Source organism: Vairimorpha necatrix, chromosome 10 (genome assembly GCF_036630325.1).
Source record: "Vairimorpha necatrix chromosome 10, complete sequence".
Lineage (NCBI taxonomy): Eukaryota > Fungi > Microsporidia > Nosematidae > Vairimorpha > Vairimorpha necatrix.
In genome coordinates, this window is record NC_088825.1 from 279,914 (window position 1) to 352,002 (window position 72,089).

General features: G+C 31.7%; 5 protein-coding genes across 6 annotated transcripts; 4 read left to right on the forward strand and 1 right to left on the reverse strand.

The window, feature by feature from the left end:
- Nucleotides 1-16,011: 16,011 nt before the first annotated feature.
- VNE69_10044 (LTR retrotransposon) lies at nt 16,012-17,439 on the forward strand (the record flags this gene model as incomplete). 2 transcript variants are annotated; one of them, XM_065474766.1, is made up of 3 exons in its annotated part: nt 16,012-16,134; nt 16,166-16,838; nt 17,102-17,439. In XM_065474766.1, 3 exons carry the CDS (start codon nt 16,012-16,014, stop codon nt 17,437-17,439), a joined length of 1,134 nt encoding a protein of 377 aa, XP_065330837.1. The 2 variants fall into 2 exon arrangements, with proteins under 2 accessions (XP_065330837.1, XP_065330838.1); XM_065474765.1 differs by lacking the exons at nt 16,012-16,134; nt 17,102-17,439 and having other exon boundaries at nt 16,208-16,891.
- Nucleotides 17,440-24,511: 7,072 nt separating this feature from the next.
- Nucleotides 24,512-25,312, forward strand: VNE69_10045 (integrase catalytic domain-containing protein; the record flags this gene model as incomplete). The annotated part of the gene is made up of 1 exon (XM_065474767.1): nt 24,512-25,312. The coding sequence occupies one exon, from the start codon at nt 24,512-24,514 to the stop codon at nt 25,310-25,312; it is 801 nt and encodes a 266-aa protein (XP_065330839.1).
- A 3,252-nt stretch (nt 25,313-28,564) lies between these two features.
- Nucleotides 28,565-29,404, forward strand: VNE69_10046 (reverse transcriptase; the record flags this gene model as incomplete). The annotated part of the gene is made up of 3 exons (XM_065474768.1): nt 28,565-28,588; nt 28,618-29,165; nt 29,260-29,404. The coding sequence occupies 3 exons, from the start codon at nt 28,565-28,567 to the stop codon at nt 29,402-29,404; spliced, it is 717 nt and encodes a 238-aa protein (XP_065330840.1).
- Nucleotides 29,405-38,865: 9,461 nt separating this feature from the next.
- Nucleotides 38,866-40,701, forward strand: VNE69_10047 (reverse transcriptase; the record flags this gene model as incomplete). Its single annotated transcript, XM_065474769.1, has 3 exons — nt 38,866-38,872; nt 39,695-39,858; nt 39,904-40,701. 3 exons carry the CDS (start codon nt 38,866-38,868, stop codon nt 40,699-40,701), a joined length of 969 nt encoding a protein of 322 aa, XP_065330841.1.
- A 17,403-nt stretch (nt 40,702-58,104) lies between these two features.
- On the reverse strand, nt 58,105-58,619 carry VNE69_10048 (uncharacterized protein; the record flags this gene model as incomplete). The annotated part of the gene is made up of 2 exons (XM_065474770.1): nt 58,105-58,482; nt 58,521-58,619. The coding sequence occupies 2 exons, from the start codon at nt 58,617-58,619 to the stop codon at nt 58,105-58,107; spliced, it is 477 nt and encodes a 158-aa protein (XP_065330842.1).
- Between the last annotated feature and the right edge of the window lie 13,470 nt (nt 58,620-72,089).

Genomic DNA, 72,089 nt, shown 5'->3' on the forward strand with positions numbered 1-72,089 from the left:
CAGTTCTCAATATTTTATTGACTAATTAGCATAAATATTATATATAAGTTTACTCAGAAAGCATTTTACTTGCTTCACGTCCAAGATGTAGAATTTTATAAATGATTTAAGTTTTGTTATGCATTAAATAATTTGTAACGTTAAATATACACCAAAAAACTGTGTATAATTTACTAAATAAATGAACCATTGCCTATAGTATATATTATCGTACAAAAAACCCGTACTCGACGAATGGCTTATGCGTGCTTTATAAATCAAAAAAAATATTTTTATATCTGATTTTGAATTGAACCTGCTAAAATTTTTATACAATAAGGCTATAAAAGATCAATGTATTGATTGTTTTTTTCTTGCAAAGAATTATGTTTTTGTGTACATCTTTATTTTATTTTATCTTTCTACCCCCAAATATAACAACTATCATTAAAAGATGTTTATGTAGCTTCAATACTCAAATATTATTTGAAGAGAAGCCAAAACAGACTTGATTGTTACATTCAAAGACTATCACTTAGATTTAAACATTTAGTTTTGGATCAATTAAAAAATAAAAATCAACAGTGGGATTGTAAAACAAAAATAAGATGTTTCGCAGAAGTTTATTTGAACAGTCCAAATGTAAACAATGGCGCTGATATTGAGCATATCGACTCTTTGTTTATTCTTCCAAAAGATTCATCAGATTACATCTCTTGCAAATTATTTTCAGATTTACTCCTTTAATTATAGAAATATCGTGGACCGGAAAATTATTTCGAGAATAGATACTATCCTATAATATTTTTACTTTATATTGCAATTCAATGTTAAAATAATTTTTTTTCATAATTTTCAAAGTTTCTTGTCTCTTTTTTTTTCTTATGTAATTGATTTTGGAAATAATTGATAGTTTTTTTAAAAATGAGTAGATTGGAAATGTTAAAGGAAATAGTCGACAACATATACATGTCTTTTAACAAAAATAATAATAATTTTAAAAAAATATTATTGTGGTGTTTCCATCGGGGAGATGGCCTAATAGTAAATAGCATTCAATAATGCTTCTCCCTGCATTTAATTTAGTTTTATTAAAATAGTATTATTGGTATTCCCGTGTGGGTAGTTAGTACTCCTCTTGTGGGGGGGGGGGTAGGCTTCTTGGTGTCCTCCCATGGTAATTGATATTCTCTTGATCGTACATCCCTTTTTGTGTGGGGTAAAATAAAAGGAAAATATTTATAGTAAATTATTTTGAAGAAAATTCACTTGGAGGGAAAATAAGAATAAAAATAATAATGTGGCAATTAATACCACATACTACCTCCTCCAGCAGACTTTACATTCTTTATGTGTGTCCACACATTGTCTCCGTCCAGGTTTATCCAAAATCCCTTAGTTCCTACTTTCATTATTTTCCTTGGGGTTAATTCATACTTAGGGTCAAACTTGTTTGAGTTAAAATTGCGTTTATATACCTCTTCTCCTATAGTGTACTTCCTACTAAACGTCTTGTGATGTAAACTGGTTTTAACTTCTTTTGTTTGGTTGAATGGATCATAGAAGTTCTTCTTGGAGACTACTGATATTGGAGATGTTCCTATCGTCCTGTTATAGTTTATATTTATTACATCCTCTGCTCTTTTAACTACATTTAATATATGTTTAAACTTGTTTAAAGCCATTATAAAAGCTATTGTGCTATTTAGCCTTTCAGAGACTCCATTACTACTGGGCGTATACACGGGAACTTGTATTTGTTTTATGTTATTCTCTTTACAGTAGTTATTTGCTGCGGTGTTATCAAACTGTTTCCCTTGTCGGAAATAACGTATTTAGGTGTAGTATATTCTTCTTTCCATTTATTTAAGCATTGGATTACATCTGATGCTTTGATCCTCTCAAATGTTGTACCTCCTGCGGAAGTACAACTCCAATAAAGATAAGTTTTGAGTAAAATGTTTATTTCTCTTATCTTCCATACCCCTAAGTATGGAATTTTCTTTTATAGTTTTTTTTGTTTGTTTACGGGGTAAACAAATCAAGAAATGTCCAAATGATATGTTTGACATGTGGGATACCACATCCTACCCTCTTCTTTTAATGTCCTTTATGTGGATCCAGTTGCCTCCTTCTTCTACTTTGACCCAGTTTCCTTTCTTCCCAACCTCTTTGATCGTACAGGGTCCTTTATATTGTTCATCCATTTTCCCAGCTTTGAAATCTTTTACAAAAACTTTCTCATTTATTTTTAATTTTTTATCGTTATTCTGGTTCAGTGTGGCTGGAACTGATTTGTATTTTGGTTCCTTTAGGTTGCTTTGTCGTCTGAATGGGTCAAAAAAGCTGTATTGTTTCTCTAGTTCGAATGGATAACATCCAATAGTTCTTTTGTAATTTACGTTAAGTTTAATGTTAATTTTATTTGTTATGTCGTTGATGTTATTTAGCTTGTTTACCCTTAGACATTCAGCTATTATACTGTTTTGCCTTTCTGCCATTCCGTTGCTTTGTGGATGGTATATTGGAGTGTTAACGAGTTTAATTCCTCTACTTTCCTCATATTTTTCTCTGAGTTTTTCTCCGGTGAATTGTGTGCCATTGTTCATGAAAATTTTTTCTGGCTGTTGAAATTCTTGTATCCATTTATCTATACATTTTATTATTGTATCTTCCGTGATGTTATATAGAAGGTATACCCTTGAGATTCTTGAGTAAACATCTGTTATGCAAAGGTAATAAGCCTTATAATGGATTGTATCATGTTCAAAATTTTCAAGTTTAAATGGTCCAAATATGTCCATGGCTATTGTTCCGTAAATTTTATCAGATTCGATCTGTAATTTCTGAGTTTTGACTTTCTCTTTCTTATTTAAGTTACACATTCTGCAATTTTTTGTTATTGCTATTATTTTGTTCTTTAATCCAATTATGTTGTAGAAAGGAGAGAGATTCTTGTTTAATACTACGATTCCTGGGTGGCCGGCTAGTTCATGTATTTTCGTTAGAAAATTTTCTGCTTCGGCGTTTTTGATCATTATTTTGTCATCTTTATTTCTTTCCCAGTTTTCCTTTCCGGATTTATCGTCTGATATTTTTTCTACATACTGTTCTATTATATTCGTAAGGTTATTTTCATGTCTGACATTTTCTATTTTAAAACATCTTGATAGATAGTCAGCTACTGAGTTATTCTCTCCTGCGATTTGTTTTATGCAGTAATTGTGCTCTATCATCATCGCATCCCATCTTTCTATTCTTCTGCTTATTTTGCTTTTAAATAGACAATTCCTGTTTTCTGTATAGATTTCGACGTAATTTCCGAGTACTATGTTTCTGCAATTATCTATCGCGTATACTATTGCAAAGTATTCTTTTTCCACTATTGTATAAATTCTTTCTGTTTTATTAAATTTCATGCTTATATTTAAAATTATTCCGCGTTCTTGTGATAGTACTGCACCCATTCCTAGTTCAGAGGCGTCGCAATGTAGTGTAAATTTTTTACTGTAGTCTGGCAGTACTAGATGGCTATTGTTCTTTAGTGTACTTATTAATTTGTTTATTATTAGATTGTCTTCTTTTGTTAGCTTGACTTTTTTTTCGTTTCCTTTTAGCTTTTCGGTTAAGCTTAGAATTTCTAGACTTAAGTTTGGAATGTATTTTCTGTACCAATTAAATATGCCAATTATTTTTTGCAGGTCTTTTTTAGTGTGGCATTTCATGTTTTCTGTTAGTTTACAGTCTTTCGTGAGAGGGTACATTTTTCCGTTAAAAATTCTTGTTCCTAGGATTTCGGTGTCCTTTGTGCAAAACTCTGATTTTGCGAAATTTACATTTACATTGTAATGTTTCAATCTTGTGAACAGTTCTTTAAGCGTATTGAGGTGTGATTCGTAGTCCTTTGTGGCAATTATTATGTCGTCTATATATACTGAAATGTTATTTATCCCGAAAAGTATTTGTTCATGATTTTCTGACAAGCTTTTGGTCCATTTTTTAATCCAAAAGGAAGTCTTTTGTACCTGAATGTTTTACCAAATATCGAAAATGCTGTCCATTTTCTACTATCTTTTTTTTTTTTTTTTTCTTTGCAAGTAAGAGGTAGGGAGAAACCTTACATAGGGACCAGAGGGATTTGGGTTTGATCCTTTTCCAACTGGTACTGTGGGATTCTTACTCACTAAAACTCCCTCCGTATAACTTGCCGGTGCAGCAAGCTCCGCCGTATCCATTGGACTTTGGCTCCAGGAGAACACTTTCCATTTATACCTCAAATCGCGTCCAGAGTGACCTCACAGCGGATATACTTAACGGGCATGGTTATCTATAACCCGAGGAGAGACATCATCGTACTGACTCAAAGGTCCCTACAATCATCTGTATCGCACACACGGCTCCTTACACGACCACATCCCCAGCCCGGCATTTTTATTGGACTGCGTTGACCACCAGTCTCCCACTAGTTTCGGCCACCGTGTTACAGAATCATGTAGGATAGGGTCCACGAGACCTTCTATTGCCCTACTTCGTCTAGTCTCTTAGTTAGCTCTAGGATCCCACTCTAGAGTGCACCAGCCATGGGCTCCAACTAGGCCGTACCCATTAGATACTTTTATGTATCATTAAGTCACCAAAGGGCGATACTGCTTTTTGGCCTTGAGGTGCGTTTCTACACTAGATGCTAATCCCCTTGTGGCTGGACACACACAAGTTTCATTGAATCAACTTAATGATTACCGTGGACATTTTCATCATCTGAGTTGTTCCAACTGCATCATAGAAAGTAGAAACAATTTGGTGCCCCTGGGACTCGAACCCCATTTTCTACTATCTTTTGCTAAGAGTAATTGATTAAACCCGTTTGTCAAGTCTAATTTGCCTATTACTTCGCTTTTACCAAGTTGATAAATAATATCGTCCATTTTGGGTATTATTTCCACTTCATCTTCAACAAAGTTATTTATTTCTCTATAGTCTACTATTAATCTCATTTTCCCATTTTTCTTTTTCTTAAAAAATGCGGGACTTGTGTATCTTTCATTACATTCTTCTATTATGTCAGCGGTTATAAGTCGTTGTGTTTCGGCTATTGCATCTTCTTTAAAGTTTGATGGTACGGCATAGTTAATTTTCTTACATTTTATGTCGTTGTTTGAAACTTGTAATTTAACGTGATCTGTGTTTATAGGACAATTTTCTTTGATTTCTTTTTTATAATTATCTATAATTTCCCTAAGTCTTCCTTCTTCCTTAGTGATAAGTATTTTTCCTGGGGGGTTTTCGAATTCTGTTTCTTCTGCATTTGTTTTCATATTTACGGTTGCGTTGTTCCAGATTATTTTATTTCTGGAAAAATCTAATATAATATCGTTTTTCGATATGAAATCTCTACCAAGTATAATATTGACTGGTAGGTTTTTTAATAAGTAAAATTCGATCTTGCATGTCTCGTTTTGCTCCTTTAATTTTAAGTCGAGTTCTATTGTAGTGTTAGTTTTTTCACTAGATTTATTACCGAACGTTACCTGGATCTCTTTGTTTTCTCTGGTGGTGATGTTCCATTGTTCTACGAGATCTGCTTTGATAAAGTTTAATCCTGCTCCGCAGTCTATAGTTCCTGTTGACTCATGTTTTGTGTTGATTATGAGTGGGATATCGAGTTATTCGCCAATGGTACGATTTTCTAAAATAACATAGTTTAAAGAGTTTTTATTTTCCCTGGGCTCTGAAGTCTTTCTCGTTGTATTCTTTAAGTTTTGATTGGTATCGGGAACTAATGTCTTTTTGTAGTTGTTGAATTTTTCGTGTTTTACTTTGCTCATATTCGATCGATTTGTTTCATTGCTTTGCCCGCAGTCTCTTGTTGTATGTCCCAAAGTTTTGTGGACTTTACACCATTTTTTCATGAATCTTATACCTGAGGTGTTATTTAGCTTTCTCGGTATGTTAAATCTTGTTATTATGTTTTCTTTTATTCTTTTTAGGGCTGGTATGATTTCGGGTAGTGTTTCGAGATATCTTACTGTTTCTAAGCCTAGTCCTCTGTATAGAGATTCCTTTGATCTTCGTTCGTATTCTTTCATGCTAAAGTTGGATACTTTACTGTAGATAGTTAATCGATTCATGATTTCGTTTACATAGTCGTCGAAGAAGATGTGGTCAGTCTGTTTGAGATTATCCAGTTCTGCTATTAAGTTCTCGACCCTTTTCTGTGAAAATACTTTGGACATGATGTATTTTTTGTTCTCTTCAAAATCATCTTTCAATTTGGTTTTATCTATAATCTGATCTTCTATAAGATCGTATAAAAAGAGCCTTTTAGTTTCTTCATTCCATTGGTTCCTTTGGAAAATTTCTTCGATCTTTTTGAACCATCCTAGTAGATCGATTTCGAAAATGTCGTTGATCAGTTCTACATTCTTAGTGATTCCTAGATCAACTTCACCTGTCTTAATTCTTATGGTGACTACTTTTGTTTCTTGAATTTTGGAGTTGTGCCCTGCGATTTCTCTTCCTCGCGTGGGTGGGAGTACATTATATTTGTACACTCTTATTAAATTCAATATGTCGTACCTCCCGCGGAAGTACAACTCCAATAAAGATAAGTTTTGAGTAAAATGTTTATTTCTCTTATCTTCCATACACCTAAGTATGGAATTTTCTTTTATAGTTTTTTTTTGTTTGTTTACAGGGTAAACAAATCAAGAAATGTCAAAAATGATATGTTTGACATGTGGGATGCCACATCAAAGAAGAATAATTTAGCAAACCTTGAATATATATCAGTTATAGATAATATATGCCCTATCTCTTTCACACAGTCGTTTTTATAATCAGAAACGTTAAATAGACCAAAAATGACCATTGAAATTCTCTCAAATTTCTGTTCTGAAACGATTTTATTTTCTATATTGTGCTTATATCTGTCCTTCTTTAGTCTGTAACACATTCCACAACTTTTAGTTACATTTTTTTTCAATTTAACCATGTTTCTTATATTAACATAATTTTTTAAATTGTTATACATGGTGGCAATTCCTCTATGCCCGGATAATTTATGTATCTGTTCTAATAAAGACCGCATCTTATTTTACTTTATAATTACTCTGTTACATTTATCAAACCTTCATCTTTCCGGTGTGTGTTTTTACCGAACATTTATTAATTAAATTATCATACTCATTTTTAATGTTTGAGTCTTCGATGTATAAGCACCGAGATAAGCTATCGGCTATAACGTTTTTATCTCCGTCTATATGGAGTATTTTATGATTAAATTTATTCATTAATAATTTCCATCTTTCAAACCTTGATGTTTTCTTTTGATTATTATGTATACAATTTCTACTATCGGTGTGTATCTCCGTATAACAACCTTGAATAATGTTTTTAAAATGTATTGACGCTAGGACTATTGATAAGTATTCCTTTTCAAACATGGTGTAATTTAGTTCAAACCAATTGAGCTTCTTTGAATGATATCCTATCACTCTATCACTTTGTTTCAAAACTGCACCAATCCCCAAATCTGAGGCATCACATTCCAGTATAAATTTTTTAGTATAGTCCGAGAAAGACAATCTAGCCCCATTTGTTATATCTTTTATGACGTCATTAATTATTATTTTTGACTTATCGTTTAAGCAAATCTTTTTGTTATCTAATTTCAACAAATTGCTAATTTCATGAATTCTTGTTGATAAGTTTAGTACGAACTTCCTGTACCAATTTATAACTCCCATTATCTTCTGTACATCTTTTCTGGTAGATATCTCTTTTGTAAATATTTTATTTTCTAGACTTTTAAGATTTGGATAAATTCCATTTTTATCTATTCTATACCTAAAACATTAATTTCTTCTTGGAAAAACTTGCACTTATCAAAATTTATCTTCACACTTTTAACGTGTAGCTTGTCTAGTACACTTCCTAAAATCTTAAAGTGTTCTTCTTTTGATTTAGTATAAATAACTATATCATCTATGTACACAAAACAATTTGGTGTATCACTTAATATCTCCGAAATATATCGCTGAAATATTTAAGGACCTGGTTTTATTCCAAACGGAATTCTTTTATATTGATACTGCCGTCCCTATAACATAAATGACGTATATTTTTTACTTTCATTACTTATCTGAATTTGGTTAAAACCGTTCTGAAGATCGAGTTGACTAAAATAATTGTTTTCACCCATTATTCTTAAACAGTCGTCTATTTTAGGTAATATCCATGGATCATCTTCAATATGTTCATTAATTTTTTTATAGTCTACTACTAATCTAAGATCGTTATTTTTTTGATTTAGGAAAAAGGCTGGGCTAGAAAAGGGAGAGTTGCTTAATTCGATTATATCCTCTCTAAGTAATCTAAAAATCTCGGCCTTTCCTTGTTCGTAATATTTATTCGGTACACAATATCCTTGTGACTGAATTACGTTCATAGAATTTTTTATGGTAAATGTAGCAGGTACTGACTGCATACTTTTAAAGTTAGAATTGTTTAGCATATAATCCTTAATTTTTTTATTTAAGAGCTCTTTCGCAACCTGTGTCACGAAGCAAATTTTTTCACTTAAGCGTTCATCTAATATCTCATCAATTGTTTTATCACAACCTAATAACTTGATCACCTTATTTTTAATAGTTAACGTTCTTTTACCAAAATTGATTATACAGTTATTGCTTTCAAAAAATTTGAGACCTAGAATAAACTTTACTGGTAAATTTTTTAAAACATAAAATTCAACAATATACTCATCTTTGTCAATGGTTACGGTTTCTCTTACTAGTTTTGATGTTACTTCCATCTCTCCCTTCCCAAATGAAACCTGAATTGGTTTAGTCTCTTCCTGTTTCACGTTTAAGTTTAACACCTGCTTTTCTGTAATGAAATTCTCATCTGATCCATTATCTAGTGTAAACACTTCTAGACCACCAACAATGTCGGCTTCAAGCTCAAGTTTTCTTGATCCGGTGATTTTAGTTTCGTTAATAACAAAAGATTTTCTTTCGTTCTCTACATTTTTCTTTTTAATTTCTTTCGATCTTAAGAACAATCTCTTGTGTTATGGGATTTGATCTGGTGTATAGAGCACCATTTGTTATTCTTAATCAGATTATTTGGTACTTCTTGATTATTATTATTATTATTATTATTTCTTATGTTGTTATTATGCCTTACGCTCATGTTGGCTAGCGTTCCTTGCAAAATAATGTTTTCTTCCAGCCCTTGAAGATATCTAACTACTTCAACGGTTGGGAGGTTGTCTAATCGCTGTTTATATATTTCAATCGCTGTGAAATTTCCTAGTCCTCTATTAAAGGCTTCATTGAGTCTGTTTTCAGAGTCTTTTTTATTTAAGCCCTTCATAATACCATATAATTCAATAACACTCGACACTTCATTAAAATAGTCGACTATATGCTTATATTGAACTTGTTTATGGTTTCTAACTTTATCAACACTAACCTGGCTTCGCTTTTAGGATAAATTATTTCAATCAACTCTTCTCTCAGTTTCTTATAGCTATTTCTTGTAAAGCTATCTTCAAATCTATCATTGTCTATCAGAGAATGAAAAATTATACCCATCTGCTCATCTGTCCATTCATTGGCATTAGCCAATGCTTCAAATTTCTCCATATGTTTCAAATCACAGTCTTTTTGATGTCTTTGATTTTATATATTTTTTCTTGGATTCTAATTGAAGTTCCATTACTTTCTTCTCAAAGGTCACACTTTCCTTTGGAACAATCACTTCACTTAATAGTGCTTGGTTTTTTGTATTGTAAGTGATTCTCTAACACTTAATGAATTCATTGTGGTGTTTACACCAGGGAGATGGCCATTTAGTAAATAGCATTCAATAATGCTTCTCCCTGCATTTAAATTAGTTTTATTAAAATAGTATTTATTGGTATTCCCGTGTGGGTAGTTAGTACTTCTCTTGTGGGGGGGGGGTAGGCTTCTTGGTGTCCTCCCATTGTAATTGATATTCTCTTGATCGTACATCCCTTTTTGTGTGGGGTAAAACAAAAGGAAAATATTTATAGTAAATTATTTTGAAGAAAATTCACTTGGAGGGAAAATAAGAATAAAAATAATAATGTGGCAATTAATACCAGAAGTGATCGTTATAGAAGTTGGAATCACAAGTTTTAACAAACTCCATGCAGTAGAAACAGAAAAGAAACATTAATACGACTTGCTCGCAAATCATGTGGCTTCTCTCCACAAATACAAGCCGAAAATTATTCCTTATGTGATGACGTGGGATGGAATAGTAACTAATTTTCACCGTACGCATATCAAAGTGCTTAGATTAGAACCCAGAACGGAAGCATATATACAGTCAAGAGTCCTTAAAATGACTTTAGAAAGCCTAACTATGTCAGCCAGACATGGGCTTGATACAGATCAGGAAGGGGTCTTCGAGAGCCCAATGAGTAATCTTAGAAGGAAGTCCTGGAACTGCCAGATGAGACTGTAAGCGTATCTTGTGAAAAGTAATTAATAAGCCGAATATTATACCCAAATAAATAATATATCCTGGCAATTAATACCACAATTATTTAATTAAAAATTAAAAGGAATACTATTTTTTACATAAAAACTATGTTGTGTCTTTCAATTTAAATGTAGTCAAACAATGTTTTCCAATTGATCTTGAGATTTACGAAAGATAAATATATGGAATTATTGAATGTATCTTTCTGCTAATTTTCTTGTTTAAAAGAACAAAACTAAAAAATGATCAAATCTTCTTTGACTTATCAACAACCTTCAATACCAAATATTTACACATACTTTTATAGGTTATTGTAAAAAGGGAAATGACGATAGTATAAACTGTTTTTTTAGTCAAAACGTGTCTATGAATTTCTGTCTTTGCATGAGCTAGATCACAAAATATTTAACATTCATATCAGTATTTTTGTTGCATAAAATGTGTAAATTGTGTAATATTTGTTAGACAAATATCTGCGACAACAACCAAGAAGTACTAAAAGGCGAGATGGCCTTAGATACTGCCAAGTAAAGATAGATAAACTATTTATTTATGGCTATACGATACAACTAGGGAAAGTATATTTATAGTACAAGTACATCAAAAAAGGAATCTCTGTGTACAAAATATATACGAAAATTAAATTCACTAATAGCATAATACGTACTCTCTAACCAACAAATCGAAGAAATTTTATTTAAGAAAAATTAGGATATTTTTTTGTTTTAGAGAACATTGGCAATGAAGATACTTGTAAATCATTCTGGCAAATAACATAATTTTTATATTGTACAGTTAATTCAGAATGAGATATGTTGGTTATATTTTATAGAAAAAAATTTAATTAAGCACATAAATTTAAACCGCAGACAAAGCATAAAATATAACAAAATCCCGTAAATCTCAAAAATCATTCAATCAAGTTCCAGATTGTTTAGTAGCGGCTTATAATATTTCTTTTAATTTGAAAATAAATATATGAGAGCGATTGTATCTACAGATATGGACAGCCTATTCCTGTTATATTCTGTATTTATAATATTTTGTTCTATTTAATTTTAAGATCTTTTTTCATGATAAAATTAAGGGGTGAATAGATAAATTTTTAAATAATACAACATCCCACCGGTCAAGAAAAAAGCTCGTCTACATTACTTTAAGTTGTGATGATGCCCTTTGATTATTTTATTTTTTACTTTAATGTTATATGAATTCTCTCCAGCCTTGTTAAGAATTATTCCTCTGGCCTTGAATCTGGGTTGTCCCTTAGTCTCCCCTACTTCCTCCTTAACTATTACTATATCATCCTTTTTTAATATTTCTTCCCTCTCTTTGTTGTAGTTTTCTTTACTGAACTTAATTCTTTTCTTAATTGTATTTACATTAAATGTTGATGATTTTCTTCTTTAAAGGCCGCTTCGGGCGTCATATATATGCCAGCGTGATGTAATTCATTATATATTTTATTGCTCTTGCTAGCTTATTTGTAAAAAGTTTATCCTGTTTATTCTTATATATTAGGTCTTGTAGAGTTCTGTTGAATTTCTCAACCCGCCTATTTGATTGATGATGGAACGGAGAGGTGTAATGCAGCTCAAAATTTTCTTCTCTTGCAAAATCTTTATTTTTCTTACTTAAATTTTCCTTAGATTGATCGCAAACTAACATCTGAGTTTTTAATTCTTTATGGAGTTCCTTCACAAACTTGAGGACATTCCTATCTTGTCTTGACTTAATTATCTTTTCAAATTCCTTTCTCGAAAAATAATCAATCCCAGATATTATGTAACAATTAAGAGTATAAAGTATCCTTTTTTAAATCTCGACTTCCCCCTCTTAAAAACATTTGTCTATTATCAATTTCAGCTGAGAAGATTGCCGCTTAATAATTTTGTTTCCTGTCCTCACTAGATATGTGTTGTTTTCTAAAACTTTATAAATTAAATCTCTAACCTTAAATTTGGGTTCTCCTTTTTTGACACCTGTTTCTGTTTTTATATTAACGCTATCTCCCTCTGAAAATTGTGGTTTGGTTTCTCGGTTATTATTTCTTTCATTTAATTTTAGTATCTCCTCATATTGTTTTTCTTTCACCTTTTGGAAATTGGTCGGGTTTAAAGCTTCATTCGGAGACATACCTAATTTACTATGATATTTATTGTTATATACATCTAAAACCTTTGAAAGTCTAATCTTAAGATTTTCTTTTCCCTCTTGTTTGTATATTCCTTCTTGTATTGTCCTATTGAAATTTTCCACTCTTCCGTTGGACTGGTGGTGAAATGGTGAGGTATAATGTAATTTGACATTATTACTTGGGGCCCAACATCTTATTTCTTTACTTAGGGTTTCTTTCGATTGATCTAAAATTAGTTTATGTATCTTAATTTTTTGATTTATCATATCTAAAAATTTTACAATTTTCTTACTCTCCCCGAAACTTAGTACCTTTCCAAATCCAATCGACTAAAGTAATCAATCCCAGACACGATATATTGGTTGTAAACTGGACCAATAATATCTATTGCTACTTTCTTTCCAATCGCATATTAATTTACAAATAAAATTCTTTCCCCTCTTTTAGGATTATACATTTTACACCGAATACACCTCTTTAGCTCGTTTTTAGTCAATTTTTCCATATCTTTCCAATCGTATTTCTTTTTAAGTTCATTTTGAACTGCTTTATAACCTCTATGGACAAGTTCTAGGTGTTTCTTACGGATAATTTTTCTTTTGTCTCCCTAGTCATTTCTAATTCTAGATTTTTAATCTCTAATATTTCTTGTCTTGATGATCTGTATAAGCAATTCACATGTGGAATGTTTGTTCCTTTTCTATATACAACACAATAATTATATTCACTAAGTTTGTCTAACCATCGTTGGATCCGCAAAGATTTTATCTCTCCCGATTTAGTGCCTTTAGGGCCTTATGATCAGTGACTGCAGTAAATTCATTTCCATAGAGGAAAAATCTGAAATGTTTCATCCCTCATGACATCGCTAAACATTCCTTTTCGCTGATTCCATAGTTTATCTCAGCAGGTAACAATCTTCTTGGAGCGAAAGCAATTGGTACTGGACCACTTCCATGATCCTGTGAGAGGATAGCTCCTATTCCTGACTGGCATGCATCTGTTTCCAAAATATAAGGTTTTTTGTAATCGGGTTGGGATAGAACCACGCGTGATCTCAATATACTTTTTAATTTCTTAAAAGCTTTTTCTTCTTCCTCTTCCCACTTAAATACAACATCCTTTTTAAGTAAATCATACAATGGCCCGGCAATGATTGAACATTGTGGAATAAATTTACGATAGTAATTAATCAATCCTAAAAATTCCTCACAAGATTTTCTATTATCTGGTCTTTCTATATTTTCAATTCCTTGTTCAGCCGAAAATTTCGGCTTTATCTTGTTATATTCAATAACATGGCCTAAAAATTCTATGTTCTCTTTTTTATGTATAGTCTTTGACTCGTTAATTCGTAGCTCATATTTTTGTAGCTTGTTAATAACCTTTGTATAGCTTGTATCATGTTCTTCTTCATTTCTACCAAAAATAAGGATGTCATCAACATAGACAAAGAAATTTTTCCCTATTTCTTCTCCAAGGACGTTGTTCATAAATCTTTGGAAAACGGCTGGTGCATTTTTAAACCCCATGGGCATTGTGTTTCATTTGTACAATAAATGATTAAATCTGAAAGCAGTTTTGTGTTTGTCTTTTTCAGCCAATTTAATTTAAAAAAATCTATCTTTGAAATCAATTTTTGAAAATATCTTATGTCTTAAGACTGTATATAAGTCTTTCAATATTAAGAAAGAATAATTATCTAGATCTACCAATCTGTTGGGCGCTATTAAATTCGTAGTAACTCTTATGGATCCATCCGGGTTGATCACTGGCCTAAGGTTATTTAGCCATGTTGAATTAGATTTCCTTATATACCCGTTTTTTAATTACTCATTTATAGAGTTTTGTATTCCTTCCTCCAATTTCTTTGGTAAACTATAAACGTGTTCTATCACCTTCTCTCCTGGTTTTGTATTGATCTCACAAATTCTATTGTTCGGTTGTCGAAAGACTTTACAAATATCCTCTTTTCCTATTAATATTTTAAATTTGGTTAAGTTCTCGACTTACCCCACCCCCACCCCCCAAAAAAATAAAAAAATAAATTATTTGACCATAATGAGAATTAAAGAATTTAGAAAACTCATCTATAAAAAAAATGAGTTAATGCAATTTTTAATTGCAAAAATCATTTTGAGGGTCCCTATGTGCAATAAATGCAATATACCAATGACTCAAAATCGGACCAACACTGAAAACTATCGTTGTTATTTAAGACGTGATGGTACAAAATGTTCTTACAAAGGAACCATAATGAAACAAAGCGTTTTTAAGAACTTAAAATTGCCTATTGAGGATCTTTTAATATTGATTTGCGAATGGGTAAAGGTTTCAAGTAATTTGGCCGCCACGTTAGAACTTAATATTGGTAAATGTACGGTATCAAGATGGTTTGCGCGTTTTAATAACGCCGTGTGCGTCTCCTATTCAACATATATAAACAATCAAACGATTGGCGGCGTCGGTTGTATTGTTGAAATTGATGAAACTTTACTTGTAAAAAGTAAAAACCATGCGGGAAGGGTTCTTCAATATCAAGTATGGGCAGTTGGAGGCGTTGTGAGATTGGATGCGAATTCTTTTTTCTTTGAAATCGTAGAAAATAGAACAAGAGCTACTCTTGTTGAATTAATCACAAGAAAAATTGCTCCGGGGACCACAATTGTGACAGATTGTTGGCGCGGCTATAGTGATATTCAAACAATCTGTGTAGAATATGAGTATTTACATTTGACTGTGAATCACAGCCAAAATTTTGATAATATTACTGGTGCGCATACAAAGACTATAGAGGATATGTGGTCGGTTCTTAAAAGAGAACTAAGAAAAAGCGGAACTAGTCATGGTACTATTATGAATCTTGTAAGAAAGATTTACATTAATGGATTCAAATTAATATATCGTGAAGATCTATTTCATAAAATGATAGAATTTTTTGAAATAGGTAATTTTAGTATTTAGCATATGATATTATTTCTAAAATAGATTTTACAATTGTGGAATAATTTTTTTTGTTTTTTTTTAGGGGTGGGGGGGGGGGTAAGTCGAGAACTTAACCCATTCTGCTTTTAAATATTCTATCACCATATTTGTATTCCACAATAACATGATTTTCAACTAAAAATTCTTTTTCAAGACATGTGAAAAATTTCAAATCATTCATATTCTTATAGAGTTTCAATTTTAAATCATAGACAGCTTGAAGAGAGATAAAGTTGTAGGCCGCACTTAAATCAGAAACCACGGGCACTTTTTTAGTCCCAACATAAATAAAATTATTTTTATATGTAATAAAGCTTTGATCTACTTCTTGACTATCCTTTTCAATCTCATTAATATTCTTGTCGTATCCTTCTATAATTATTTTATATTTTCACCCCATGCAATTCGTAAATAATAAAGCATTTGACATGGCGACAGCGATAAAAACTGTTGGCTGCTTCAATGGAAAGAGGGAAGAGGATATAAATACATGGTTGCGTGACACAACGTTTACGGCGAGGGTGATGGACTGACAGAAGATCAGACCACCAGACTTATCTGCCTGGGTCTACGGGAGCCCGCTCATGGATAGCCATGTCATTTGAACGGGCATCCGAACTTGATCTGGCAGAGGTTACTAAGAGTCTAAAATCGAGATTTTACAGTTCACAGAAAACTCTGGCCACTCTAGACGAGTTTGATAAACCGCAACAATTTGGCAACCTAGATGCTTTCATAGACTTCTGCAGGAAAGGAAACTCTCTTATAGAGCAACAAACAATGGAGTGCAAAGCAGTCAGCCCCATTGTACTCAAGAAGGCACCTTCAGCCCTCAAATCAATTCTTTATGATTTTGTTAGTCAATGCCAAGATTGGAGTGAATTCCTGAGGCGCACAGAGGAAGTTGCTTGGATAGCATTCCCTATAAAAAGTAACACGACTAATACGGAGGAGACACTAGATAACAGGGCCTTGAAGGCCGCACCAGCGAAGAAGGGAAATATACCCTACACCATAGAAAACTACAAGATCAACACTTGTTCCACTAACCCCTGCTACATAAACCTAGAATTCAATCGTAAACGATATCGAGCATTAATCGATACCGGGGCTGATGTCTCCCTGATACCCACAAGAGTCCTCGAAGGGACAAATATCAGATTGACCAGATCTTCAACGATCATACGAGCAGCCTCGGGGACACCACTTGAGATTACAGGAGGATGTATAAATATCAATTTTAAAGCGGGAGAAGCTTCAATTACTTTCAGCCCTTAAGTCAAGTAACGGGCGCCAGACTACATAATCTTAGAAGTTGACGCTATTCGGACGAACCCCATATTACTGGAACAACTGATCTTTAAATTCGCCGATACAATCAGGAAAGGCTCTCTGATTAACAAAGTCAATTACATCTCAATCGAAGCGAAATGCCACGACATGTTCAAAACTGAAATTTCAGAGCTTACACTTTGTAACATTGGGAAGCATCAAATCGAGACAACAGTAGCGAAGGCAATTTACCAAAAAACGGAAAGATCCTTCTGCACTTTGAAGAGGAAATCACACAACAGATCAAGAAGAACTTGGAGTTGGGTGTAATAAGAAATAGTATGAGCCCCTGGAACAGTAGAGATGTTCTAGTAACGAAACCTTTATGGTCGATCAGGCTCTGTATATATTACAGAGATCTCAACAAGAATACAGTCAAATATAAATACCTCCTTTCACGAATTGACGAAATTCTCGACGATCTAGCGGACGCTGCTATCTTTTCGACATTAGATGCTACGTCAGGTATTATCAAATATCCGTTGAAGAAGTAGACAAGGAGAAGACAGCATTCAGCTGTAGAGGAGGACTTTGTGAATTTAACAGGATGCCGTTTGGGCTATGTAATGCTCCAGCTACTTTTCAGAGAACTATGGATAAGATCTTTGTGAAATAAAACAAAAAATTTGTCATACCATACAGTGATGACATTTTTTTCTGTCTAAAAATCATCAGGAACACCGCGAACACTTAAAAATCGTATTGGGTAAGCTTAATGTAGCAGGAATCGCACTTAACGGGAAGAGGTGCCACTTTTTCATGGAATAAATTAAAATTCTAGGGAATATAGTAACGATTAAGACGACCAACCCGGACCCAGAGAAGGTCAAAGCCATAAAGGAGTATAAGGAGCCGTAAATATTGCTTAACTACGGTCGTTTCTTGGGCTCATAAATTACTGTAGAGAGTTCATCCCTAACTTATCTGCGTTAGCAGCCCCTCTCTACGAACTGTTTAAAGGAGAGTCAAAGCAAAGTGTTTGTTGAGTGAAATAATAATTATTTATAGCCCCTATTCTAGAATAAATGTTTATGGTGGAGAATATGAAAACAGAGATTAGTAGTGAAAATATCTTGCAGGAGCTACAAAGAGCTTCTTTACTTTCCAGTTTTAATAAATTATCAAATGAGGAAAAAATTGATTATTTTATTCATAAAGCCAACATTGAGATACTAGATTGGCATAGTAAGTTAATGAAGGAGAAACGGAAATGTTCCTTAACATTTGAAATGTGGAAAGAGTTGGCAGAAACGGAATTTGACTGCGGTACTGGATTGTACGAATTATATACTTTAAAACAAAAAGAAAACCAAAGTATTGTGGAATTTATCAAAGATGTAGAAAAGAAATGTCTAAAGGAAAATATCAGAAATACGGATAAAAGGAAGATAATAAGAAATGGAATCCTATCAAGATATAAGGCTATAAAAATGGTATTAACGGGGCAATATGAAATTAATAAAGAATTCCTTGAAATAATTGATGAAGTGGAAAAGGAAAATAACGATATAACAAAAATAAGACAACCTGCCTCCAATAACATCAACAAAAGATATTCATGTTATTTTTGCCACAAGGATGGGCATATCGCTAAAGACTGTTTTGCGAAGAAGAAAATAACTGATGGTAAACAACTACAGTATAAAAGGATAAATGAGATCCACCAAGAAGGCGGAATGTTGGATGCAAACTTTATTAACAATAAAGAAGATTTAATATATGTTTATAATGAAAAAATTAATGTAACTTTTGACTCGTGTTCTTACTATAATTTTATGAGTAAAAAGGCTGCTTCTGAACTAACTTTAAAAATTTATAGAAGTACAGAGGAAATATATTTTTTAACATGTTTAGAAGAAAGATTCGGGATTACAGAATATGTGATATTAGATTTCTCTTATGGTGGTAAAAGTTATCGTTCTAAATTTTTTATATTCCCTAAGGTGGAAAAATTTAAAATACTTGTAGGAAAAAAGACATTACAAGAAATATTGAAAAGGGTGTCTAGCAATAGAATTTGTGAAATAAATACGATAAAAGGAGAAAAAATTGTTGAAAAGGTCTATACACTACCAAAAAAGTTAGAAGAAGGAGTGGAAAAATCTATCAAAGAACTACTAAGGAAAAATTACATAAGAAAATCAAAATCAACGTGGTTGAATAATTTAAGACCAGTAATTAAACCAGATGGTTCTATAAGAGTTACTACAAATTTAGTTTCGTTAAACAAATTGGTAGAGCTAGATAATTACTCCTTACCACACATTGATAAGCTTTTATACGGGCTTCGTGGAAAAAAATATTTTAGTAAATTGGATTTAAAAGATGCATTTTTTTGTATAGAATTAGCGGAAAAGGATAGATATAAGACCGCTTTCAGATTTAAGCACCTATTATATGAATGGAACGTTATGCCAATGGGGTTTAAAAATGCTCCGGCAATTTTTCAAAGATTTATAGATGATGTTTTACAAGAAGAAATAGGGAAACGTTGCTTCGTGTATGTGGATGACATACTGGTTTTTGGAGAAAACGAGGAAGAACATGATTTTAATTATGAGAAGATCATAACAAAGCTTAAAAGCTATAACTTAATTATTAATGAGGATAAAACAATATATAAGGTTAAAGAACTTACCTTTTTGGGACATTTAATAGCATATAACGAAATTAAGCCAAAAATTACACGGGACCAAGCAATTAACGATATGAAAAGACCAATCAATAAAAAATCACTGCAAGAATTTCTGGGACTTATTAATTATTATAGAAAATTTATTCCTAATTGTTCAAAAATCGGAGGATGTTTATATGATCTTACAAAAAATGATATTCAATTTAATTGGGGGAAGGAACAGGATGCTGCTTTTAATACATTAAAGAAAATTGTATTGTCGAGCAGTGTGCTTAAACAGCCAGATTTTAGTAAACCTTACATATTAAAAACGGATGCATGTGACTCTGGTCTGGGAGCGATCTTGTCACAAGAAAATGAAGGGCATGTGTACCCAATCGCGTACGCTTCTAGAAGATTGGTTCCAGCGGAAAGAAATTACAGTATCAGCGAGAAAGAATGCTTGGGTGTCCTATGGGGAATGGAAAATTTTAGATATTTTTTATATGGAAATGAGTTTAAAGTAATAACTGATCACAAAGCTCTAGAGGTCCTAAATAAAGGCGAAATAAAATCGTTACGTATACAAAGGTGGCTTGATAAATTGAGTGAGTATAATTACACGATCGAGTACAAAAGGGGGACAGATATTCCTCACGTCGATTGTTTGTCAAGATCTTATCTTAATGAGTTAAATACGGATGAAATAAATATGATTGAATTTAGCGAAGAAGAAAAAAGGTCTATCATAAGGAATAAACATATAGAATTAGTTCACAGAGGATCAAAAGTTATTGAAAATGAATTAAGGAAAAAATATCATTGGAAAGATATGTCGCTATGATATCCTAAATATCATACGATATGTTTACTAACATTTCCCTCCAAATTTGACATCTTTCCCTCCAAGTCCACTACTTTTCCCTCCGATAAATATTTAAACATTTTATCCATCCAGGGGTACGAGATGAATAAAGAACAGGAAACAAGAAGAATAACCAATACGGTTAACAAACAAATAAATATTAATATTCTTGACATGTTCTTAAGTGGTGGATACCACAAGTTAAATTTAACCAAGCTGTATCCTAAACTAAACAAAAGGATAAAAACTGAATCTATCAAAGAAATGATCAGCTTTGAAGTCAAAATCAAAGGCCTAAAGGAGCCAATTATTAAACAATTAGAAAAAGTGAAATATATTGAAAAAACCAACATGTTAAAATGGTTTAAAAAATTTGAAGACATTAGCAATAAACTAGAATGGAACGATGAAGAGAATCTAATAGTACTGCAGAATGTAATTGAAGGTTATGAAAATCAATATGGAAATGATGCTAAGACGTACGCGAAATTAAAGGAAGAGATCTTAAGTATAGCCTATCCAAAAAACCTATTCTCTTCGGCGGGTGTAAGAGTGCTAGAAATAAAACAGACTAATTATGACCTAATAGAGGAGATGATTACGGAAATTCAGACCAAATTAGAAGTGGCGTCGTATCTAGAAAAATATACTAAGAATGAATACGAAAGAAGATTTAATGAAGTATGCCTAAATTCGTTAACAGAGGCCACTAAAGATTATGTTATGAAAGCTGGTGTAAAGAACGTCAAAGAAATTATACACTTACTAATAACTCTGGAGAAGGAACTAATCGCTAGAATACATAGTGATTTAGATCGAGCCAGAAGTACCTCGACCGACGTTAGAGAACCAATGCTACGAAATGAAATGAATCGATGGTGTAGCTTGCATAGGTCAAGAACACATAACACTAGTGACTGCTTTAGTAGGAATAAAAGAAACGAAGATAGGAGTAGCAAAATAAAGAAAGAGGAATTTAAATCCAATAAAGATATTACGTTTTCCCATTGTAAAGTAATTTTAAAAGAAAAATCCGAGTATCTAACAGTAAAACTACCCGTGTATATTAACGGCCAGACTGTAATCGCCATATTGGATACGGGCTGCACTAAAAACCTAGTAAGCGTAGACAAGGTGAACCAACTAGGGATCACTACGAGGAAGGGCATCGGAGTAAACTTTATATTTGGTAACGGACACCAGGAGATGTCAGGAGGGATTATAGAAGAAAACATTCGAATAAGCAGTCTAAATATTGAAACCCCAACAAGACTGCACGTAATAAGAGAACTATCGGCCGACATAATCTTGGGGGTAGAATTCTTAAGTGAGAATCAAATCATCCTCAACTTTGCCACCCAAACAATCTGTAATAACCAAAGGATTATCAATATGGTTAACGGATTACCACTTCCATACGAGGAAAACAGAGATTTACTATTGCAAAGATGTTTTGCCATAAACGAAAAGAATGTCAGCACCGAGAACACCTCGAAGATATTAAAATACATGAAAAACAATGAGTTATTCAAAGAGATGAAAATCAAGAGAATTGCATTTGAACTGAGCAACAAAGGGAACTTAAGACTGACAAATAAAAAATACACGATCCCACACAAGTACCTTGATGCAACTAAGCAGGAGATAAAAAGACTGTTGAAAGAGAAAATTATCAAATACAGTGAAAGTAAGTACAGCAGCCCCGCATTCGTCATTGCCAAGAAAAATAACGAAATAAGGCTAGTAGTAGATTATAGGGAATTGAACCAAAATATAGTTGATGAAATGGATTTACTACCTAAGATAAAAGATATGATGAACGAGGTCAAGGGTGCAAAGTATTTCACTAAAATCGACCTAAAAACGGATTCAATCAGGTACCCATAGAAGAAAATTCCATGAGTCTGACCAGTTTTAAAATTTTAGGAAATGTTTACAAATATACAAGAATCCCATTCGGCATTAAATCAGGCCCCAAACTATTTCAAAGAACGATAAATAAAATATTGGCAGAGATACCCAATGTAGTAGTATATATTGATGATATTTTAATATACACCTTAACCAAAGAGGAACATAATACGATTTTAAACCAAGTACTAGACAGATTATCCAGTTATAAAATAAAAATTAACTTCGAAAAGAGTATATTTGCGGTTAAAGAAGTCGAGATGTTAGGCATGATTATAAATGAAAAGGAAATAAAGCCTAATGTAAGTAATATAGGTAAAGTATTAGTAAAGTTAGATATAACAAAACGACGGGAGCTACAGAAAATCCTAGGAATCTTAAACTGGTACAGAGAGTTTGTGCCCAATTTTAGTGCCAAAGTCATGAATTTAACTGATAAACTGAAGGGAGCTGAGCAAAAGATAGAATTAACAGAGAGCGAGAAGCAAAATATACGGGCCTTAGTCAATGAAATTAAGGAAAATGGAAAACTGGTGGCCCCGAAATATGAGGAAGAATTTTGTCTACAAACTGATGCATCAGAGAAAGCCATGGGAGCGGTATTGTTTCAACAACACGGATGCATAGGTTATTACAGCAAGAAATTTACCGACGCCGAAGCAAACTACACAATTGTCGAAAAAGAAATGTTCGCAATATTGCAAAGCCTAATATTCTTTAAAGGAATTGTCATGGGATACCCAGTTAAAGTTATGTGCGATAACAGAAATTGCCTATTTGATGCCAAAAATAATAATAGCAGAATGATAAGATGGAAGATGATGCTCAATGAATATAATCTTACACTAGAAGGCATAGAGGGAAAAAGAAATGTAATTGCGGATCATCTATCACGGTCGCCCACAGAAGAAATATTACAAATTAAAACAGACAATGAAAAGGAAGTAAAGGAAGTATGTAAGGAAACCTTAGGTGTTCCGGGAACTAAGAAAAACGACAAACTACACATAAAGTCTAGTGAAAGTGAAAATTTTATTAAAAGCATGCATTTAAAAAGCAAGCATGCAGGAATGTTTGTTTTATATTATAACTTGAAAGATTATTACTATATATACAAAATGAAAGAAATTATTAAAAGGGTAGTCAGCAGTTGTCAAAACTGTAAACATAACAAAAAATTTAGCTATCACAAACTCGAAGATAAAATGGGAATCACAGCCAAAACACCGTTTGAAAAAATATGTTCAGATATATACGGTCCATCAAGGATAAACAATAAAAAATGGTTCATATTGACGATCATCGACGTTTATACCAGATATACAAAGGTGTATAAATTAAGAGAAATCACAAACAATAGAGTGGTTGAGTGTTTTGAAAAATGGTGCAGGGAGTTCCATTATCCTAAAACTATAATTACAGACAACGGAACACAGTATACAAGTAATCTAGTTAAAAACTTTGCAATTGAAAATAATATAAATCTCATACATGTACCAAAATACCACCCACAGAGCAATGGCATCTGTGAGAGAACAAATACCACTATATCGGAAATAATCAGGTTATACAAATCAGAGCCGCTTGAGAAAATACTAGAAAACATCGAAATTAGATTAAATAAAAACTTCAGAAGATCAATAGGCTGCGCCCCGGAAGAGCTAGTCACGGGGAATAATCAATTTGACCCTAAAGGAAGAGTGCGGCTTAAGAAGATAACAAAGACCGCGAAGAAGAATCTGGAGAATAAAAAGATCAAGAAAGTAAAAATCGGAGATAAGGTGTATGTAAGAAACTTTCTAGCTAAGAAGTGGGAAAAGGCGTTCACGGGACCATACCTAGTAGAATCAGTTGGTAAGAATGGCAGGTGGTTCAAAGTCAAAGGAGTCTACGAGTGGATTCACATTGCCGACACCAAACTCTAAAATGATGGGAGAGGCAGATTATGATATCCTAAATATCATACGATATGTTTACTAACATTTCCCTCCAAATTTGACATCTTTCCCTCCAAGTCCACTACTTTTCCCTCCGATAAATATTTAAACATTTTATCCATCCAGGGGTACGAGATGAATAAAGAACAGGAAACAAGAAGAATAACCAATACGGTTAACAAACAAATAAATATTAATATTCTTGACATGTTCTTAAGTGGTGGATACCACAGTCGCATATGGTAAAAACGGAAATTAATAAATGTCTAAGATGTAAGATGTACAATCCACAAAGAGGAAAAAAATTTATATTTGTGACAGCATACGAACCTGGCGAAAAGGTAGCTGCCGATATTATAGGACCAATCAATGGAAGCTATATAATTACGGCGATCGACTATTTTACAAGGAAAGCATGGGCTAAAGTCATTACTACTAGAGAGAGTAATAAGCTAGTGAAATTTTTTGATGAAGTTTATAATGACATAAAGATTAAAATACTAATTCTTGATCAGTCAAAAGAAAATTTGAGTATTGAGGTAAAACAATGGGCAACGAGAAATAATGTTCGAATTCATTATATTTCCCCTTTTCATCACCAATCAAACGGAAGAATAGAAAGATTTAATAGGACAATACAGGAAGGTATATATAAAGATAATAGTTTTGGAAATTTGAAGACAAAAACTAAGCGTGTACTAGATGTATACAATAATGTTAGACACTCCGCTCTTGGCATGTCGCCAGACGAAGCATGTAATCCTAAGAGAGCTCAGGAGATTAAACTAAAACAATTCGAAGAAATCGTAAAATTTAACCAACGACAGAAGAAAAGAGGAGCTGAATTTATTTTTAAAGAGGGAGATAGAGTTATAATTAGAAGAGAAACCGATTTAACAAAGGGAAAACCTAGATTTGAATCGCAAGGTATAATTATTAATATTTTAGGAAATAATTCTTATAACGTTAAGGTCCATAATAAAACTATAAAGCGACATGGCTCGCAACTTAAGCTAATAGTAGAGGATTATTTTGAATGAGGGGGATGTTGAGTGAAATAATAATTATTTATAGCCCCTATTCTAGAATAAATGTTTAGTGTTAAAAGTATTTCTCTCAGCAAAAAGGCGAAACAGGCATTTGAAGACGTAAAGAGACAATAAGATACAAGATTAATCTCAGGAAACCGTTTATACTGACTACAGATGCGTCAGAGCATGGAATAGGCGCGATCCTCTCACAGATTAGAGATGATGGGAAGGAGCACTTCGTAAGTTCATTCAGCAAAAGTTTAGAGAAAGCCCATAAGAACTACTCTACAACAGACAAAGAACTCTTGGCCGTTGTAAAAGGCATCGAGAACTATAGACACCATCTCCTAGGTAGAGAGTTTATTTTGAAGACGGACCACAAAGCCCTGACTTATCTATAAGAAGCTAAGAACCCGACCAGTAGATTGCTGAGGCGGGCAATGAAGTTGCAGGAGTATGCATTTCAATCAACCTACATAAAAGGAGAGGTTAACGGAGCAGACGGGTTAAGCAGACAACCCCCGACAGAGAAAGATATAAATATAATCGAAGCAACAGGACCAAGCGATGAAGACAGACACAAGATCTCAGAATCCTACCTGGCGTGTTTACCGGGGAGCTTGCCTGTAGCAAGAAAGCATTCAATGATGCTACGGTTTGGGGAGCCGTGAAAACCGGAGTTAAAAGAGTTAGAGTGAAGGATTGTTTATTGTTATGGAAAGAGTTTTGTTTATCTGATTTGTAGAAGGAAGAGTATTTGTAGTTGTTCTGATGTTGTACCATATTTGTTCATGGAATTTCTTTATTTATATACATGGTAACCAATAGGAAGAAATAAGATTTGGCGGACCAATAATAGTCGACCATAACTGATCGTTCCGAAGAAGCATCAGCGTTTAAGTATTAATTGGTTTTTAACAATCATGTGGTATGATCCATTATACCACATACTGGCCTCCTTCAGAACTTCAAATTTCGAATGTGCGTCCACGTTTTTTCATCTTTAAGTCTTAACCAATTCCCTTTAGATCCTACTTCTTCAATTAACCTTTTTGGTCCATATTTGCGATCAAGTTTAGAGGCGCTCAAATTACTTTTATAAACTGTATCTCCTTTCATGAGAGGTGGAATATGCTGAAAAATTTTTGCTTTGGTGTGTATGTCTGTGGCTTGTTTTCAATGTCATAGAAATCTCGCTTATTGGCTATAATATATGGAGATGTTCGAATTCCTCTATTATAGTTTATGTTTAAAGTTTCCTCGGCCATTTTAACTGTTTTTAGTATACTTTGATTTTTATTAATGGATAGTATAAACGCGATGATCTGATTTATTCGCTCTGAGATTTCGTTAGATTTGGGTGTATATGTAGGTATCAATATATGATTTATTCCTACTTCTTTGAAATAGTTCTTTAGTGCTGAGGACGTGTATTGCCTGCCGTTATCTGATATTACGTGCTTAGGCTGTTCTTTTATTTTTGTCCAATAATCTATCGACTCGATTATTTGTCTTGTTTTAATAGATTTAAAGAAAAATAATTTACTTTCTCTTGAAAATATATCTGATATAGTCAGGATATATCCTGTCTTTTCCTCGGGAGTTGAATTGTCTTTTTGTTCGTAATATTTGAACGGTCCAAATATGTCTGTTGAGATTCGTTCATATAGTTTTGGAGATTCCATTTTTGCATTTTGTTGGTGTTTATTATTGATAATCTTGTAATGTCTACATATTTTTCATCTTTTGACCACTTTTGTTATGTGTTTTACTATTTTACTTATGTGAAAGTATTTTTTAATGTTATTATATATCGTTGATATACCTCTGTGACCTGAAATTTCGTGAATGGTTTTTAAAAATTGTGAAATATAATTTTGTTTGACAATATATTTTCCGCTTCGATTTTTAAGCAACTTCTCGTTTTTATAGATGCATGATTCTTTGACAGAATTTTCATATTGGGCTCTTAGAGATGCTGGTTGGATTATAAAGCACCGTGAAAATGTGTTTGCTGCTACATTGTTTTTTCCTAAAATTTTAATTCCATCGGATGTATTCGTTTTTATTTCAGTAATTAGTAAATTCTTTTTATGTTCTTTATCATTCCTATGCAGGGAACAGTCCTTTGTGTTATGAAATTTCGATTGGTGATACTTACACCATTTTTTGTTTAAAAAGGTTTTTTGTTACTTTAGAGCCAGATATCGTGGTTGCACAGTATTGTTTAGCGTCTGTCAATTGTGCTATGATGGTTTCTTCCAATTCCGATAAAAAATTAATTACTTCTTCGAATGAAGCCGTTTTAAGTCGTTGGTCTGTAATTTTTATTGTGGTGTGTGTACCTAGACCTTTAAAGAAGATTTCTTCTTGTTTTCTTTCTACCTCCTTCCTAGTCAATTCATTGACATGTATATATCCTTCTAGTTCTTTTAAAATTTTCTCCATATATTCGTTTATGGTTTTATAGTCCGTCTGCTCGATTTTATCTATTTTATTGGAAAGTATTCTGCATTTAGTTTTTGGGTAAATTATGTCAAGAAGCTGTTTTCTTAGAGCAATATAGCTATTCTTAGCAAGTTTTTCTTTGTACATGCTATCGTAAATTAAACTATGGTAAATTTGTCCTGCTTGGGAGTCGTTCCACTTGTTAAAATTATAAAGTGTTTCAAAATCATTTAGATTTCTGAGCGAAAGTTCTGTTTTAATATTATAGATTTTTTGAATGTGCTCTCTGATGGTAGTTTCGGTTCCTTCTACGGTTCGTGTGAATTCAGCGTAGAAATGTTTATTTTCAGATAAGAACTCTTTTTTCGTATAGCCATTTGAGCTCAAATTGGCGTGTTTACCGGGGAGCTTGCCTGTAGCAAGAAAGCATTCAATGATGCTACGGTTTGGGGAGCCGTGAAAACCGGAGTTAAAGAGTTAGAGTGAAAGGATTGTTTATTGTTATGGAAAGAGTTTTGTTTATCTGATTTGTAGAAGGAAGAGTGTTTGTTATTGTTCTGATGTTGTACCATGCTGTTCATGGAATTTCTTTATTTATACACATGGTAACCAATAGAAAAGAAATAAGATTTGGCTGACCAATAATAGTCGACCATAACTGATCGTTCCGAAGAAGCATCAGCGTTTAAGTATTAATTGGTTTTTAACAATCATGTGGTATGATCCATTATACCACACTACCATCTAGACGTTAGACATGCTGGCGCCAGTACGATGAGCTTCATAATTGCTTAGAGGTACAAATGGGCAGGAATGCATAAGGACATCGAGGAACACGTAGAAAAGTGTAAAAGGTGTTGAAATAGGGATATCCATTACGAAACACAAAAAACAAAGTTATACGATCAGAAAGACCATACCAAATATGGGTGATAGATCTCAAAGGCCGCATATGCGAAAATTCGGGTCGAAATAGCTTCATATTCGTTGCTATTGACCACTATTCTAAATGGGTCGAGACGGCCGTGATCAACTATAAAACAGGTTCGACAATAACGAGTTTAATTAAGAAATTATTTATCGAGATACATGGCATTCCAGAAAGAATCTTGACTGACAACGGGCTAGAATTTATAAATTCTGACATCAAAGACCTGGCCGAAAAGAACGGCATTGACTGGAAATACAGTTCACCAGAACATCACGAAACTGTAGGCGCAGTAGAAAGAGCGAATCGGACGTTAATGAAGATACTAAATAAACTTACAGATTTCGGAAGGATAAGCTGGAAGAACAAGCTTGAGGAAGCCACGAGATGCCTCGACCTGAACTATAATCGGAGCATAGGATCATCCCCGTTCATGTTAAGGGAGAATAAATTGGCGATGCTGCCAGTAGACAAAGCGTTAGACAAGTAAGAAGTGACATTCTCAGCGGAGGAAACGAAGAGTAAGAGCGATAAAACCTTCGAAAAGTACAAAAAAGCTATCGTGAAAGAAAAAGTAGAGGTGGCGAAAAAGCAAAATGTGGGCGAAAGTTTTAATATATCGTGAGAACAAAGGCGGGAAGTTCAAGTGCAATTGGGAAGATGGATACGTGATCACAGAAATAATTTTACCCGATGCCTATATGGTAAAAAAGAATGGAAAATAAAGGTTTAACAAAACACGCGTTAAAGCAGATACTTCAATTTAGGGGGAGAGGTGTCGTATCCTTCTATAAAAATTATATATTTTCCCCCCATGCAATTCGTAAATAATAAAGCATTTGACAATTCTTCCGATCATCATTGGCCTGTTTATTATTTCGATTTACCCTACAATCCAAGCTAAATGTCCCGGCCTTCTGCATCTAAAGCATGTATTTGGTTGGTTCTGTTTAGTAAGTCTTAAACCAGCCAACTGGATATTCAATAATGCTTCGTTCTCCATCTCATTTAATATTTCGTAAAATTCTTTGTTGATCTCATATTGGATCGCAAGATAAATTTTAATCATTTTTAACTTTTCATCTACTCCTGATCTAATAATTTTTCTTCTGTCAAAACTGGAAATTCTATTTTCATTACATTTAGAAACTACATCTTTGATAAAATCAACAACTTTTTGTTCTTCCTTTTGCTTCATATTGTAAATGTCAAAAAGCAATGTTTTATTCTCAAATTCTTGTTTCACTTCATTTTTCCAGATTTCAAACGTTAAAGAGGCTTTTTTTTATCTTTAAAAGTCCTACAATGCCAATCTAAAATATGAGAGTTAAGTCTGCTTATAAAAAAATCATACTTCTCCACATTGGTCATTTTTGCCCAACTACTCAGTGTCTCTGCTCTTATAATTTCTACAATTATATTGTCTTTGTTTATTTCGTTTTTTATATTCTCCACCATAAACATATTTATTCTAAAAATTATGGGTATAAAATATAATTTTTTAAATTTCAACAAGAACAAAGTCACGTAGATAAAATTTTATAATTTAGTTTGTTTAAACATTTCCTTGTACTTCTCAATTCTATTTTTAAAATGTCTTTTTTAGTAGTTCTAGGTTTTCCAGATTCAATGCCTCTTTGGGTGTTAAGTTTGTAGCTCTATGACGAATGTTGTTGTAACTATCATGTAAATTTTCAACTCGTTTTAATAATCTTATCGTTTTCTCTTGTTTGTTTACGCCTTCGCCCATCGTTCTATTAAAACGTTCTATTCTACAGTTTGAGCAATGATGGTATGGAATAGTTATGCGATGTTTAATCTTTTTTTCTATCATCCAATTTCTTAAATAGTCACTACTATTTTCTTTAGCTGCATCGGAAACAAATGTCTTCGCGTTAAAATTCTTATTAACTTTTTCCAAGAATATTAATAAATTTGTGATTGTTTTATTTTTAGATACTTTTGCTACAGCGTATCTCGAAAAGTAATCTATTGCTGCAAAGATATAAGAGTTTTCTATTGGACCTATAATGTCGAAAGCCACCTTTTCTCCAGTTTCAAAGCTTCAATGTGTCTATATCTTGTTATTCTTATAGGGTTATATTCTTTACACTTTAGACATTCTTTAATAGTTTCTTTTACTTCTGCTAATTTAATATTTTTATCTGGCCCACTTTTACATAAGTACTCGTAAGCGCCCTTGGCTCCTCTATGGACCAGTTTTTCATGAGCTTTTACTATACTCTCTTTATTAGAAGTCCTATTTATATTATTTATCACTTTGTGTTGGCGTGATAACGCATCAACATGTGCCAATTCAGTTGGTTTCTTATATTTGATCTCAAAGTCATACATCTGGATCCTTTCTATCCATCTAATGATTCGTGATAATTTAATTTCTCCTTTTTGGTTAAGGGTTTCTGGTTAAAGGGGCCACTTTGGTCAAAAAAATGGTATAAATATTTTTTTTTAAAAAAAGACCCTTTTTTTTTTGGAAAGTCAAAACGGCAAAAAAAGGAAGAAAAAATAAATTAAATAATATTCGTAAATAAATCACCTTCAAAGTTCCTTCTTAACATATATCTTATCAACGAACCAGTAATCAATGTTCTAGTTCTGTGTCTTGCCGAAGTCTCATTTTTTAATCCACTCCAATTTCCTTCAATTGTGTTAGTATGACATCTATTAAAATTATTTACAAACTCCAATGAATGATTAACAGTTTTGTGTTCAGCAAAATAGTCTTTTAACTTAAAATAAGACTTGAAGCAGTCACTGTGTATAATTGATTCGGAGTGAATATAATTTTTAATTATTTCTTCTAGTGTTTTGGCTTTCCTATCGTCGACTGGAATCATAACTATCTTTCTTTGGATGGTTCTTTCAACCATCCCAAAACCCCATACACCTTCAACCCGATGTCCTCTGTGGTATTTTACTTTACCAAATTTGCTTTCATCTATTTCTACTATTATTCCTGGTCCACCGATTTTACCAGTTCGTTCGTATACTTTATTTTCAATTGTAGAAATTGTTTTTTTATGATATGTCGAATACATCTTTTACCAATATCAAGAAATTCTCCTATAGCAGTCTGGTTAACCTTACAAGGCCATAATTTTATTATTAACAAAACATCTAAAATATTTGTTTTTTTGTAATAAAATGGAGAGTCTTTTAATAATGACACTTTCCTCAGACATGCTTTCCAAACACATTTAGTCATTAATTTATTTTTATTACTTACTTTACAGTAAGCATCGCCTTTTGGACACTTTACAGTCTTATTTTGAATTGCTGTTGTAAAGATGTTCAAGAGCTCTTCCTCTCGACTTTTCATTTTTGGGGTAAAAAAAACAAATTCGCTTAGATACCATTTTTTTGACCAAAGTGGCCCCCTGATCCAGGGTTTCTAGCGCTCTGTGATATGTAAAAATCGTAAATTTCCTACCAAATAACCAAGATTTAAAGTGTTCCATCGCCCATAACGAAGCAAGCATTTCTTTCTCGGTAATAGTATAATTTAATTCTGCATCTCTCAGTTGTCTTGATGCAAATGCTATTGGCCGTTCTATTACATCACGAATTTGACTAAGTATTGCACCTAGTCCAGTGTTTAACGCATCGGTCGTTAAGATAAAATTAATGATAAATTGGGTTGGTATAAACATAGTTCTGAAGTTATATTTTTTAAGTTCCTTAATTGCCTGTTCTTGGCTTTCTTCCCACACCAAAGCTGGTAATTTTTCTTTAACAATATTACCAACGGATTACAGATGTCAGCACAATTCATAATAAATTTTCTATAATAATTAACAACTCCTAAAATTTCCTGACATCGTCTGCATTCTTTGGTGCTTTGTATTTGCTAATTCCTTCGGTTTTATCTATTATTGGTCTTAATTTATGTTGTGAAATTTTATGACCTAAAAATTTAACTTCTTCTTTTAAAATTGTTATTTTATCTTTATTTGCAGAAAATCCTGTTTTTTTTACGCAAATAGCATACTTTGGCTAAAACTTTGTTATGTTCTTCGATAGTTTCTGTAAAAACCAAAACATCATCGACATATGCAAAGCATGTCTTACCAATTTCTTCGTTTAAAACTTTATCGATAACTCTTTGAAACATTGCCGGCGAATTTTTAAATTTTATTGGCATTCTTACATATTCATATGTTTTATTTTTGATTCTAAAGGCTGTTTTTTCTCTGTCAGCTTCACGTAGTTTTACCTGAAAAAATGCTTCTTTAAGATCAATTTTAGAAAAATATTTGCTTTTACCTAAGCAATAAATCAATTCTTCTACTCTAGGTAACGTATAACTATCTAGTTCCACTATGTTATTAAGTTTAATTAAAATTATAGTTAATCTAACACTACCATCTTTTTTCTCTACAGGTCTCACGTTATTCAACCAAGTGGATTTAGACTCCTGAATATAGTTGTTTTTTAACAACCTTTGTATTTCCACTTTTACTTTCCTTTCCCAAGCTTGTAGAATTCTATATGGACTTACGACAACCTTTTTTCCTTTTTCGGTTTCAATCCTACATTCGAAATCCTTTATACCTTCTGGATTTCATGCACACAGCTTTTGCATTTCTTCCTTATAGTTATCAATATCAGATTTTTCAACTTTTGTTGTCTTCGAGACATCCAATTTCTTCCTATGATGATTTTTGCGTCTGTTCTTTTATGTAATATATAAAATTTTTCTCTGTACGAATTTCCTTTGTAGTTGAAATCTAACCATGCATATTCTTTATTTTTAAATTCTTTTAATTGACAGGTATATAGACTGATTGGTTCTTTTAGTTTAAATATCCTCTCTTTAACTTTCTTGGAAATTTTAAGCGTAATGAAACTTAACTCTGAACCAGTATCAAAAATGGTTCTTGTGATGTACATTGCTACATCACATGAACAGATGTCAAATATGTCATCTGTCACCGATGTCCAACGACATGTCAAGCATTTCAAGTTACATGTCAAGATGAGTCACACAAACAAACAAACAAACGAAAGTTGGATGGTCGTTACTACATTCGTAAGTACGCCAATGTTTGTAGTTTAGTGTTGACAAGAATCTTTAAATTAAAAATAAACTATAAAAGAAAGTCTGTCTGTGAAGGGTATGGAATATATAGAATCCAAGAGAGAGACTAAAACCATCAATAAACATATTTACATTAAAAACTATTTAGAGAGATATTATAAAAATGGCCATGTACCCCGGATACATGACATAATTGAATTCAATTCCCACAAAGTATCAAAAGGGGACAACAACGCAGTAATTAAAGAAGCGTTAGAATTTAAGTATACGATCGAAGAGATCGATTTAGAAGTAAAAAAAAACTTAAGTATAATAAAAAACATAAAAGAATATAATGAAATGGAGCTAGATACATGGTTTGAGGATTTCAACCAAATCAGCAGAAATAAAAAATGGGATTTTAAAAAAGAAAAAATCTCCTTAGGAGAATTAGTGCGAGATCCCACATTGCAACAAATATTTGGATTACCAGATTTAGAAAAAATAAGAAGATATATTGAAAAAAATGTAAGTCAAAGATCAAGTCCTGAGATGCTACATTTAAAGCTACAGGCATGCAAACAAATTAATTTTAGATACATTAAAGAATATTTGTTTGAAATAAAGAATCTAGTAGATCAGTATGCTAGACTAGAAAACTTAACGAGAAAAGAATACGAAAGAAAGTTAAGAGAGAGTTTTTCCTTGGGATTAGGTTTTTCCACTCGTCTTAAGATATTAGAGCTTGGAAAAAATAACGTCAAAGAAACCATGACGTATTTAGAAACAGTGGAAGAGTGTTTGATTTTTGAAGGAAAAAGGCGTGAAATAACATATGAATCAGTTCATAATGATAGATTCAAGTTTGAGACCGAAAAGGACGGTTACAAGAACAATAAATGGTGCCGCCTCCATAAAAACAGTACGCACAATACAGAGGATTGCTTTAGACTAAACAATACCTCAGAGCAGCTTAAGAAAAATCTAGAAAACATAAAAATGCCGAATATTGTTTCAGAAAAATTATTTACAATTAGAGAAATAAAGAAAAATAACATACCAGAAGAGGTAGTATTTAATAGAGAAAATAAAGTCGAGAACATTAAAATAAAAAATTCAAGAAGTAACTAATAAAGAAAATTCAAAAGAAGTGAAAACAAAACATGAAACATCGAAAAATGATGAAATAATAGCGAAAACGCTTAGCCATGAGAAACTACAGAATGTAGTTGGAACAAATATATTAAAAGAGAAGGATTTAATTATCAAAAGAAATACAGATATTGACAAGAAGCTTAACAATCCGATGAAAAATATAGAAAAAGAAAATAAAAAAGATGATAATAAAAGAAATCGAGGTAATAAATTAATAAAAATAAAATACCGTGATAAATATAAACAAAAGAAGACATATAAAATAAGAAAGAAAAAAATGAAATATTAGAAAGTATAAACACGAAGAATAAGCAAAAAATGTTAAGTAGTGTCATAGATAAAGCAATAGTAGACCCGCCGAATATAATATCTAAACATGAAGGGTGGTCAGCAACATGCAACAATGAATGGAGAACTTTAAAAAATTTAAAGCTTTAGGAGAGGGCAGAATGTGATGTACATTGCTACATCACATGGACAGATGTCAAATATGTCATCTGTCACCGATGTCCAACGACATGTCAAGCATTTCAAGTTACATGTCAAGATGAGTCACACAAACAAACAAACAAACGAAAGTTGGATGGTCGTTACTACATTCGTAAGTACGCCAATGTTTGTAGTTTAGTGTTGACAAGAATCTTTAAATTAAAAATAAACTATAAAAGAAAGTCTGTCTGTGAAGGGTATGGAATATATAGAATCCAAGAGAGAGACTAAAACCATCAATAAACATATTTACATTAAAAACTATTTAGAGAGATATTATAAAAATAACCATGTACCCCGGATACATGACAGTTCTTAATTTAATTTTTTTATATATACGTAATCATCTTTAATTATTTCTTCAACATTTTCAATATTATTCACTTCTTTTTTAAATTTCCTTTCCATCAAAGATTTATTTGAATTCTTCCTAAATACGGCTGCGTTTCTTATTTCTTCTAGTCTCTTTACCATTTCTAAAAAGTCATCGTTAATTACGGAAAAACTTACAGTTGCTTTCTCAATTTCTTCGCGCATCTTACGTAAGCCGAGAAAATTGATCAAAAAATCAATTCCTAGTCCTCAATTATAGTATCGCCTAATTTTTTCATTCTTCTGAAAAATTCAAAACATTTTTCATCCTTCCTTTGGTGATCTTTGAATAAATCTCTTTTTGATATTTTGTTTTCAAATTTTGTTAACATAAAATCTTTCCAGTCACTATATACTATTTTCCTTTATTTTTTTTTTGTTTTTCGTATTGTAGGTGGGCCTTAAAAATTCCATCATCTGCCTTGTCAAGAATTTTCTCGATTTTGTCTTCATCGGACAAGGACTTATAAATCTTTTTCCTTTCTAAACATTCAATTTTAGCTTTAATATCTTTACCCGTGATTTGTAGGGTAAACTTAGCTAACAACTTTATAATGTCTTCGTTTTCTTTATTCTCCACCATGTTAGACATATCCAAGTTAAGGGGTATTTATTTATAAAATATATCTTTGAATATTTAATTCACAACACAAACATTGGCGTACTTGCGAATTTAAAAACGACCATGCAACTTTCGTTTGTTTGTTTGTTTATGCGACTCATCTTGACAGATCGCTTGAGGTGTTCATCGGCCGATATCTTTGACATCTGATAGTATTGACAGCTGTTTATGTGATGTAGTTATGTACATCACAGTTTTTATAAGAGTTTATTGATTTTAAATAAAATATTCCAAAAATAAGAAGGGGAAATAATTAAAAATGTAAAATACATTTTATGAGAGATAGAGGTGTTTATGTGGCTGTAATACCACAAAAAGAATTTTAAAGGCTTTAAACGAACTTGTTGAAGAGATCCGTATGATTTTCTTTTGATTAAGACATTATTAGAGCAACGCAAGAGCCTAAAGGATTTACGGTTATAGACCTAAAAGATGGATTCTATCATAAAGAAATTGAAGAATGTTATAAACATAAGATAGCGTTTAAGATAAATGGTAGAATATACGAATGCTCGGCGCTCCTTAAATTCAAAATCACAGGGGTGTAAAAAATTGAAAAAAACAAGAAACATTTATTCCAACAAGAGTATTCTTGTAAAGTTTCTGCATAAGTATCAGAATTCTTCTCTTTTAAATATTTAGATCTAAATTGAAACTCGTATGTAAAATTGCCCATTTTACCTTCATTATTCCTCTTCTTGTTTTCAATTCGGTCTTTAAATGACTCCACAGATTCTCTATTTTGTTAGTATGTTGTCCATTGTCATTAGTAAAACCAACACAATGTTTAACGACTATATGAACAGATTTGAAATCGCGAACAGCAGAACGATACGAAGCAAAACCATCAGTTCTTATTGTAATTCATTCTACTACATACTCCCTAAATAGATCTAACATTATAGGGGCAGTCCTATTAGGAACTATTTTTAAGAAGCAACTGTTGCTTTCATTTTCTATACCTCCGACTAGCCAAGTCGTCCCAGGGATATCGTCTTCTTTTGCCGTAGGATTCGTAATTATACGACCTCTACATATTGCTGTCTCGTCGACTTAAATAGTAATTCCCGGCCCACCTATTTTTACAAAAAATGTATTTATTTCATTTTTAATTTTTCTAGGATAAAGCCCTTGAAAGAAATGTAGGTGGGCTCGAAGACCTCACATGTTTCTGAGACCATTGTGTTGACTATTTTCATCACCCAGCAATACAACATTCTCAGTTGTATGTGTGTGGGCATCCTGGACTTCTGTAGATAAGTACCATTTGAATGCTTTTTCGCTTTTTGCAGCCATTTGTACAATAAAAGCAAATTCCTTCCAAGTAGTTTTTAGATTTTACTTGGTTTTAAAACAACCACAGTCACACTTTATAGTATTTCTGTAGAAGTTTAAAGCCTTTAAGTATTCTATGGCTGCTTCATCTTCAACAAATATTATGCTGTAGAGATTTCTAACTTGCATTAGGGGTAAAAAATTAAAATTCACAAAATCGCTTTCCTTAAATTCAAAATCATAAGGGCACTTGGCATTTTTTTGTAGAATGTTTACAATACATGTTCGTGAATTTTTTTAACCCCTGTGATTTTGAATTTAAGGAGCGCCGAATGCTCTAATATGGTAATTGGATTTAAAATTCCCTTATATTATGCAAAGAGTGATGAACGGAGGTTTAGATAAGTTTAGAGTCAAAGGTGTGCAGGTGTACATGGATGATATTATTATTCATACAAGAGATAGTAATATACACAATGATTTATTAAAACAAGTAATTCGGAAAATTAAAGAATGCAAATTAAAAGTAAACTAAAAGAAGATACAATGCAAACTAGGAGAAGTAAGGTACTTGTAGCAACGATTAACAAAGAAGACATTAAATTATACGAAATTAAAATGCAAGCTAGATTAGAATACAGAAGGCCTAATAACATAAAAGAGTTATAGAGATTTTTGGAGTTGGCAGGGTTGTTTTGAGATTTAATTCCCATTATGCTTATCAGACAGCAAGAATTACAGATTTTTTTTCTTGCAAGTAAGAGGTAGGGAGAAACCGGTGCTTCTCCGCTTTGCAGCCCCCAAAAAAATGGAACAGCAAAAATAAAAAAAAATATTTTTAATAAAATCAATTAGAACATCCATTTCCTCATTCTTCAATACATTTGTGGTGCGAGCTGCCTTCCTGGCCGCTCAGCTTGTTTAAATAATTTACTTTAGTATAATTTTTATTGACTCTTGTTCTTTTCATAACTCGGTGAAGGGTTAGAAATTCATCCTTTTATGTAATATTATTAATAAATGTCAAGCATGTCAATTATTGGAGGGAAAGCTGGTCTCTTGTACAGCTTTCCATATTCTGACATTATTCACTAGATTAGACATTTTCTTATTTGTCATTTGTTTGTTGGCGACGACGCATTTGTTTACATCTATGACTCGGCCGTAATTGAGATATGACAGCCGAGGGGTTCGAGTGTTAGAGTCTCACTGGGCTTGTCTTGGGGGCAGGAAGGATGTCGTGTGACAACATTATTTAAAATTTTTTTTCTAAAAGTAAATTCTTCGAGCCAAGATTCGATATTCACACGTTTTACTCCACGCTGTTTAGTCATTTCAGATTTCATACCAGACCAAAAATTCTCAATATTATTAGTTGAAAACCTTCTTCATTAGTAAATCTATTGAATGATTTACAATAATATGTTTGAGTTTTAGATTCGCTGCTACGCCGGGATAACTAGGATGGCCATCCGAAATAAGAACTATCTCGGTAAGACTATATCTCCTTATATCTTTGTTAAAGTATTTATCTTTCGATCCGGAACTTGTACTATACAAAAAAAATTTCTATCTACAGCTTCTATTAACCCCAAAATCCATACAGTATCTTTAATTCCATCATCTATTCTAGATGGAACTCTAATAGTTCCTCTTCTACACAGTACAGTTTCATTAACTTGAACTCCCGATTCACCTATTTTGCAATCGGTTTCCAATTTCTTTCTAATATATTCCCTCAATTTAAGCTTTATTTTAAAAATAGTGTCATTTGACACACACGTTTGTTATGTAAACATAACATAACATGATTTTATTTTCTTTTATTATTGGTTCATTCTGAAACAGGATCAATCTGTTTCTCCTAATTAAATGTTTCTTTCAAAAGGAGAAACTCTTTAAAACTATATAAAGAAAAAATATCTAAATAAAGATGTTACCATCTAAAAATATTCCAATTTCACTCATAAGTATTATTAAAAATACAATAAATTGCCACCTTTTCTAGTATTTTGAATTCAAAGCAAGGATCCACGGGCAAACTAAAAGAAAACATAAATAGAGACGATTACATCGAATTTGAGATAAAAGTACCAGGACTCAAAGCAGCTCCCATAAAACGAATTAAGAAGATACAGAAAATTAGAAGAATTAACATCAAAGACTGGATAGAAGACTTCAACGGGATATCAAAAAGCCTGAACCTGACGACTGAAGAGCAAAAGATCGTTCTAAACGAAGTTATCCTAGACCCTATTTGAGAGAAGGGTTAGATAAAAAACTTTACAGAAATAGCTAAATATTTAAAGGCGAAGATTAGTGGTAAGATGAATTCTGCTGAATTCATTCACAATCTTAAATATGTACGCCAAATACAATACGAGAACATATTAGAATTTTATGAAACTATTAAAACAAACTTGGATCAGTATGCCAATATCGAAGATCTCGAGAAGGAGGAATTTAACAGGCGTCTGCGAGAAATATTCTTTGACTCGCTTGCCTTAAATACTGCAACAAAACTAAAGGATTTAAAAATATACGATGTTGAAGAAGCTATGGAGTATCTTATAGACCTAGAAGAGGATCTAAAGAAGAGACTTACTACCATACAATGCTCAAAAATCAACAAACAGACAAAAAGAACCTTACAAAAAACCGCAATACACGAAGAAAAACAAGAAGTAGAGAGAAAGAAATTATGGTGTTTCTATTGTCTAAGTACCACTCATAGCTTTGCAAAGTGTTGGTTTAAGGATAAAAATAAAAAGAAAAACAACGATCAAACAGCAAAACAAAACAAAGAAAGAAATTACCTCATCAAAGAAGACCCTGTAACAGACCTAGAGTTACTAATAGAAGGAAGGGTTAATGAAATTAAGACCAAAATGGCGATAGATACAGGCTCATCTAGGAACTATATTTCAAAAGAGCTTGCCAACAAAGCTTATCTTGAAATTAGAGAAGACAGGCCATTAACAGTCACCGTAGCTAATTATCAAAAGATAAAAATAGACAGGACGACAGAAATATTAGTTAAATTCAACAATAACGAGGGAGTCTTAAAATGAAATGTTATGTATTAAAGAACGCTTCACAAGACGTCATTATCGGAAATGAATTTCTATTGAATCAGAATTACAAACTAGATCTATCAAGAAGAATTATATATATATTGGAAACAAAGCTATAGAGATAGGAAAAGAATGACTTCAAGATCCCATTGACAATTTGTTTTTTGAATCGATATTACATATGAAAGAATCCGCAGAGGATGAATTGAATAAAATTTGACTGATTATTAAAATATTAACAATAAATTTAAAGAAATAAATGTGAAACCAATTAAATTTAAAATTAAAGATCACATTGATGATTATAAAAATAAAGCTTATCCGATTTTCCATAAGTACTGCGAGGGGACAAGATTGGAAATAGAAAGATTGCTAAAAGAAGGCATAATAAAAAAGGACAACACAGAAAGATTTAGTCCTGCATTCCTAATTAAAAAAAACTGGTGAATTAAGGCTAGTTATAGATTACCGTGAGTTAAACAAGGTTATCATAGATGAACCGTTCATAATACCACGGATATTTGAAAACCTACAGTTGATGGGTAATGGTAAATATTTCACCCAAATAGACCTAAAGAATGGGTTCAATCAAGTACCCATCGATACAGAAAGCAGTAGGTTAACAGGATTTATGTTATTTAACCAAATATACACTTATAATAGGATTCCGTTTGGAATAAAATCAGGACCAAAGATATTTCAAAAATGTGTAAATGACATACTTATTACAGCTAAAAACTGTTTGGTGCATATCGACGATATTATAGTGTTTAGAGAGACTTTAGAAGAACACGATAAAAACGTCATAAGAGTCTTAGAATTATTAAAACAGAACACAGTAAGAATAAATTTTGAGAAATCAGTATTCCGACAGGTCGAGATTAAACTATTAGGATATATTATAAACAAAGAAGGAATAAAACTTGATAAGAAATATCTTGCAAACGCGGCATTTTCAAGAGATATTAAAACTAAAAAAGATGTACAAAAGTTATTTGGAATCTTAAATTGGTATAGAAGATTCATTAAAAGATGAGCGAACGAAGTAAAAAGATCTCGGATCTACTTCGACAAGACAAATTTGAATATACAGAAGATATTAAAGAAACAGTAGATAGCATTAAACACTAGGCTTTGTAGAGGCAGAATGTTATGTAAACATAACATAACATGATTTTATTTTCTTTTATTTTTGGTTTATTCTGAAACAGGATCAATCTGTTCTCCCAATTAAATGTTTCTATCAAAAGAAGAAACTCCTTTAAAACTATATAAAGAAAAAATATCTAAATAAATATTTATTTTACCATCTAAAAATATTCCAACTTCACTCATAGAGTATTATTTAAAATACAATAAATTGCCACCTTTTCTGGCAACGTTAAACATTTAATTAATCTATAATTGCTGTTACAAAGGACCAAGAACACAACAAAAAGATAAATTTCAAATGATAATTTAATGCCAGGTAAAAAGCTGTTTTTTGCCCTACATTCTTGTCTCATACACCTATAAACTAATCTTTCCTTTCCCCCTTCCAATAATATTGTAAGCTTTGCAACAACATGATCACAAGAACCACATCGTCTAATCAAATTAATAATTCCAGTCTCTATCATGTAGTCTTTATATGAAGCAAGACTGGAAAACAAAGGATGTCTATTGACGTAGCCCAGAGGAGCTACCTCTGGATAAGTATAATTCAATATAGTTAATGATTTTATATATATTAGATAACCCTCGTTGGGCATCTGTAATGGGATACTGATCCCTGCTTGGTAGCCCTTCCTTGGTCTATTGTTATAAGGGTACTGATCGCGTGTTAGTTTCATAATCTGGTGTGGGGGTCAGGGCAAAAAAGAAATAAATATTCGATTTTTGGAATAGACCGGTCGAATGGTCTATTTTCCAAAAAGGGGAAATTGATAAAATAAAAATAAATAATTTGTGGTATTTATAATACCACAAAAATATTTTTAAAGTAACTTATAATGTGAATATAATGTCAATTTACTTTTTTTTTATAGAACATAAATAAAATATGTGCATTTTTTATAAAAATTTAATTTGCAACCAAATCAATCCCAGGAAGATGTAGTCAAAATTTATGTCTGCAATTATTAAATCCATGGTATAATATCTAATGTGAACAATAATTTTGATTTAGTGTACAGTTTTATAACTATTTTTAGACCTGTAATCTTTTTATTTGTTTTCTTTTCTATTGTATACAACGTCCTCTTATCTGTTTGAATTATGTATGATTTAGATAGTCTATTTATTTGCAAACGGAAAGTATATCTATTAGGGGTGTAATGCAAATATACCAATTTACTTGTTTTTTAGATATGTTATATTTAAATGATCATTCACCCCATCTTATGTAAAACACTTTTATCTCTGAAATATTCAAAAAATATAGTATCCCAAAATGAATTTTTTCCATTGTTAAGATTATATAATTTCACAATAAAATGTTAACGTAGTGAAATCTAAACATATCAAATATTAAATTGCAGAATATATTACTCTATTGTATATTTGTTGTAAAAAATGATTTTATTTATAATCAAAATCATAAATAATTATAATCTCGTGTTTCCCACTTTATATTTCCTTTATTTTTCAACTTTTGACCATTTTACTATCTTAAATAACTGATTATTTCTCTTCTATTATTTATTGTAGGTCAAAATCTCTATAATCAGTCCTACAGAATATTAATAATAGTACATTTACACTGACATTATATTTTTAGAATATATAAGATACGTAAATTTTTTTTTTAATTTGTCTTTTATTTAATTTTTTTTAGGGGGGGGGGGTTGGCTATTGTCTTGACAAAAAAAACAATAGTTTGATTGTTTACAATACTTAATTTTTATCAATTGGGTTCTTTAATATAATTTGTTTTTCTTTTTACATACGGATTTTTTTTTTAATTTGTCGAAATTATCATAACTCAGAAACTCAAAATTATCTTATTTTATATCATTAAAATACGTTTTTGTTTATTATGTTAAGTCTGTAATAAAATATATGATGTAATTGATTCTGGGTATTTCATTCTAGAAAACAAAGATACATCTGGTTGTTGCAATAAATATGAACTTATTACCAAGATTTTTATATCTTAGTATAAATGTATATTTATATTAAGCACTTGCCATGTTTATTATATCTACACATATCATCGTAAAAGCTTATAAATTTTGTTGAGATTTTGAATTTCTAGTATCATATAATTTTTATTTTATATATAGACTTTGAGGTTGATTTACGCCCTAAAAAGGGAACTTTTTTGGGCTAAAGTTAGCTTTAGGACGCAAATTTCGATATAGGGTTTTTTTGTTTTATTTTGCCCCTTTTTTTAAAAAATGGAAGAAAGAATAATGACAAGAGAAGAATTAGAAATAGTGTATAAAAATCTAATTACTAAAAGACAAAATCAGATTTGCAGTGTGTGTATAATAGAATGAGATTCACGAGAAAACAGAGTTGTGTTTTAATTTGTACCTGGAAAGATTGTAAGAAGCAAACATCGATATGGACGAATACTTTCTTTGAAAACTCCAAACTCGATCATATCACAATTTTGCAGGTACTAAATTTGTGGGTTCTTGGCTATTCTCGTAAATTTATTTGCCAAATTCTCAGTTGTTCAAAACCTTCGATATCTTTTTTACTTAAAAAATTAAAGAAATTAAATCTCTATGATAAATATTTATCATCTTTAAACAAGATAGGAGGAGAAGATATCATTGTTGAAATTGATGAAACTAAAATCGGAAAAAATAAATATAACAGAGGAAAATTAGTGAAGGGGTTTTGGTGTTTCTGCATGATAGAACGTACTATCGAACGTAAGATTGTGGCTCTGTATATGAAGAAAAGAGATAAAAAAACTCTTACACATCTCTTATTGAAATTTGTTGATACAAAAAGCACTATACATAGTGATATGTGGAGGCCTTATCATTCTTTAGGCACCTTATTTAAAAAACATTATATGGTAAACCACTCATTAAACTTTCGAGATCCAAATACTGGAATACACACCAATACCATTGAAGGTAATTGGCGTTCACTCAAAAATTCTATACCTAACAGAAATAGGTCCAAAACCAGCGCCAAACTTTATTTACTTAGGTATATGCTCCAGAGAAATTCCTCTAATTCTGTTTTCGATGCATTATTAAATTTATTGTTCTAATTTTAATTTTTGTTCCTTCCTCCACATTTTCTTTCTTCCATTTTTTAAAAAAAGGGGCAAAAAAAAACAAAAAAACCCTATATCGAAATTTGCGTCCTAAAGCTAACTTTAGCCCTTTTTTGTTTTGTTTAATAAGTTCATTTTTTCTGCGCTTTTCGATCCTTAATGTTCAATCTTTCCTAGTCTTTCACTAAAAGTGTCTTATTTAAGTAAAATGCTAATGACTAATTGGAGATATTTAAAACACAAAAAACATTTGTTATATAAATCTTTATATGTATTCATTACATATATATATATACCCTCTCATTTTGCCATCTATTGTCAATCATTTCTTCAGTCTAGCGATGTGCCAGTCAATAATGGCTATTCCTTTGGGCAGGGCACGTCTCAGTATGCAAATGACTCGTCACACATAGATCATTCAATTTTAAAGTATTGATGGGAAATCTGTTCGAAATACAAATTTCTTAGATCATCTAAGATATTATATAAATAAATATTTATATAACGATGTATTTAACAGTGTTTGTTGATTAAACTAATTTTTTATGTTTCTCTATTATATATACTAACTTTACTTTGTTTGCAAGCGATAGATAGAATTAGAATTTTTTAATCGCAAAGAATATTAAGTCTACTTTTGAAGTTTGATACTTACAATACTGTTTATTCTGAATTTTAATAATAGATTATTTCGTCTTGTCGATATTATTATCTCTTCTTAAATATATATACATATACAAATACATCTCTTTCTAATAATAAATTGGTCGTTTAAAATGTCAAGAATAATTACTTTTAAGCCTTTATGATATAGCTAAGTTCTTTTGTAATAAATTATTTTGAGGAGATTAATTTCCTCATTTACTTACCATGATTTTCTTCTCTTTCTTATTACATTGTATATTTACTTGTTGTGTTTGAAAAATCTAAAATTTAAATCTCTAAAATTAATTATTGCATTTTAGACTAATTATTTTTCCATGATTTTCTTTTCTGTCTTATTGTATATATATAAATGTATATAGAATTTTCTTCATTATAAAATGAAAATTTCAAAACTCTAACATTCAAAATTATGACATTTTAGACAAATATTTTTTCATGATTTTTATCAACTTCTTATTTTTTATAAATGTGTATATATACTTGTCATCAATGAAAAAAAAATCAAATTTATGTCATTTTAGATAATTTATTTTTTCATGATTTTATTCTTATTCTTGATGTTTGAATATATATACTTGTCATCCCTGGAATATTAAAAATTTGGAAGTTAAAAAACAAAATTTTGACTAGCCTCTATTTACTTTAAAATTTTGTATTCTTGGCGAGTAGAAGAGAAGATGAAATATTATACATGAACTCAAAAGAAAGAGAATTAATTATCCAATTGATACAGGGCATTTCTACTCTCTTAACTATTACCGAATACTTGCGCTTCACTATCTCCGACGTAACCATTTAGATTTGATGAGAATATTTTTATATACAAGCCTCTAATCGCATCATTAAATCAATAAATATATTAAAATGAAGATTTTTTAAACTCAGTATAGATTTATCGTTTTAATCTAGTCTAGAAATTATATATATAAATCATCTAGATCCCAGATGGCTCTTTCTCTTACACAGAACACTAAAAGCAAACTTGTTAAACTTCTTTGTAACTAATGAAATTATTGAACAGATCTCCATCTTATACTATATCTTGTTTGTATAAAAACAAACTTCATAAATTTCTTCATAAAGAGTGCCATAATCGGCTTTTAGATTCTTATAGAATGTGTTTATTTTCCTTAATGAGGGGTAAAAATAATAAGGATATATAACATCCCCCCTCCAAGACGGTAGTCTCATACTAGAACTCATTAATCCCAAGCAGACCTTTTAAATCATAATGCCGCTTTTTCACGATCCTACCATTTTCCAAACTAACTAAGTACGAGTCACCTCCGCAAACTTCCTTGATAACACCATATCCTAAAAACCTTCCTTTCTCATACTTACTACAACCCGATAAGTTCTCTTTCTTCGCTACCCTAACTCTCTGACCTTTATAGAATTTCTCTCTTTTGCGAGCCACAAACCTCCTACTATAAAATCCTTCAGGTCCATTCTCGATCATAACATGGCCCGTTTCGTCTCTTGAGGCCTCAAACGGTGTACATCTCAACCCTTCATGATAGCTGTTATTATAACGCCATATACATCTATTAACCTTGGCTTCAAAATCCACAGCATCATCTTTCAATATTCCTTCTCTTATGGTTCCTATTACCCTTTCCACTCTTCCATTACTTCTATGACTTTCTACGCTTACTTTCCTATGTAATACATTTTCCTCTGAACACCAATTCCTCATATATTCATTACTAAATTCTTTACCGTTGTCAGTAATTATTTCTACCGGTTTCATTCCTGATCCACACAACTGTTTTAAAAATCCTACAACCGAGCTTCCGCGTTTGACCTCTATTACTTTTCCCCAAACGATCCTAGTATAATAATCAATCACGACCAACACATATTTCCCTAAATCTCTAAACTCAATCAAATCCAAAGCAACCTTTTCCAAATAAAATCTTGAACTAACAAAATCACAACCACCACTCTTTTTCCTATTATATATTTGGCAAACTTCACACTTCTTTAAAACATCCTCGATATCCTTCTTCATACCCGGCCAATAAAATTCAAACTTCATTGCATAGTACACTGATCCTAAACTTCTATGTCCCAAATTTTCATGAGCATTGACAATTAACCCTTCACGCAATTCTTTCTTTGGAATCTCCGCTTCTCTATCAGAGTCAAATACCCAAATTTCCTTTCCATCAACAACTTTAACATGCTTGTCCCATTTACCCTGTGCCTGTTTAATACTTCTCTCCTTATTCATTAGCGTTTTCTCATTTTCATGTACCCTACTCAGTGCATCTGCTACAACCATGGTACTAGGCTCTCTATATTCAATGCTAAAGTCGAACTCTTGAATCTTTTCAATCCACCTGTTAATTCTATTATTGTTAAATGCTGGTTTATTTCTAATCTCGATCAATGCCTTATGATCAGTTTCTACCCTAAATCTTCTTCCGCGTAGTTCATATTCAAACTTTTTAATTCCCCAAAAGACTGCATACATCTCCTTCTCACTGATTCCATATCTCGTTTCCGTAGGCGTAAACTTTTTTGATGCCCACTGTACTGGTACCCAATTACCTTGATCATCTTCCTGCATTAAAACAGCACCCATTCCAACATTACTCGCATCCGTGCGTAACAAAAATTCCTTATTATAATTAACAATTGCTAAACCTTTTAAATCCCTAATCACTTCCCTTAAACTAATATATTCTTTTTCCATTTCTTCTGTCCATTTCCAATTACTTCCTCGTCCTTTAAGAGAATCTGTCAACGCCAATGTACGTTTTGCATAATTATCAATATGATTTCTAAACCATCCAGCCAGCCCAAGAAACTTCCTAACATCTGATACACACTCCGGTTTGGATAATTCTAACGCTTCATTTTGCTTTATTTCAGATGGCAGTATCTCCTTGCCATTAACTGTTACTCCTAACAACATCGCCTCTCGTTTACATAATTGAACCTTAGCCAAATTAATTTTCATATTATTCTCCTCTAATATATCCACAGCCTCTTTCAACAATTTGTCGTGACCCTCTCTTGTCTTACTATGAATCACAATATCGTCCATATAAATTTCGATTCCCTTACCAATAAATTTTTCAAAAATCCCATTCATTATTCTTTGTAATATCTGCGGTGAGTTTTTAAACCCCATGACCATCGAATTCCACTCGTATACCTTTTTATTAAACTCAAAAGCCGTCTTAAACCTATCCTTCTCTTCAATCTCAATACTATAAAACCCCTCCTTTAGATCTATCACGGTAAAAAATTCAGATCCCTGTGTACTTCTAATAACATCTCTTATCCTAGTTAACTCATAAGGATCCTTCTCTACAATGTCATTAAGAGCAATTAAATTACTTACTAATCTTATATCACCATTCGGTTTCTCAATCGCTCTAATGGGATTTCTCCAGTCAGATGTCGACCTTCTAATTATCTTTCTTCTTTCCAAACTATTAATATAATCTTCCGTCTTCTTCAACAAAGCCTGAGCTATAGCCTGCCCTTTTTTAACAACTTTCTTGCCTTCTTGAGTCTTGATAATACATTTTTCAACCTTACAAAAACTAATATCTTCATCCTCTCTTCCTCCTACCCGTGAAATAATCTCCTCTAAATACGCGATGCCTCTTACATCCCTTCTCAACAGAACTCTCTTATTATTGTCCCTTTTGCTATAATCTTGTATATCCCCTAAATTTTTCTTCTTACGTTTTCCACCATCAACATTATAATAATCACATTTGTCCGAATTGGAATCGTCATCACATTTACCCCCTAAGTCTAATTGCACTTTACATTTACCAACATAATTAAAACTACTTTTATTTCTTCTGTCTTCAGAATCTCGCCTCATTCCCCTACAAAATCTAACACTATGGCCTAACTTCCCACAATTGTAGCAACGCATATTCTTTTTATTTTCCTCACGAGACAACTTATTCTTCTCCTCAAATTTAGCCCATAACGCTAGGGACAACTCTTCAAATTCTTTTTTTCTCACTTGTTCCTTTTCCTCCTGAATAGCTAGCAACTCTAATTTTTCCTCAATTTCCTTCCAACTACCCTCTTGCGAGATCCTCTCAACAATAAAATTTCTCAATAAAATAGAACCTCTCCTAAAAATTTCTAACTTAAATCCACACTCATCAATTTTCTCTAAAAACAACTCATAAACAATCCTTTTAACCTCTTTTAATAATATTCTAGCCTCTTGGCCACGGTCCTCCTTTGTAGACCCATTTTCTGGTATCGCCCCCATGTGTTTATTTTCCATAATGAGGGGTAAAAATAATAAGGATATATAACATAGAATATACAGCTATGGTATTTTGAAACACAGAAGGACAAATTATACGTGACAAAATTTGAACTGTGAATATATTTTAGAAATTAATGATAAATAATTACAAGAGATACTTTTCATAATATTTGTTTAGTCTATCAATCTTGAAATATTATATTTAGTGACGTCTGAATGTCCGCGAGTAGATATCTTTATACTTAGAATAAATTTAAATTTATTCCCACCGGGAATCGAACCTTGGACCTTCGATATCCCAAATCAAGGTGCAACTATTCTGCCAAGCACACTTATTATAATTTTGGTTATCCTTTAAGAAACCAATTATATTTTCAACTTCCTTTAATTTTTGTTTTCTTTCTATGCATAAAGAAACATTTCATATTAGTCAGATTAAAAGATCATTAATCTGTATGAATCAAATAATAGAACAATTTACAATGTTAGTTTTATGCTTTCTTATATAAAATAAAATTATATAAGATTTTCTGGCTAATATCAGCATCTGTGTAAAAAAACTGGGGGGGTCAAAATTTTTAAAAAATTGCCCCTTTTTTTAAAAAACGAAAGGAAGAATGAGCAATGAGGAAATTGAAGATTTTTATATATCTTTAACAAATAAGAAATACAATCAGAAATGTATTAAATGTGGTTGGGATACAGCTATTGCATCAAATGAAACTGCTTACTTGAGGTGTAATTCTTCAAATTGCAAACACAGATTTTCAATTTGGAAAAATTCTTTTTTTGAAAACACAAGACTAGAACATTTACTGATTATAAAAATAGTAAATTTGTGGATATTAGGAATTAAATTAATTCTCATATCAAAGATTTTGGGATGTAATGTACAAAATGTAAGTTACACCCTAGATAAATTATATAAATTAAAAATTTATGATAAGTATTTGAACAAGCTGAAGCAGATAGGCGGACAAGATATCATTGTAGAAATAGATTAAAGTAAAATTGGCAAAAATAAGCATCATAGGGGAAGATTAGTTAAGGGGTTTTGGTGTTTCGGTATGGTGGAACGAACCGAAGCAAAGAAGATTGTATTCGTAATTATAAAGAAAAGAGACAGGGATACATTATTTCCAATCATGTTTAATCATGTAAATTTTGAATCCGTAATTCATTCGGATATGTGGACGGCGTATGCAACGTTAAAAAATCATTATGCGGACCATAGAACTGTGAATCACAGTCAAACTTTTAGAGACAGAGAGACAGGTGTGCATACAAACACCATGGAAGGGAATTGGAGGTCTTTAAAGCCTCTATACCTAATAGGTGTAGGACTTATGAACTTGCCGAAATATATTTAGTTCTATATATGATTAAAAGAAATGAGAGCGTAGACATCTTCAAAGCATTATTAAAATTATGTTTTTAATATATTTTATTTATTTAAAAGTTAATTTTAAACATTTTTATATCTTAATTACATTTTTTGTTTTTTCTGAAGTTTTCTCTTCCCTTCGTTTTTTAAAAAAGGGGCAATTTTTTAAAAATTTTGACCCCCAGTTTTTTTACACAGATGCTGATATTAGCCGATTTTCTTTGATACGAATATACCTTTCTAATATATATATACTTAGTAAACTAAAAAAATAAAATACATTTTACACGGCAAAAACGAGTATATATCCTATATTATATACAAAATACTTTCATATGTTACACACATTTTAAGATTTAATGGCTTCTTATTTCAATCTCTCTATTATATCTGGCAATTTTGTTATTCTTATTTTCCATACCCTCTAAAGTAAATTTTTTTAAATAATTTTTTCAACAAGTTAAAACTGTCATTTGTAAGAATATGATTAATAAGCATTTGATCTCCTACAACTATAAATGAACTACATTCTTTTATAATTTCGACTAAAAAATAATAAAAACATATTTATGTGATTTAACTAATATTCTTTATTAAGATTTTGTTTTTTTAGATACTGTGATGTACATTACTACAACACATGGACAGATGTCAAAAATATTTTAACCGTTTCAGATGGCATGTCAAGTTGGGTCACACAATCAAACGAAAGTTGCATGGTCGTTACTACATTCGTAAGTACGCCAATGTTTGTGTTTAGTGTTGACAACATATAAAAGATTTATTAGGTTAATTTTTCATTAAAGTTAGATTAGCACAGTTTCCCTCGGTATCGCTCACTAGATTCAGCTCTTCATAGACTTTGGTTTCTGTGGAATTATTTATGTTTTTCAACTCCAAATTTTTAGCTTCATTCTCCTATACCGACATCGCTTGTTCAACAGTCGCCATATTCGCTAGTGCGCTTACAGCTCTAGTTACTTCTTCTTCTTCTGCATAATCTTTATCGTATATTGTTCGTCGTTCCAAAGAGATGGACTCTGGAGTTTTCTTCATCACATTAGACTAAATGTATGCTTCCAGAAATGTTTAGATTTCTGCAGAATGCAAATAAGGTTTTAAAATTTTAATATATATGTACACAATAATAATATAGTTTGGAAATAATGAATTCCTAAACTTTTAAAATTTTACAACTGTAACTATTATTTTGGAAAAAATATTTTATTTTGACATTACGATTGATTTTTAGTAAAAATTTAATTAAATTTTGAATTTCTTCAAAAATGTCAGAGAATTTAAAAAATTTAAAGGCCGTATTAAATTTCACAAAATATTATCTGGTCATCTTTTTAATTGAGTTGTTACTCTGTAGACAAAGAAAAATTAATAATAAATTTCAAATAAAGATCATTGAATAAAGAGTAATTAACATTTTTGTTTAGTTTTTGATTGTATATTTTTTAATTAATTTTTAACAAAAATTTGTTTTATTTTTGCTATTTAATCCTTTAAATTCAAAATCTACGCTCTTTTCTATATTTTGTTTATTTTAAATTTCCCTCCTAAAATATTGTATAAAATTTTTTTGTTTATGGGCAATGAGAAATCAAAGATTGGATTGGTGCAATAAAGAGATAAGTTAAGTTGGAATGACAATGAAAATTTGCGGAATATATAGTATTTTTAAAAATAGAGGATTATACAATATCTAATCCAAGACAGTCAATTTTTTTCTGTTAGTGTAATAATCTTTATATTTTATGTTTATATTCTTTTTTATCAGCTAAAGATGATTATACGAATTATATACTTAAGAAATTTGAGTACCGTTAGTTATACCAACTTCAATGGACAAGACCTTATAGCGCTTGCGCATCCCACGTGTCGCGAGAAGTTGAAAAGTTGGAATACAGATGTATACTCAAATTTCCGAAGTATTAAATTGTATAATAATCATTAGCTGATAAATAAGATCATGAGCATAAAATAAAAAAAATTACATAAATAGTGAAAAAACACGGGTCTGCCACAAGGATTTTAATTGCACTTTTTAGTTTAATTATATAGAAGCTCTTCCGCTACATTAGCTTTACCCAAATTTAGTAATATAATCTATTGATTGATAAACATAAGGTTTCTCCGGTCATATATTTCTAGTCCGTAGAAAAAAATGATTTTAATGATCGCATTTCTACCTAATTATTGCCCAATCAAACATAAGTATGATTATTACATAATCATTGTGATTTTTTTTGGTTGCGAGAACTTCTATAGATATAAGTTTACCATGATCTGAATAAATGTATCAATTATCAAAAGGGATATTAGAATTAAGATCAAATTATGAATATTAGATTATTTGGAAACAGTTTTACATAGAATAAAGCTGCAATTCAGACATTTCGACTATTTAAATAATCCTACTTACTAATATTATTCATAGAACATCAGTCTGATGAATTGTGTAACTAAACATGTAATTGTGTGATATGTGTAAACAAGAATATTTTGATGATTATTATAGTTTTTTTATTTATGATTATAAGAATTTAAATAAATAATTTATGAAAACATTTAGAATGCTTAAAATTTTTTGTGTCCCTTCCATATACTGATATAAATAAATGGTAAAATTCAAAACGTTATCATATTTAGTGTTATAACACTATACGATTAACAATGAATATTTTTAATTAGGAAGTATTTATAAATATTTCTAATTCTCAATTTGCTTTTAATTTAAAACAGATGTATAAGGATAAAATTTTAGAAATATCGAAAACAAAATATTAAACAAAAAAGTGTTTTATATATATATATTAGAAATTGTTATTAATGAGGTTTCTATATAAGAGATATACAAAAAATATGTGTTCAAAATGTTGAGTCCTTTTTACTTTTTTTTTGATCTACTACTGATTTAACAAGTAAATATTATACGATCAGGAAGCAGGGGGCCACTTTGGTCAAAAAAATGGTATTTAAGCGAATTTGTTTTTTTTACCCCAAAAATGAAAAGTCGAGAGGAAGAGCTCTTGAACATCTTTACAACAGCAATTCAAAATAAGACTGTAAAGTGTCCAAAATGCGATGCTTACTGTAAAGTAAGTAATAAAAATAAATTAATGACTAAATGTGTTTGGAAAGCATGTCTGAGGAAAGTGTCATTATTAAAAGACTCTACATTTTATTACAAAAAAACAAATATTTTAGATGTTTTGTTAATAATAAAATTATGGCCTTGTAAGGTTAACCAGACTGCTATAGGAGAATTTCTTGATATTGGTAAAAGATGTATTCGACATATCATAAAAAAACAATTTCTACAATTGAAAATAAAGTATACGAACGAACTGGTAAAATCGGTGGACCAGGAATAATAGTAGAAATAGATGAAAGCAAATTTGGTAAAGTAAAATACCACAGAGGACATCGGGTTGAAGGTGTGTGGGTTTTGGGGATGGTTGAAAGAACCATCCAAAGAAAGATAGTTATGATTCCAGTCGACGATATGAAAGCCAAAACACTAGAAGAAATAATTAAAAATTATGTTCACTCCGAATCAATTATACACAGTGACTGCTTCAAGTCTTATTTTAAGTTAAAAGACTATTTTGCTGAACACAAAACTGTTAATCATTCATTGCAGTTTGTAAATAATTCCAATAGATGTCATACTAACACAATTGAAGGAAATTGGAGTGGATTAAAAAATGTGACTTCGGCAAGACACAGAACCAGAACATTGATTACTGGTTCGTTGATAAGATATATGTTAAGAAGGAACTTTGAAGGTGATTTATTTACGAATATTATTAAATTTATTTTTTCTTCCTTTTTGCCGTTTTGACTTTCCAAAAAAGGGTCTTTTTTAAAAAAAAAATATTTATACCATTTTTTGACCAAAGTGGCCCCTTTAACCTACGATCAGATATAAAATATTTTCTCTAATAGAAAGATACTAACATAATAATCAGATATATATATATATATATATATATTTCGTTTTAATTGAAGCTGATCTAATCATCTCTTGAACAGGTTTGCCGGTATTATCATATATTAAAAGTAAATTTTTCTAAAACTCTATCCTTTATTAAAAGTAATTTTGATCTCGTAAAATCATGAGATATCTTAAGATCAAGATGTTATAACTAATTTTATAATATCTTATATTGGGTCGCAAAATTCTATGTATACTACCATAAGATTTCGTTGGGATATAGTTATATTTCGACATAAAAATAAATGAATCTAATTAGGGATGCTTATTGTAATTTATATTTATAGTTTAACAAGGATAGGTTCCGCGTTAGCATCTCCCGTTTGTAGGTTGCTTCTCGTCTCCATAGTCCTTTCCACATCTGCTTTGTATCACTCCTTCACTAGTCCAGAGACATGCTTTGTAGCGTGATCATTTGGATGTTATTTCGACATAACATAATTTTTGGTGCTTCTTTGATATGCGATCGGACACCAAGACCCCCCCCCCTTGTAAAGGAAAAAAAAATGAAAAAAACGTTAAAAAATACTATAAATTTGATTTAACTAAGTAAATTATATAATAAATCAACATAACAGTCGTAAAACTCCTCTAAATTATCCCCTATACAAAAACTTTTCCTAAATATAAATTCATTGAGCCATGAATCAATTTCATTACGCTTAACTCCATGTTCTTTGGTCATTTCAGATTTTAGCTGCAGCCTGGTATTCTCAATGTTATTGGTATGAGTACCATCTGCAGATTTAAACCCGATAGAATGGTTTACTACCTTATGTTCAAGACAAAGATTTCGTGCTACACTTGGATAACTCGGATGACCATCACTATGTAAATCGAACCAACGCCTATTTTACCTTCTAGACAACTGTTAAACACTCTACTTTCCTATTATCCACCACTGTAATGTAAAAGTTCGTAGGATTAGATGCTTCTACTATACCTAGTATCCAAACAGTATCAGGGTTTATATCATCACAACTTGTTGGATTTCTTATTTTACCTCTTCTACAAATTACAGACTCATCAACTTGGACAATTTTTCCTGGTCCACCAATAATAAGCCTCTTAGAAATTTTGTTTTTAAAAATTTCTCTAATTCTTTTTTTTGCATCGGAAACTGTCGATGAAGAAACTCCTAGTTTTGCCTCTAAAGTAAAATAACTACTCCTACACAAAATTAAAAATATTAATTCACAAAAATTACATAAAGGTAACTTGCTTCCTTTGTTAACTGAGATTTTAGCACTGCATTTATAATTAAAACACCTGTATACCACTCTTTTAACCTCTCTCTCCTTATATAATACAACATTTAAAATCTCATTGCATTTAAAGCACGTCTTTTGCTCTTTCAAGACTTCTAACTCAAGTAATGAGTTTAAACAGTCGTCAATACCATAGAAAAGCCTTTGTATAGCCTGCATTTTGATTTTAGTGCTTTTCTTTGGTATGCGATCAGAAATTTTAAAGTCACAATTTTCCATTTTTTGGGGATCAGAATTTTTTTTTAAAAAAAAATTCTGATCGCATACCAAAGAAGCACCTAATTTTTTATAATATGACAATTCTTATTCAAGCTTATTTTTTTATAAATCTCATTAAATTATGCAAAAAATTATACAATTATATAATATAATTACATGATTTTATAAGATCTTATTTATTTGAAATATGTCAATTTCTTTATTTTTATTTCCCATGCCCTCTTTTGGAAATTTTTCTTAATACTTTTTGTAGCCAATTAAATCTGCCAATTTGTGCGAATATGATTGATCAGTATATTATTGGCTATGATAATATCTACATTTTTGTATGAAAATTATAATTTGAATGTTGAATTCATACATACGTACTTATGATTTTTTTTTTCTTGCAAGTAAGAGGTAGGGAGAAATCTTACATAGGGACCAGAGGGATTTGGGGGTGATCCTCATCCAACTGGTACTGTGAGATTCTTACTCACTAAAACTCCCTCCATACACTTGCCGGTGCAGCAAGCTCCGCCGTATCCATTGGACTTTGGCTCCAGGAGAACACTTTCCATTTATACCTCAAATCGCGTCCAGAGTGACCTCACAGCGGATATACTTAACGGGCATGGTTATCTATAACCCGAGGAGAGACATCATCGTACTGACTCAAAGGTCCCTACAATCATCCGTATTGCACACACGGCTCCTTACACGACACATCCCCAGCCCGGCGTTTTTATTGGGCTGCGTTGACCACCAGTCTCCCACTAGTTTCGGCCACCGTGTTACAGAATCATGTAGGATAGGGTCCACGAGACCTTCTATTGCCCTACTTCGTCTAGTCTCTTAGTTAGCTCTAGGATCCCACTCTAGAGTGCACCAGCCATGGGCTCCAACTAGGCCGTACCCATTAGATACTTTTATGTATCATTAAGTCACCAAAGGGCGATACTGCTTTTTGGCCTTGAGGTGCGTTTCTACACTAGATGCTAATCCCCCTGTGGCTGGACACACACAAGTTTCATTGAATCAACTTAATGATTATCGTGGACATTTTCATCATCTGAGTTGTTCCAACTGCATCATAGAAAGTAGAAACAATTTTGGTGCCCCTGGGAATCAAACCCAGCCATTGCTCAATGGAAGCATAGCATTCTACCACTGTGCTAAGGGCACCTTCATACGTACTTATGAGGTTTTGCTAATATTCTTAATAGAAATCGTGTTTATTCTCGATACATTTATATAATCGCTCTCTCGTTATAAATGAATAAAATATAAAATCTTCATGATATTAAAATTTCGTTTTATATTATGTTGAAGGAGTTAACAAGCATAAGGGGTTATTTAATAATTATTATAAGGACACCAACATCCCCCTCCGAAGCACCTTATCAGTTAACTTCTTTCATTTTTGTTTTCTTTAAGTGATTCCTCTTTCCTTTTATGTTTCCTATTCACTTTCTTGCTCATGTTATTGTTACTAATAAGATTACAATATGCCTTAAGTTCATCCAATGAATTATTTCTAGATAGTTCCAAAGCCCTGAAATCGTTACCCGGCCATAATTTTGTCGCCAGATGTTTAATAATGAGATTTTCTGAGCATTCTAAGTCCTCTAATTTGGCTGCTATTCGGTCTATAAATTCGTCTCTTGTTTCTGAGTATACTTTATTTTTGAGACAAATTTTTAATACTTCATCTGATGCAGTGGATTTGGTGGGGCAAAGTGCTGAGATATCCTCCCACTTTTTGATTTTCTTTTCGACTATTAACTTTCCTAATTCCATATCACAATTTCTAATTAAATGACTGTATTTTTTTCTGGTGTAAGTTCTTTATCTAAATTCAAAAGTTCAGCTATGAACTGCAGATCTTTTTTTGTTATTTTTTGTCCCATCGCTGCTTCCATTTTTAGGGTTTAGAATTTTGAAATTTTTTAAGCTGAGCGTGATTACGCTTAGCTTTCTTTACATTTATCATAACATAATAAGATTCCATTTCTAAAATTTCTACGATCTTTCCTTCAAATACATATTTGCTATCTGCTTTAGCAGATGATGTATTAGTATTTATGTCCTGTGTTAATACATTTTCTTCAATGCCAAATTTTTCTTTTTTTAATAATTTATATTCCTTTTTGTATTTCACTCGTTGTGTTTCTTTTACTTCTAGGGGAATTCTATTTTCCTACATCTCATTTGGTGTACACTTAATACCGCTGTGATAAGTATTATTAAATCGTTTAACTATATCTGGTAAATTTCTTTCCAAGTTATAATTAGGTTCTTCTAAAAACTTTTTCCTTATAATCTGCCATACATTTCTATTTAGTCTTTCGACTCTTCAGTTGGAATGATGTTTTCCCGGGCTTGTATTATGAACTATAATCGAGTTTTTCTCGCACCACATTGAGAACTCTTTCGATATGAATTTTCTCCCATTTTCTATTATAATTTGTTTCGGAAGTCCTTACTTTTGAAAAATTTCTTTCATTTTTTTAAACGTTTCCTTGTTCGTTTTGTTCTTTAGATATTTTATATTAACTTTTCATGTGTAAAGATCAATACATGTAAGTAGGGGTATAGACTGTTCTAGGAATAAGAGATCGATGCTAACCTTTTCCAATTTGTAATTTGCTTCCACTAACTTTTCTCCACCTTGTGTCTTTTGTTGATTGCATTGACAAGGTTTACAACGTTTTAAGTATTGAGCAATTGATTCGTTCAGTTTAGGCCAAAAATATTTTCGTTTAATTGCATAAATCATTGCATCTCTTTCGCCGTAGTTTGTAAGTCTTTCGTGTGCTTCTTCAAAGAGCGCTGGTCTTTCTTCGACTGGCGGGAAGAGCTTTGTTTCTGTACCGTTTACTTTATAGTACCACGTACCTTTAGAATCGATGAGCACATTTTTGGGCAGCTTAAAATCGTTCATATGATCTGACGTTTCATAAATTCTACTTAACACATCAGCCTCAATAATTTCCGTGCCTTTTTTGTAATGTATTGTGAAATCATAACTTTGCAGTTTCTCCCTCATTCGTTCTAATTTCATATTTCCAAATATATGTTTTGTTTTGGCATACGTAAGAGCGGTGTGATCGGTTATTACTTTAAATTTATAGCCTTTTAGATATAGTTCATAATGTTGTATTCCCCAAGCCATAGCTAGAAATTCCTTCTCTGTTATTGTGTATTTTTTCTCTTCTTCCGACAGTTTTTTAGATGCCCAATCTATAACTATAAGTTCACCATCCTTCTCTTGTTGAAGACAAGCTCCTATTCCAGTATTTGAAGCATCCGTTGTTAAGACAAATGGTTTTGTGAAGTCTGCTACATTTATCGCTATGTTGGAATTTATCTTATGTTTTATGTTGCAAAAGGAGTCCTCGCATTCTTTAGTCCATTTAAATTGATCAAGTCTGTAAAACCTTTAAGTGCATCATATAATGGTTGCGAAATTGTTGCTAGATGTGCAATATATTTTCTATAGTAGTTGGCAAATCCAAGAAATTTTTGTAAGTCTTTTTTAGTTTTTGGTGTTTTGAAATCAAATATCTTTCTCTGATGTTCTCCTATTGGTCTTTGCGTTGACCCATTTATCATAGATCCTAAAAGCTTTACCGTTTTGCTTTATATTGCATTTTATCTGCATTTACTTTAAAATTATTATCTGCGAGCCTTTGTAAGACTTCTAATAAGTTCTAATCATGTTCTTTTTCGGGGTTTCCATATACTATTATATCATCCATATATACCATACATTTAGTTTTCATGATATCACATAAGATGTTATCCATTATCATTTGAAAGATTGCTGGTGAATTTTTGAAGCCTTGAGGCATTCTGGTATATTGATATAGATTGTTTCTAAAATAAAATGCGGTTTAATATTTATCTTTAGGATCAATTTTTATTTGGAAGAATCCATCTGATAAGTCTAATACCGTAAAAATCTTTTTACCCTGTGTAATATTAATGATATCGTTTATCTTTGGGATCGTGTAATTGTTGTCCTCTACAATTTTGTTTAACCATTGCATATTACAGGTTATTCGATACTCTCCATTTGGTTTTTTTAAGGGCGTAAAGAATTGCACCATGACGAGGTTGATCTTTCGGATCTAGTTTGCTACGCGCCCGGAGCAAAACCTAGTTTGTTATACGCCCGGAATAAAAAATTAAAGCTTTTAAGAGGAAAGAACTTTTATAGCATGATAATAAAAAAGCAGCATTGTAAAAAAACAGGCTTGTTTTAGAATTATTTATTTTTAGCTTACAGCTAGTAAAGCTAGTATACTGATGAACGCAGTCTACTTAAACTCATCTCCGAACATCAGTTCAGCCATAAGGCCGGGAAGTTGCGCTTTTTGAACACCATACATTATCTTAATCACAAGCTTCATCTTATTCCAGAATGACTCAATGTTCTGGATGTGGGCTCCAGTTATCGGATCAACGAAATTTGTCTTGTGGTTCACGACCAGATGACGGAACCCGAGCTCTCTTTCAATATTCGCATATGATCTCCAGCCATCTGAGTGAATGATTGGGCCAGGTCTACATATCTTGGCAATGATCGGAAGTAAAACACCAGCTGATCTATTTGGGACAATCTCCATATAGTACTTCGCAGGATAGAAAGTGGTGTCTGCGATCCTTAAATCCTACACATCACTAGATGGTGCTTTGCCATGATGATGTTTGATCTTGTGGACGAACTGGCTTTCTTCGATCTGGCAAATAATACCTGGACCTCCCAATCTCATAGGATAAGCCTCAAAGTATACTTTAAGGATAGTCCTCAGCTTGTTTATAACCGCCACGATGCTGTTTCTTCTAAATCCATGGTCTAAAATAATCTCTTTAATCTGTTTTCCTTCGCTCCGAAGCATAATCATGGCGAAGATCTCAGACAATGGCAATTTAAATCCCTTAAAAAAGGATCCAGTTCTAATGCTCTTTGTGGTCCTGTCGAGCCTGCCCACTTTATTATCGCAAGTCTAGCATATAAGGTCTGGCCCTTTCTTCGATCACTCAACCATGCCAGATGAACACTTAGAACAGGACATACTGGTCAGAAGAAGGTTTGTTCTTGCAGAACAGAAATCATTTGTAAAGTTGGCACCCTGCGGATTTGTACGTAAATTTCAAACTGCTACACAACCGTTCTCATTGGGGTAAAATTTTCTTAACCTAGTTTGTTATACGCCCTATTCGGGCGTATAACAAACTAGATCCGATATTTCTATATAACCTAAATTCAAGAGTTTTGTAATGGTTTGTTGTGTACCCTCTATGTCACATTGTGGTATGTTTCTTTTTTTGATAAAAAAATTTTTTTTTCTTTGTATCTATTGTGCACATTATTTTATTATATCCTTCTGTTGGTTCATCATTAAAAACTTTTTGAACTTTTTCTTAAGTTCTTTCATCTCATGTCTTGATTTTTGGACATTTATTATAGTTGGGTTACCGATCAAGAGGGAAATCGATACATTGTTCTTAATATAAAAAGTTGTTGTTATCTGTATGTGATTTTTTTTCACAGTCAATTCTACGTATTCAGTTAGGGTGTTTTCTTGTCCAAAAATATTCGTTACTGTAATCTCTTTCGTCTCTATGTTAAGAAATCCTTTTTCTTCAATAAGCGCCCTACTAATTAAGTTTAAATTGCTACCCGTGTCTACCACTGCATTTATTTTATCTCTAGCAAAAAATACTTCCATAGTCTTAACTTCTCCTAGTGGTGTTTGTAGATTGTTAATCGAAAATATTTTTGAATTCTTTTTTTGTTCTTCTTTTAAGGTTGTTTTTTGGTTTTACCTGTTCAATGTTCTGAGTTTGAGGTTTTCTTATTTTATGGTTTTCTCTTTTTAATATTAAAAATTCTTTTCTCCTTAATAATTCTATCTTGTTCTGCTAATCCTCGTGTACTGACTGGTTAGAAAAGTAGTCACTAAAAGTTAAGAATCCTTCTAAAGTTAAAAATGTTCTTGAGATAATTTGTTTAGCAAATTCTCCATCCATACCAGAATCATAAGCAACAGTTATAATTCTATCTAACCATTCACTCATCGGTTCATTTAACCTTTGTCTAGCTTCCAATAGTTTCAAAAGAGTTATTTCCTCTGTCATTTTTTTAATCGACCCTTTAGTTGCCCCCATGTAACATTTGTAAATTTTTGTTTGTTTTTGATTATTAAAATTTGAGCCTCCCTATCAAGAATCTTAAGGAAGATTGATATTTGTTCCTTTTCATGAATAATGTTATGAGCTTTAAATTGGAGCTCCAAATATTCTATGTCTGCTTTGGCTTTAGCAATTCTGAATGTTAGTCCTTCTATTTTTTGTTTCGTATCGGGTGCCATGTTGAAGGAGTTAACAAGCATAAGGGGTTTATTTAATAATTATTATAAGGACACCAACATATTATATTAAAATGTTGTATTTTTATACAGTATTGTTTTCCAAAGGGGTATTGGTTTTTTTCCCACAATTATATTCTTTATAATGTACCTCGATGTATTCCAATAATAAGAATTCATCTTTAAATTCAAAAAATCTTTGTTATTTATTTATACAAAAAAATATGGAAGGCCATCTTATTAAGAATCGAAAAGTTATGTAAGACTAAGCTGAATGCGAAACATTTGTTTAAAGCAATCAATGAACATGGAATAGGCCTAATAAATTACTATATAGGAATAATAGATGCTGAACCAGAAGAATACAAGATCATAGACGACAACATCAGAAAATTATTGATTAAATATCACGTCCATCAACAACCTGCAACTAAAGAAAGATTATATCTCTCCAGAGCCGAACTTGGAAGAGGGCTCCAATGCGTAGAACATAAAAGTGAAAGAATGCTTTTACAACTAGCCAAAGAATTTGAAAGCACGAAAGAATCTGTTCTAAGACGCAAAGCGAATTTTCACTCAGAGAAAACTGGCTACACATATCTATCCATTATAGAAGGATATATAAAAGAGAAATATAAACTTAAGGAAAACGTAACAGCTAAAATATTAATAGAGGCTCAACCCGAATCTCTTTATAGCGATATAAAAATAAAAACAAACCATTCAAAGCTATTTAAACCAAGAGACGATCCACTTATTGATATAAAACAGGCTGCCACGTGGCTAACAAAAGGAAATATAAGCCCGAGAGAGGAAGGCAATTTATGTGCATTACAGGACCGAAATATTTTCTTAGAGAAGCAGATAAAAAGCCCACACTGCCATGAATATGCAAAGACAGTAGATCATATGGCCACCCAATGTGATCGTATGCTTTCACATGATTACATGAGACGGCATAATGAGGCACTGCGATGCATCCACCTGCAGTTGTGTAAGACGTATGGTCTATCCCATGCCAAAAGAATTAGAAATCATTCAGTCCAGGAATGTGTTGCTAATGAGTATGTTGAGATACGAGTCGACAGTAGATACATTCAAGTATTAAAATAAAGTATAACAAGCCTGATATACTAATTGTAGACAAGTCGAGGAAAGAAGTGATCGTTGTAGAAGTTGGAATCACAAGTTTTAACAACCTCCATGCAGTAGAAACAGAAAAGAAACATAAATACGACTAGCTCGCAAATCATGTGGCTTCTCTTTACAAATACAAGCCGAAAATTATTCCTTATGTGATGACGTGAAATGGAATAGTAACTAATTTTCACCGTACGCATATCAAAGTGCTCAGATTAGAACCCAGAACGGAAGCATTTATAAAGTCAAGAGTCCTTAAAATGACTTTAGAAAGCCTAACTATGTCAGCCAGACATGGGCTTGATACAGATCGAGAAGGGGTCTTCGAGAGCCCAATGAGTGAATCTCGGAAGGAAGTCCTTGAACTGCCAGATGAGACTGTAAGCGTATCTTGTGAAAAGTAATTAATAAGCCTAATATTATACCCATATAAATTATATATATCTTCTTTATTATACTCTATAAACTATCTTATTAAAATTTTTAATAAATCATTTTTGTTTAATCATAATATGTTTAAAATATTTTCCTTAAATGAATATAATTTCAGATCCCAAAATATATAATTTTGTATATTACAAAAAGATTAGTTTCATTAAATATAATAGACAAGATTAATATGAACCTAGCATCGATAAAGAATATTAGAATTCTACAAGGCTTGATCTGATGATCAATTCCTTCATTATTATTTATTGTATTATAATCCGTTGTTTTAATTATCTTTATCTCTAAAAAAGCAAAATTCATTACCGTCAACAAAATAACTACACACCTAATTTTACATGGCCAACATGTTTTTTCTAAATATATTTTTATTTATACTAAACTCTAGATTTTACTGATATATATATATATATATATATATATAAAATAATCTTTCTTATAATTTATAAAATTTTATATCATATATACGTTTTTATTATATTTTTATTTATTAAATTCATTTAATTATTTTAATAGAATGACAGTCTTTAATTTGGTATTTATATAATGTTCTAATTATTTATAACTTTACATTTGAAATATTTTGTTCTACTAATTCATCTTTATTATAACTGTAAAAAGTTTATATGATAATTCGGTATCTATTTATTACTAATATATTATCTAGAATTGTATGACAACCAATAAAGGCTATTAAAATCCGATATAGAAACTTTGTCAGCACGCTATTACAATGTGAATTTTCAAGAAAAATATACTTTTACCAGCATTTAGTGTATGCACAAACTTTCAAATTTTATTATATGCTAAATTTCTTATCTAATAATTTCGCTTTTTGATTGTTATAAATTTTTCGTAAATGTTAATGATCCTTTATTAGATAATATTTCTAGACATTCTCTTCTTTTAACATAAAATTACTCTCTTCCTAATTTTTATTTTTTTCCATGTAAGATAAGAGAGAACCATTACATAGAATTTTGTTAACAATGATTTTGTTCTCATAGGTTTAGTGTAGGTAGTTTATTGATAAATACCAATTTGAATTCTCATACAAAACTAAGAAAGTACATATTGTATAATTTTTTCGTTTCAGAACATATGTTTTTATCTATCTTTATATTACATCGTCAAGATTCACTACGGACTAGAAACTAAGATTTAAATAAATTCTAAATTGCAAAACCATGTCATAATTAACTTACACGAATGTCACTTATCATTACATGAATATTTTTCGCGACTTCTAATATTACTAAAATTCGATCCTGCTTTCTACAACTTCTTTGACCACCAGTTATTCGAATTTTGGAAAATGGGGATATAGAATCGTGTAAAAGAAAAGAAGATGCTCCTAGATAATATTTCTAGTCGTTAATTCACCATTAACAAATTCCATTAAACACTGCATCAGTAATGTTTTTTTTTAAAAAACTAGCCTTTTTTGAAAACACGGTCGATGTAAGTATCAATTTTATTTCTAGTTGTAAGTAAAGTTGTTCATTAATAGTAAATGTCAATTGCTTTATTCGAATTTTCCATCCCCTCTTTTGGAAATGGTTTTAAATAGTTTAAGTAGCCAATCAAATACGTCCATTTGTCGATTGAAGATTAGCGGGACTTGATGGGCTACGACACCTACTCACGGTTAAAGGGCAGTCTGGTGGCCAAAAATCCCTTAAAAGGAATTTTTAAAAAAATCACCCCAAAAATGAAAAGTCCAAGGGAAAAAAATAAAAACTTAAAAATCATTTTAATAATTTTATCAAACAAATCCCCTTCAAAAATTCTTCTAAGCATAAATCTTACCAAATAACTCTTTATTGATCTTTTTGTTCTATGCCTTATGGAAGTTTCAATTTTAACAGCGCTCCAATTACCTTCGATAGTATTAGTATGGCATGAATTATTATTATTATTAACAAATTCTTTTGAATGATTAACCGTCTTATGTTGCTGAAAAATTGAACACAACCTAGAATATGAAGAGAATCAATCACTATGTATGGTAGATTCTGGTGAACATATTTAATTAAAAGTTCTTCTAGTGTAGTTGCTCTTCTATTATCAACAGGAACAAACACAATTTTCCTTTGAGGTGTTCTTTTACCATTTCGAAAATACAAACTTCTTCTACCCTATGGCCTCTATGGTCTTTTACTTTACCAAACTTACTTTCATCTATTTCCACAACAATCCCAGGTCCTCCAATTATACCTGTTTCAACGTAAAAGAATTTTCGGTGGAATTTACTGTTAAAGAAATGATTTTTCTTACACTTTTAATGCTAATTCCAAGAAATTCCGCAATAGCTTTATACTTTACTTTAACAGACCATAATTTAATAATTAATAACATAGTATTAATTCCAAGCTTGTTATTGTAGAATGAAGTGTTTTTTAATAAAGACCATTTACTTCTACATTTAGACCAAGTACATCGAAAAATAAAATTTTCATTATATTTTTTACTAATAGAACCACATTTTATACATGATTTGCTTGTTTTTTCAATATATTTTAAAAAAATTTCAAAAAGTTCTTCCTCTTGACTTTTCATTTTTGGGGTGATTTTTTTAAAAATTCCTTTTAAGGGATTTTTGGCCACCAGACTGCCATAGCTCCCCTACTCACTTAGTTTTTGACATATCTCTTTTTACGTGACTTTTGTTAACTCTAAATTCTCCTTTGTTATTTTTTTGGCTTCACTTGATAAGCATCTTCAGATAAGATTTCCGATATTTTGTATCCAGGGAGCCATTTTGAGCTTAATTTATCTTTCCCAGGTAGATTCCTATAGATCATCACGAGTTCACCAACTTCAAGTTTTTCTTTAATGTCGATTTTCCCTTTGATTATATCTTTTTTGTACTTAATGAAGTTTTTATTTCTTTTCTCAAGCAAGTGTTGCTTGGAATATCTTTTAGGAATAATTTCAAGTTTCTTATCTACTTCCGTTTGCATCTGATGTCCATGTTTCATAATATACGGGGAGGTTCCAATGGCTCGATTAAAAGAGAGGTTGATAGCTAATGTTGCCTTTTTTAAGAAGGGGCTCCAATCTCGTTCTCCAAACAACGACATTCTTCTTAGCGCATTTCTAAGAGTTTGGTTTGCCCTTTCTACTGCACCTGTTGTCCGATGGCGATATGGGGAGCCAAATTTCCAATTTATATTATATTTTTCCAGCAACGAAGATACTTCTTGGTTGCTAAATTCCAATCCGTTATCCGTCAAAATCCTTTCTGTTATTTCGTGTTTTCTTATAATTAGCTCTTCTACAGCGTTTTAAATTTCTTTAGAACTTTTGTTATTTAGTATCTTGGCCTCTATCCATTTTGTGTTATGATTAATGGCTACAAAAACATATTTCGATCCCGTACTTTCGTACATTTTCCCAGTAAATCAATTTCTTAGAGTTCGTTGGGTCTTTCTGATATAATTGCCTTATTTTTTGTTTTAGTTCTTGGTCCCCTTGACTAAGACATATTGCGCATTGTGAGCAAAATTTTTGGTTAAATTGCGATGTCCCCCCCCCCACCCCTAAAAAAATAAAAAAAAGAAGGAAAAATAAAAAAAGGGGGGAAAAAGGGGGAACAAAATTTATTCAATTAATTCAAAATCAAATTCGGGCGCTAAATCGTAATTTAAAAATGATATATTATCAATCTCAAAAAAGCATAACATTCTTTCAAGTAGTGATTCTCTATAAATTAACTTAAAACGAGCTATATAAAGTTTTCTAATGAGATATATTAAAGAACCATGGCTTGTTCCTTCTTTGCGCAATTCCCTTTTAATTACAGACCACATTCCCTCAATTGTTTTGGTGTGGGCGCCTGTTGTTGGATTTACAAAATTTTGGCTATGATTTACAGTTAAATGTAAATAGTTATAATCCGGACATAGTTCCGAAAACCTTTCTTAACTCTGCCAACAATCAGTAATAATTGTAGATCCAGGTGCGATTTTCCGTTTTATTAAATCGACAAGAGTAGTTCTTGGTCGATTTTCAACAATTTCGAAAAAAAAAGAATTGCTGTCTCCTCGTACAACTCCACCAACGGCCCAAACTGGGTATTGAAGGAATCTACTGTTATAGTTTTTACTTTTAACAAGCAATGTGATGTATCCCACTCTGAAATACGTCTCCAAAATACTTTTATTAAAATTCAGTTTATTATTAATATTTTTATTGTTTAATCCAGGTCTGTCCCCGGTCGTTGTTCGGTCTGTTTCCTTAATTCTTTGTTGGTTGTGTTTCATCTTGTATTGTATGGGACAGGGCCAATTTTTATTTATAGCTTTTATTGTTTATTTGGTACCCAAACAAACAAAACAAAACAATATCAATAAATGTGTGGATCTTTAAGCAAGGATACCACACAATGTCTCGTCTATTTCAACTACGCAATTTAAACCTCCTATGGTTTTGTTTTGAAGGTAGTTGAAATTGGATAAGAATACAGCGTTTTTAAAACGCGTAAACCAGCGAGATATGGTACTACTATCTATATCCAATTCGATAGTAGCCGATACATTGCTTACACCTTTAACCCATTCACACAGCAAAATTAAAAGATCTTCGATATCTAATCTAGAACTTTTAAAAATGCCTTCTTTGTAAATGTTACCTTTGTTTGAGCATTTTCTCCCATTTCGTCGTAAGTAACAACGATATTTGTCCAAATTATCTCTAATTTTAGTCATGGGCGTCATGCACTTAATGCACATTGGTACCTTTAATATATTTTTTTCAAGAAGAAATAAAAATAATTCCTCTTTTTTTTATTTTTTCCCCTTTTTTTATTTTTTCCCCCCTTTTTTTTATTTTTTTAGGGGGGGGGGCAACATCGCAATTTAACCAAATTTTTAATATCTCTATGCATGTTTTTCCACGCGTACTTTTTGGAAATCATGAATTTCATGGTGTTTGTAGAACCATGGCCCGAAATATTATGGTATTCTATTAGAATTTGTTTTCTGTCCTCTACACTTAGTTCTTGTGTATTTACTTATTTTATTTCTTTTTGTTGAAAAATTCTACTGAATCCGTCTGCTATACTATCGTCTCACTTTATGTGTTCTATTTTGAAATCGTATTCGGCAAGTTTCAATGACTATCTTAAGAGTCAAATAGATGGGTCTTTTGTTTGCATGAGATAGATAAGAGCTTTGTGGTCAGTTCTAAGGATAAAATTTTTTTTTTAATAGGTAATGGCGAAAGTGGCCTATTCCTTTTATCAGGCCCAATAATTCCTTGTCAGTTACTGAATAGTTTTTTTTGGCATTTATCAAGTCTTTTGCTGCATGCCGCGATCATTTTTCTTAGCCTTTTTCGTTCTCTTGCAATAAAACAGCTATTATTCCTGAATCCGAGGCATCCGTCATAATTATGAATTGCTTCTGAAAATCGGGCTGCGTTCTAATTGTGCTTTTTCCCATTTCTAATTTCGTTTTATTAAATAAATCTGTTTGTTCTTCGATTAAGTGGATTTTTTTATTGGAACTTAGTTTTTCTCCTTTTAATATATCATATAGTGGCCCTGTAAGGGATGCTATGTTTTTAATAAAGTCTCTACAGTAATTAACAGTACCTAGGAAGCTTCTTAATTCCTTTATAGTGGTAGGTATTGGGTAGGTGTTTATTTGACTAATTCTTTCAGGATCAACTTTTATATATCCGTTTCCTAAAATTTTAATTTTATTTTTATAGAACTTACATTTTTTTTTTATTGAGTGATAACCCAGCGCTCTAATTTTTCCTAACTCTATTTGAAGTGTTTATCGTGGTCGTCCTTGGCTTTAGAATAAATAATGATATCATCTAGATAGGGTATTATAAATTTTCTGTTTTCACATCTAAAAATATTGTCCATTGCTCGCTGAAATGTGGCTGGTCGTTGAAAAGTCCAAACGGCATCCTTTTGTATTCATATAAACGACCCCTAAATGAAAAGGCTGTTTTTTCTTTGTCCTTTTCTTCCATGGGGAGTTGTTGAAATCCACTTGTGGCGTCTAAGATTGTAAAGAATGATGCTTTACAACAACTATCTAAAATTTGGTGCATCTTTAGTAACGGGCCAGAAGGTAAGGGTCCCCCTTATAAACAAAAAATTTAGAAAAAATACATAAAAAAAATATAATAAGGCAGTTTTAATTCAATAACTTAGATAATAGATCAAGAAATCCATGATAAAAGCCGTTTATGTCGTCTTCTCGCAACATTTTCTTTCTAAACATAAACTCGTCTAGCCAAGTATCTATTTCAGACCGTTTTACTCCATGTTCTTTTGTCATCTCTGATTTTAATTGTGACCAGACGTTTTCAATGTTATTTGTATGTATGCCATCAGTTGATAAGAATCCTATAGAATGATTAACGACATGATGATCCAAACATAAGTTCTCGGCAACACGAGGATAACTCGGATGCCCGTCACTGTGTAGCACCGAACCCACGCCAATTTTTCCCTCTAAAGCGGCTGTAAGGCATTCAACCGTTCTATTTTCTACTCTCTTAATGTAAAAATTTGAAGGGTTTTGTGTATCAATTATGCCTACGATCCAAACGGTGTCCCTTATGTAATCATCGGCGCTTTTAGGGGACCGTATTTTACCCCTTCTGCAAATTACGGATTCGTCTACTTGGATAACTTGACCCGGTCCACCTATTACCATTCTATTTCGGATGGTTTCCCTAAAAATACTTCTTAACCTTGCTTTAGCCGATGAAATTGTAGCAGTAGAAATACCTAATCTCGCCATTATCTGAAAGTAAGAGTTCCTACACAGTATCATAAAGATAAGATCGCAAAAAGTAAATAATGGCAGTTTGCAGCCTTTATTAATAGCTTCCCTGACATTGCATTTGTAATTCATGCAACGATACGCTCCTCTAGTAACGACCACTTCTATCCTAGGCCCTAACTTCATTATAGAGCCACACTTGGTGCATTATTTTTCTTCTTTTAGAACTTCTAAATACACTAAAGACTCTAAACAGGCGTCTAAGTCATGAAAAAGTCTTTGTATTAGCACAAGCTGCATTTTGGTGCTTTTCTTTAGTAACGGGCCAGAGTTTTCAAAATTTGTATTCTCCATTTAGGGGGGTAAAAATTATTTTTTAAAACTGTAAAATTCTGGCCCGTTACTAAAGATGCACCTAAAATTTCGTCAATATTGGGGGAAATATATGAGTCTTGACTGTTATGGAATTTAATCCCCCTATAATCTATGCATATACTCCAAGTTTTATCGGGGTTCGAAACCATGACTATCCTACTGCACCAGGGCTTTTACTATCTTTGATTATTCCCAGCTTATACAATTTCTGAATTTATTTTTCAATTATGTCCTCTTGTGCAACCGGTATCCTACCATTTCTTTGGCAAATTGTTTTTTTGAAATTAACTTCTATGCTATGTTT